Source organism: Eschscholzia californica, unplaced genomic scaffold (genome assembly GCF_041429995.1).
Source record: "Eschscholzia californica isolate CP2 unplaced genomic scaffold, dmEscCali1.0.p SCAF_5, whole genome shotgun sequence".
Lineage (NCBI taxonomy): Eukaryota > Viridiplantae > Streptophyta > Magnoliopsida > Ranunculales > Papaveraceae > Eschscholzia > Eschscholzia californica.
Window position 1 is genome coordinate 23,868,765 of NW_028238472.1, and position 72,089 is coordinate 23,940,853.

Below are 72,089 nucleotides of genomic sequence, written 5' to 3' on the forward strand. Positions count from 1 at the left end.
GATTGGTTTATGGTTGAGACCTGTCTAGAATCAAAAGTTATATGATCTGTAGCACCAGAATCAATTATCCAAGTACTATTCGAAAATTGTGTAGACATATTTAAACTCTTGCCTATATTACCTGTAGTTGCTATCGTTGATGAAGCTTGCTTAACAGTTGGATCTTCAAGGGTCTTCTTAGAGTTTTTCTTTCGACTATGATCCCACCATTCTGGATAGCCTAATAGTTCATAACAATGACTTTTGGTATGACCAATTTTGTTGCAGTGTGTACACTTATAAGTAATTTTGTCAGATTGACACCCAACTTTAGCAAAATTTGAATATGCCTTATTGAGAGTCATTATTCCGGAAGCATCAGTTGCCCTTCACTTTAGCTAAACCGGAAAACAAGATGAAGATGAAAGGCTCTTCTCTTTCAATCAATATAAATTCCCAAGCACAAATTTAAGACTTTTGGCTCTGGTACCAAGTTGAAATTGATCAAAGAACTTGTTTTATTCCTTGATGGATTACAAAAGAAATATAAGACTCTATTTATAGAGTTACAATACTACTAGTTTCTAACTTTACTAGTTTCTAATATTTTACTAGTTTCTTAATAGTTTATACTAATATATTTACTAGTTCCTAATTCTTACTAGTTTCTAATATTTGATATTTCCTAATATCTATTATATGGGATATCTTAATATATAGAAAGATATTTCAACAGAAAAATGAGAACAAAATTTAACGGATTGGTTCGGATTTTGATTTACAATAACCGAACCCTTTGGATTGGATTATGGATAGACCCAAAAAGTCGATTATCCATCCTCTGTTCACCTTTACAAAAAACTGAGTCCTCCATGACTGTAAACTTACCAGATCTTCATTATTGTTCATGTGAACCAGATCAATATAAAACTCAATCATGTTCATTTTTGTTTATGGAAAAATAATAACTCGGGTCTCCCACCAACTAAATCTGTTCCCTAAAGTCATTTCCTCCTTCGCAGAGAGCATTATAATGTATTGATAAACTGTAAACCCTATATCCTATACCCCTCCAGATCTAGTAAGTTTACATTCATCGAGGAATCAAATATCAAACTCCAACCATGTCTGCATTCAAACATATAGATTTCAAACCCTCGCGCGATCTGTGACCTCTCATTGGGCACTCACCGAATTCAAATTTACCAAACCATTGGTGGCTTGAAACCTTTGATAGATCCATGAACCCTTGCCAGTTTGAAACAATGGACCAAGTCTCACCGAATCTATGAACCGTATAAAGCTTGGTGAGCTCTCGCCGTATCTGACGAGGATTCAACCAAACGAAGCCCGAGACAGAGGTATAACGGGAAAGAGGCACAGAGAAAATAAAGAGAGAAAGAGAGAATGTTCGGTGGTGGAAAGTAAGAAGATGAACATGGGAAAAAGATTTTTCTATTTCGGTGGGGCCTTTTCGTCATTTACAACAATTCAAAGGTTGGACCTTCTTTTCAGACTTTGTTTAAAGTCTAAAAAGAATGGGCTTGTATTCAGCCTATCAAGATGTCCAGGAAATCAACCCACAATTCAAATTTTAATAAATAAAAAGGATATTTCCCTAATAGCCCCTAACTTTGTGACCAACTTCCTGCCTAGCCCCTAACTTTATCAAAAATTTCCAGATGGCCCCTTTTTTCAGTTACCGTTATAACGCCGTTAACCAGTCATTAATTCTCTCTCCTACATATCTTTCTCTCTCTCTGCCACCTCATCGTCTTCTCCGGCGAAGGACGCCGGCCGACAAGTTTCCGGCAGGCGACCTTCAAACATTAAAAAATAAATAATTTTTTTTTTACTCTTCCTCTCTCTCTCTAACACTCCGGCGAAGGGAAACCTTCGCCGGAGGTCTGGTCTGTTCTCACGAACAGACTATTGAAAGTCTGTTCGTGAGAATAGACCAGACCTCCGGCGAAGGTTTCCCTATGCAAGAGTGTTAGAGAGAGAGAGAGGAAGAGTGAAAAATAATATATTTTTTTTTAATGTTTGAAGGTCGCCGGGCGGCGACCTTCGCCGGAGAAGACGATGAGGTGGCAAAAAGATGAGGTGGCAGAGAGAGAGAAAGAGATGTAGGAGAGAATTGATGACTGGTTAACGGCGTTCTAACAGTAACTTAAAAAGGGATCATCTGGGAATTTTTGATAAAGTTAGGTGCTGAACAGGAAGCTAGTCACAAAGTTAAGGGCTATTACCCAAATAACCCTAAATAAAAAGACCATCTTAAATCTGAATTGAGGTTCAATTCAATGAAGTATCTAGTAAAGGACCAGGAGGGGTCATGGCCCACCCTCACCCTTGACCTTTCCCAACTCCTTACCTAGAACAAGATTGAAGGAATTATTAAATGTATCACTATTTTTGTTGTATTAACTCACATCTCCTCTAATTTGAACAAAAAAATACCTTTGATGTGAGTGCATATAACAAAAATGGTGAGTTTATTTAAAATTTCCCAAAGATTAAAACTTTCTTTTTTAAACCGTATTGGTACCCCCTAACGGCCTGACCCAACTCAAAGCTTAACGGAAGCCCACTTATTCGTACCTAAAGAGTTAATTTAAGTTGCTAATTTCTACAACTTAGAATGCTTACCCAACCATGACTTAATTTGAATGATATTTCCTCAGCTTAAATTTCTACACCACAGAGACCTAGTCTAGTTTACCAACTTCCAGCTGGAATTCTTATATAGCAATGACCAGGGACGAAACCAAGACTAGAAGTCAAGAGGGGCTGATATCAAACCATATTTCTTAATATACATGGATTTATATGTCAAAAGTGACGATTTAAATTTTAAACCACAATTCAATTCACAACTTGTTGGTCCCTCTAATGAACCAAAATAAACGACTTTTTGTTATATTTCATTTGTTCTTTCAAAAAATAAAAATAAAAATTGAAATTTTGTATCTAAATTTTTACTTGAATCAAAAGAACATAAATATGAAAAATTTGTGTCATTATATGAATTTTCATTTATTTTAAAACTGATTCATTAGATAAAGTGGATTAGTTAATTTGTGTCTACAAAGTACTAGATTAAGAAGAAAGAAAAAAGTAACAACTATAGTCACTTTTGTTGGATTAGAACCAAAAACCTTTGAAAAGATTCTAACCTCCTCCAAGAGTCAAACTCCGATCCCTCACACTCACTAATCCCCTCATTCCAATCTCGCCTATCATACATAGGTGTCTAGTTGCTGAATTGAAACTTATAAGTTTGAACAATCTTAATTTCCACCGCTCATCTATTTCTAATTATAAGTTTTTATTATTTCAAGTTTCTACTGTTAATTTCAATTTCTTTTCTATTTGTTAATTTATATTGATTCCAATCATAAAGAGAAATCATTTCAAGTCATGCAAATTTTGGTCTATGATTAACCAAAACCGGTTGTTTCTCAAATCGTAATTTAAGAAAAGCAAATTTATTAGAAAATAATTTATCTCTCTCCCTTTTTTCTTTCTCTCTCTCTCCTCCCCCCTCTCTTTCAATAATCTCTCTCTGGAATTACAAGTTAATAACATAATTGTACATATATTTGTAAGTAAATAATAATGTTAATAAAATGTATTTGAAGTAGGTAAAATACATAACTATCAGGCGTAGTAGTCTCATGTTATTTTTCTTATTTATGTTTAATCTTTATGACAAATTATTATTTTTAAGTGGAGGTAATCAATTTCGTAGATTAGTTTATGACTAGAATGACAATCCTAGTTCCGTCCCTGGTTCAATTCAGATTTCAGATCTAAAAATTTTGAAAAACATATGCAATCTTAATCACATTAAAGATAATTTAGTGTCTACATATTCTTGCTATTTTTTTATAATGAATATTGATGGTAGTAGCCATAAGTGTAAAGATAGTGTATAAGGAGTGTAAGTCGAGTGTGAGTTTAATGGGTTAAGTATAGGTGTGTTGTAATATATTTGGTGTGGCCTGTCACACTTGATTATAAGTTCTCATTTTGGATTTACTTAAGAAATGTGACATGATTGGAGCTAAACCTTGCTCTTCTCCTGCTATGGTTGGTTCCAGACTTTCTCCAAATGATAGTCCTCTTCTTCCTGATCCTACTTCCTACAGATCAATGGTTGGGGCTTTGCAATATTTAACTTGGACAAGACCAGACATCTCCTTTGCTGTTAGTCAAGTGTGTCAACATATGCATTCTCCCACAGAACATCATCTTGTGGCTGTTAAGAGAATACTTAGATACCTTAAGGGTACTCTTCATCATGGTCTTGTGTTTAGGAAAGGTCTTATCTCTCTCACTGGTTTTTCTGATGCTGAATGGGCTGGAGACTTATCTACCAGCAAGTCTACTGGTGGCTACATAATGTTTCTTGGCTCTAATCCTATTACTTGGTCTGCTAACAAACAATCAAGTGTTTCTCGATCCTCAACAGAGGCAGAGTATAGAAGCTTAGCTCAATGTGCTGCTGAATCAGTTCGGGTTTGCAATTTGCTCAAAGATCTTCATGTATTTCTAGCTTCTCCTCCTCTCTTATGGTGTGATAATGTTTCAGCTCTCTTTCTAGCTTCCAATCCAGTTTTTCATTCGAAAATGAAATATCTTGCTATTGATTTCCACTTTATAAGAGAGCTGGTTTCCTGCTCTGGGAGAATTACAGTTTCTTACATTAAATCTTCTGCTCAACCTGCTGACATTTTCACCAAGTCTCTTGCTTCTCCTAAGTTTCGAGAATTGAAGGACAAGTTGAAAGTTCTTATCAGCCACTTTCATCTTGAGGGGGGGTAGTAGCCATAAGTGTAAAGATAGTGTATAAGGAGTGTAAGTCGAGTGTGAGTTTAATGGGTTAAGTACAGGTGCGTTGTAATATATTTGGTGTGGCCTGTCACACTTGATTATAAGTCCCTAACAACCCAACTAACTCCTAACTAACTCTAACAAGATCTAACTGATCTCTAACAAACTCCTCTATATAAATGTAATTTCTGATCATTAATAAATAAGGTTCTCATTTTCTCACTAGATGGAACCTTTTATTCTCATATTATTGAATATTATTACTGTGGAGGCTCATTATCAAAAAAAAAAATCCTAATAGTTAACTGAATATGTGCTAAACACTGGTATTAGCCAATACCAATCTTAACCTATAGATACCCATGTGACCAGGGTAAATATTGGATTAACTTAAGATTTTGTTCTTGACATAGGACTTCAAGATTCATTACATTTATTACATGAGGTGAATATATCACGAATTGAATAAATACTAGAACTGACGGCACTATGATATCTTGGGCCTTAAAATAACATACAAAGAACTTTAAGGTCCTCCTAAGAGTCTTCAAACACCATTTTATTCCTGCATTTGTTGTATCTATACTCTTTAAACACAAATCAATAATGATAGATTTCCACCCCCACCAAATATTGATGTAGTGACCAATAAGTTTTCAAAGTGGAACTAAAATTACCTGGACAACCAATAGTTTATTGGCATGCTTTATTATGATACTGTCTCTCATACATAAACTTCTTTTTGATTTTTTTCTTGAATTACACCCTTCAAATTTAGTAAGTATTATTTTGGAAACAACATAACAAGTAGCTGACCAGACATCTGCAGGTTTAGACATGGTGATCGTCGCGAAGCACATTCAGGAACATTTGCATGGCATGTTGAATATCAGGTGACTTCGACAAAAACCCTGGACACAACAAACCTCAATCCATCAGTCTCTACACCACATGCATGAAACATAGGTTAATTGTTTGATGGAAATATATTATCCCAGCTACCTGACTACTTTACTTAAGTTTTGCAGGCATATAGATTTTTTTCTAAATTGAAATAAAATACTAATTCTTCTAAGAAGACATTCATCGAATGCATTATTTGACTCTTAGCACTACGATAAAATCAATTTTCATCATACCTCGTAATGATTGCGGAATATTAATCATAAGAAACAACATGGTTTTGATTTTTCACCAATACATGGAAGTCTTTAGTATTTAGAGGAAATAATAATATCTTAGACACTATTGGCCATATTTTGAACTGTTCTCGCCTCTTGGAGGCAGCCTAGGTTGGAGAGTAATTCGCACGAAAACCATTAGCATTATATTACGAGGGCACCTTCAGGACATCCTGTCTAAACAATGTGAAGAAATTTATGTAATTTATCCCAAAGATAAATGATACACACCTTTTGCTGTTGCAGGGAGACTATCAAATACAGCAGTCACAGCTCTCAACATGTTCTACAATTTTGAAATTTTAAGATAAGTTAATTAGATTACATAAAACAACTAAAAACCAAGATCCACAAATGTTATGATTGAGCTTAGTATGTAATTGACAAAAGTGATATATACCAAGAATCTAAGGACTCCTGCATGTGCACATAGCTGATACCAAAGTTGGTCCAGAAGTACAACACTACGTAATCAAGGCCATTTTTTTATTGACAGATTACTATTTTCCATATTTGGTACACTGGATTATAAGCTTCGGAAAGAAAAAAATTAGGATTTTTGAGTCAACAGTCCAAAATCTGGGGGGTAAACCCAAAAAAAATCCACTCTTGCCCAAAAATTAGTTGCAGGTCCAAATGTCAGATTTTTTTTTATTCTCCTCTTGCCCTTGGACGGGACATGCTGACGTTTTCCTGAAAAAAAAATATGTCTGGTAAATAAAATAATTTACCAGTATACGAAAAATTCAAAGTTTCAAAATTTTTTGAAAATTTGAAATTTTCAAACGAAATTTCAAATTCCCGCCCAGCAAACCATCTCTTCCCGGTAAATAAAATAATTTCCCTTACACAAAAAATTCCAATTTTCAAATTTTTTGAAATTTTCAAATTTTTAAACGAAATTTCAAATTCCCGGCCAAAATTTCAAATTTTTTTGAAAATTTTAAATTCTCGGGCAAATTTTGAATTTTTTTTGAAAATTTTAAATTCCCGCCCAGTAAAAGTGTCTAGTACAGAAAAAAATTTCCAGTAAATAAAATAATTTCCCGGTCACAAATTTTTTTTTTCGAAGTTTTGAAATTTTCAAACGAAATTTTAAATTCCCGCCCAAATTTTTTTACGAAATTTCAAATTTTTTTGAAAATTTTAAATTTCCGGGCAAATTTTGAAATTTTTTTGAAAATTTTAAATTCCCGCCCAGCAAAAGTGTCTAGTACAAAAAAAAATTTCCAGTAAATAAAATAATTTCCCGGTCACAAATTTTTTTTTTTTCGAAGTTTTGAAATTTTCAAACGAAATTTCAAATTCCCGCCCAAATTTTCAAATTTTTTTACGAAATTTCAAATTCCCGCCCAGCAAAAATGTCTAGTACAGAAAAAAATTTCCAGTAAATAAAATAATTTCCCGCCCAAATTTTCAAATTTTGTAATTTCCAGTAAATAAAATAATTTCACGAAAATTTCAAATTTCCAGTAAATAAAATAATTTTCAGAAAAAAAAATCATTTCCCGAGAATTTTCGATGGCAATTTTGTAATTTTCGATGGCATGAACGGTAAATACTTTATTTTCTAAGGGCCATTTACGTAATTTTGATCCCCAAACTGACACTTTGGACCTCCCTTTCATTTTTAGGCAACTTTGGGTGAAATTTTCATTTTGACCCCCTTTTTGGACCAATGGCCCAATCCCTCAAAAAATTATTAATAAAGTGAGAACTTCTGATATAATTAAATTTTCGGATAGTAGCCCCCTTCCAAATGAATCATCCGCAAGATTTGACCGTAGGGGGTGTGTTTAGGAATAACTTAAGACCCCAATAGTACTTCCAATATTTGTGTTGTAATGTAGGAAAAGTTAGAAGAAGACACATTGGACTTTTTTTTTTTTTTTTTTTTTTGTTGAAATACATTGGACTTCAAGAGCATCTCGGATTCACAAAAAAAATTGTAATTGTCTTATGTGTATAGCTCCAATGGATATTCAATTCATAAAATTATGCGGATGAGATACTCTTCAACAAAAGCTCTTTTTTACTTTTGTGACATGAGTTTTAAATTGCTTCCAAAATAATGATATTGTTAAATGATAAAAAAAAATGTGCAGAAAAATTAACATCCGGTCAATTTGTTTAAGAACAAGTAGGCTGAGAAGTGGGAGAGGGTGAAATGTGTGAGTTATACTGAAAAGACTGAAGAAAATATGGGCACTATCAGAATTATGATCGAATCGTGCACAAGGCAATGCCCGTTATTGTAGATTTTACTCCACCAATAATATGCAGATGCAACTGCGATTTTCTTGTGTCTACCTTCTAAGATTAATAATCACACATCTGTGAGAAACAAATCCTTATACAAACCTCTAGTGAATAACCTTAAATATCCTCTTACAAGGAAAAAAGGAGAATATCGAAACAAAAATTCATTTTTAGGTTGTATTTTTCGTTACGAATATTTAACATTATTTATAGGGTTAGATTTTAGAAGATATTAAGAGAATTTAACTACAAATCCCAATAGAGATTAATCAATTATTAAATGGTTAATAAAGCTACTTTCATGCCTTGCATATGTAATCTCTGAAAATCTCTCATTGATCGCTCTAATCAAGAAAGAGCTACGATATTTCTTCAAGGTCTTCATGACTATTTTTTTAGCAATCCGTAGTCAGATATCTATAATTGATCTTTATCCATTATTCTGAAGATTCATGGCCTTGTCAAGCAGGAGGAAATCTAATAGAATATTATACTTGACAACCCAACCACTACAGAATCCGCAACTCTTGCTATCGGACATCACGACCACCTCCCTCTGTCTCGGCCGAACCGTCCACCTCGACCCGACAGGGTTGATAAGTCGCGTTCCAAACGGGCGCGCCCCTTTTGTGACACCGTGGGCTTCATGGTCACGTTAGGGCTACCTGTTATTAACTTAATGGGTACACTGATTCAAATCGAAAACCCAAGCCCACCACTGTTGCTGTCGCGGTCCAACAAGAATTGGAGGTGCCTTTAGCCACCTCGATGTGTGTGGCTTAATACCGTCATCTTCTGTCCCTTCTTCAAGAATCGGAGGTGCATTCCATCTATAGGCCGCTCATTTCCCCCAGCAATTTAACAAGTATGTCCCAATTTTCTCATCCTTGGATCGTTGATTCCGGCGTATCAAAAAGTATATGTTCGCTTATTTTCCTTTTTTCGACTTATACACTTGCCCCACCAAACCTCTTCGACCGGTTGTCGGATGGTACTCGTTATAGGATTCACCATGTTGGCTTCATCTATTTTGATTCTTTGTTTTTTCTTCAAGATGTACTTCACATTCATTCCTTTAATGATTATAACTCATCTTATAGTGACTTTAGATGAGTAAAATAGGTGGACACATCAAACGTATCTTGTTTGAGGGAAGAGATAGCCCTCTTAAGTTGAAATACTTTTGGAGCATTGGTTTAATGAAACCGATCATATACATTACGCCAAATATTGGCGACATTGTCATCATAGAGGATTGATGAACGGATACTAGGGTCAACAGAGTAAATGATCCAACTAGCAACCAAATCGTTGCATCGTTCCCAAGAATGGAGTTCATTGGGAAAGGTCGGTTTGGAGACTGAACAACAACGGGAACAAAGTTGACATCATCTGTGGAAGACATTGTTTTACGTTTAAAAAAATTCTAAGCTCTTATACCTTGTGAAGTCCTGGAACTTGGATAGTTCTAGGATCAATAGAGATATTTGGAGAGCGAGAGAGAGAAATGTAAACAGAGATGGTGACCAAGAGAGAGATGTAAATAATTGTTCTTGTATATAATTGATGTACCAAGTGTTGTATATATAGGTACATTGAATTAGGGTAAATCTAAATCTAAAGATAACAACAAACAATATTGGAAGTTTATCCTTAACCACCTCAATCTTCTCTTGACTGCATGGGATCGTTACATGAGGTGGAAATGGTTAGGTCAGACGTGTATGGCTACATGGTGGAGACCCAATCCTTATTGGGTCGGGTCTATATTGAAGGAGATATATTCTAAGTCTGAAGGTATGACCTTCATGATAGAAATATATCCTAAAGGTCTGAAGGTATAACCTTCCAAAGGAGTGTCCTTTGACCAAGATGGAAATGCGTACAATTTTGCTTATAGGATAATGATGACCTTACTTGGAAGATCAATCAATCCGGTTCAATTAAGAGTCGTAATGCTTAGCTAGAAGCCGCTTACGATTGTTGGATCACTTCGGTTATCCACGGCTAACATAGACCGGATCTTACAACGGGTTACACATAAGAATGGTAACTTGAACAGTGAGAATAAACTAATGGGAACTAGTATATCGATGGATATGATCCAGTCTGATAATACTTAAAAGATAGAAAAGAATCGGGCTCAAAAGAGAAGATCGAAAAGGTAAAAGCACACTTTTTGGGCCAGGAAGGGAATCCCTTATAGGGATTCCCCTGGCCAGCCATATATGAGAAGTGGGCCGTCCAAAACAAGCCCATAAGGGGTTGTTGTGGCCGGACACACTAAAGGGTCCCAGATAAATAAAACCCTTTTGTGCTTATCTTTTCTGAGGGACTTTTAGGATTCCTTATTTGAGTAGGGCTCTACTAAGGTAATGCCTATATAAGGACCAATTTAGAGTTCAGAAGAGGTATGGAAATTTCTCAGAAGGACATCCCTCTCTTCACACAACTATTGGAGAGAGAAGATTTTAGAGAAAAAATTCCCAATCTATCTATCAAGTCTAGAAGGAGTTCTTCATCTCAACCTTCAAGAAGGTCCTAGCTGACTGAAAAGAGGGTGTTCAAGTTATACATTCGGTGTCTCAAGTAGAGGAGCTACACTTGAAGCTCTATATCTTTTGAATACTGGTTGAGATTTAGTTCGTGGGAAAGCGAATCCAGGTATTCTTCTTTCTTCTAGTTCATTGATTAGTTCATGTATATGATCCTCGACAACATAGTGATAATCATATGATGATTGAGATTCCGCTTACAACACTAGTAACATGATTAGGATATGTATTAGATACATGTAATTCCCAACATATATGCCTAATTATACACTACCTAAATTTTTATTAGAACTCTTATCGTAAATTAAGATTTCGAATCAGAATGCAAATTTTACTTGGAGAGGAAACAAACACTACCCAAGTGTTTGATTTAAGCATCCACAATTAATTCGGCACTTGATGCGATTAACAAGAACACGTAATGCATGTCATTCAACAAGGTTAGACACATGTTAGGCTAAAAATGTCATTTGTGACGAAAATATGAATAATTAAGACATAGATGAAAAAAATATACAAGGATAAACACATGTTAGGCTAGCCATTTAATTGGAAAAGTACAGAGAGGCCTAATCAGAGAATAAGAAATACCAGAAGTAGGTCGCCTGGTTTCACCGGTAGCTCTTCGACCCCTTTTATTTTCCTGGAGATAACAGTAGACTTTATATTGTATGAATTTTACTGATAGAATTATTTCAAACTGCACTAACACAACACATTTTCTTATATGTCCGATTTATTCAACCGGTCTAAAATCCAAATGTTACACTTCGGTCTAAATAACCTATTCTTCATAAGAAAGTAATCCTCTACAAGAAAAAAAAAAACATTGTCGATTTAGTGTATCGGATATGTGGAGTCCAAAGCTAAAATAGATTTCAACATTGCATTCGGCTCGTCGAACTCTTCAATTTCAAGCTAAATTAGCACAAATACAGTTCTGAATAAATGAGATATTCTCGTTTAAAGTTTGAACGAAAATGGTTAAAACTAAATCAAGTTTTGTTAAGATAAGGACTAAATGGTGATGTTGACAAGTTAGTTTTGAGTCACTTTGGAATAAGTGAATGTCCAGATCTAACAACTTACGTTACACGACCTAAACCGAAAGTCTCAATGGTTGTTCAAAATCAATGTGGTCAACATACCGTTTCCTCATGTTTTTGGATCACCACATTGAAAACTCCCTTATTGAACAATTTGTGGAATCCTCAAGCAAGTTTTCAACGAGGTGGTCAAATTTGTGGCATCCTCTCTTATTGAATACTCACTAAGACGATACTGAATACACGAAAAGGTAAGTTTTATGGCCAATGTTCATACTTGTTAGAGGCAATGTGATTTTCACGTAAGACTCGGTCAAAAAGTGTTGACGAAGTGTGGTTGCAGGCGATTCCCTTCTCCTTTTTTTTTAGGGCATTTATTGCCTACTTTTTCTTTTTTTCCCTCCCTCTCGCACCCTCATCATTCTTCTCTTGCAAACAGCAGTCGCCTGTCAACCTCCAATAAGCGACCTTAACTCAAAAGAAACTAGTTCTTCTACTTTTTAGTCTCCTTCGATGTGCATGGACTATATAATGATGATGGACGAATTATTTATAATGGGGTGCGGATCTTCAATCTTAATGAGTTATATGTATGTTTTGAGAGTTAAATTGTTGATTAAGTAATTTCAAAGTTAATTTATTATTGGTGCATGAACGATAAGAAACCCAAAGTGGTTATTTTGGTCTTCTTTGTTGTCGATCAATAACATTGACTGTCATCATTTATCGTCGTTTGGAGTACAAAGTTGTCACCTCCCGTAGGTGATTTTGTTTTATTTGTTTTCACAAATTAGTCATCTCATCTTATTTTCGTGAGCCTCTGAATTTTTTGATTAAACTCTCTAAGTGCAGAAGCTCTTCGAATCCAGTTTGATTCCATATTTTTAATGGCTTTGAATCCAGTGTGATTTTGATATTTTGCGTGTTACTACTGTTATAAAGTTACTTGGTTATTTTCACCAAACACAAGCGTGTTCATCAACTAATTTCATGATTTCCTTAATGAAGAATGTGCCAAAGAATCGTCTCATCGAGTTTTTCCCAAATTGAACTTTCGGTTTAATCCTCCGTTCATTTTGCAATAGGGTAATAAGGGTAACCGTCTAAATCTTCTCATACATGTGTCCCACCTCATACATAACTCCAATATACAAGCCTATTGGATATACTAGAATTAGGGTTGTTTCTATATTTATGTTATGTTACCCCCTTGAGTAATAGTTGGGGTGCCTTTAGCAACCAAACCCTCATGGGTATTACAACCACCGTGAATACCCACTAAAGCCCTACTTTCATTGTTGTTGTTTTTCTTTTCTCTAGTGCAGCTGTGTGATTCTAGTGACAGAAAGTGTGGGGTTGTTCTAGAGAGATAAAGGCCAACATGAAGAAGAGGAAGAAGAGGAAGAAGGGAACCTAGCAATTTGGTGAATTGCTAGGTTGGTTCTTCGCTTAGAGCTTATTTTTCCCTCAATTCTAGGTAGGTTTCTACTTTCCCATAACTTGAATAGCCTCTTTCATAATAAAATCAAAGGATTAGAGAGTATTCATGAACCCAAAACTGCATATAATTTAAACTAGAGTTAGAGATTATAACATAGATACCCAATAAGTCACATTCGTTAAATACTTTATAAAATCGAAAAGTATGGTCACTTTGGATCATAATTCGAGACTTATTTAGGAAGAACATAGTCTTGATGATTGATATTTTGACTTCCTCAAACTTTGAGGATAGTGGTTATACATTATATACATCCAGACTCATATTTACGTGATATATAGCAATTTTTCAGCAACTATAAATACTTGCAATAACAACATACACCACCTTCTTATTAGGTCTAAGGTGTATGCTTTCATAACTAGATCACTCTTACTAGTTAACATGATTCGCGTATAAATATACATAATTTGGTGAGTAAAATGCAACAATAACATGAAGATTATTCGATGAGGTTTTGGTTCACCTAATACATGATTGATTGTCGAGTTTTTGTTAAATTAATGAATTAATTATATGTTATTGATTGAGCATGAGCGCTTTATTTTTTTCTATGATAAATCATTTGTATGCGTGATGTTGTGATGTGGTGGGTTGGTGGAAAGTTGACGAGTCTGGTGGTTGGTTTCGACCCTCTCTACCGGATGTTTGTTGCGATGACCGACAAGTTCACATGGTAAGGCGTACAGAGGTATAGCCTAGGTATGGAGCATATGAAGTCGGTGCTAAGATGAGGGTGGCCTTGTGGACCACACTCTCATGCAACGTGGGTCATGAGAGGGTTCGAATGACGGATCTGACTTTCCTGGATGGACACCAACTTACTATATCACTTATGTTTGCTTGTTGAATGATTTTTGCATGTACATCTCCCGCCACAATCGCTTATATATATATAGATATAGACAACTTTCTATATTATGGAAAAATCTAGTCGACTTGATAAATTTAGAAATCGTCTATTAAGGTCCTAGGAATTTAGAAATCTACTTGTTGGGTTCTAACCTAGCCTATTATTTTTTAGGTCAAACAAATCGTGAAAAGTGCCATCTGCTTGAGTCTTAGTTATCCCTTGAAGAATTTCGTAGCAGTTCTTTATTTCTGTATGTAGTTATTCGGAGTTTCATCTCGTGGATAGTTACTTTTTTTCATTTGTTCTTGTCCGACCTACGTGTCGATGATTTAAAGACTTCATTTTAGTTTTGAGAACTTAATAAAGTTTCTTTTAGTTGATTAATTGTTACTTAAGAGCTTCCTATTTGGTGAAATTAAAATCATTTGGTGACTAGATCGATTTTGTTTACTGTTCTACGGAAGAAAGCTTTAAATTTATGTTTTCATGGCGGGTGACGTGGAAGTCTAGACTTGCAGCGTTTCAAAGTGGTATCAAATCTCTAGGTTCATAAATCCTAGGGGTTGTGTCTAGGGCTTAAGATAGTTAGAAGCAGTAGGGGCACTTTAGTCTTTCTTAGATTTTTGTGTGTTGTTTCATTTAGTTTTCTTTTCCTATAATTTTTTCGTTAGGTTGATGGACGTAGAAGGAGCTATTGGTAGGGGAATCGTAGTGCTCGCATCCGAGTTCGAGGTCGAGGTGCAAGCCAAAGTGCAGGCAGGGGGTAGGTCGGAGAGTCTCCGCTGAGGAAAGAGGATCCGTAGGAACTATGGGTGCAACGACTCAAGCTGGGAGTAATCCAACTCCCATTCAAAACATGAATGGAGGGGCAAAGGTGACCATTGATGCAGTTGCATTGCAAAATTTGATTAACATTGCAGCGGAGCCTAGAATGAAGGAATAAGCTCAGACACAGAATCCAGCAAGGGAAATGAGAGGTCTTATTCCGAATCAGAGGCCACCGATTGATACGACTTGGGTGAAGTATTATCACCATTTCAAGAAGATTGGTCACCTGTATTTGATGGAACTGCAGGACCTATAAGAGTACACAGATGGTGTCAGAAGATGGATAACTTTTGCAGAATCTCGAGTGCTCAGAGGTTTATAAGCAGAGAATGACAGTGTTTCAGTTGTAAGGAAATGCAACTTCGTGGTGGGATACAGAGGCTTGGTTAGTAGATCCTATGAATTTGACGTGGCCATAGTTTAAGGAGTTATTCAAGACGATTTACTTTCCCTATTCAACACAACAGTAAGTATCGAGAGATTTTCAGAATTTGAAGCAGTGAGATAATCAGATAGTCTCATAGTATGAGCAGGAGTTTAGTCGACTTACATTGTTTGCAAGTGACTTGCTCCCTACAAACATGATATGATTGAGAGGTTTGTGAATGGGTTGCGCCCTAACATTGCAAGATAGATCATTGGGCAACTTTGACACTTATAGGAAAGTGGTGAAATGGGCTAAGGCACAAGATGATTGTATTCAAGAAATGAGAAAGCAGAAGAGTCCCAAGGGAGAGACGAGACATGTTCAGAAATGGAATGGTAACATCAACAAATGGTTGTAAGAGTCGAAGTGTTCGCTATCATGCGCAGCGTGATGGCAAGAGGCCTCACACAGATCGAGATGATAGAGCAGTGGTAGCAAGTACTGGACAACCAAAACCACTGAATGGAAACTGGGGGAGATAGAAGATTTTCCAAGGAACTTGCTACAATAGTCATTAGCAGGGTCATAGAGCAGCTGGTTGTCATAAGAAGAGTGGGTCACAGACTGGTAATCAGGGAAATCAACATGATCGTAATCAGCAAGGGAGGTTACAGGGACGTGGTCAACAACTATAGTTGAATGTCATATTTCCTAGAGATGATGGAGCACCTGCTGAGGTGGTTGAAGGTACTTTTCTTATTCATAGTAACTTCAGAAGAGTATTATTTGATCCTGGTGCCATGGGTACCTTTATTTCATCTTCTTTCATTTGTGCCTTGCTTATAGTGTTAGATCGACGTGTGAGCCCTTTTATTGTGTCATCACCTTAGGGTGAGTCTACAGTGATAGGCCATATTTGTTAGGGGTGGATTATTAAGTTAGGTGAACAAGAGTTTTCTTCAGACCTCTTTGTACTCCAATTAGTATAGTATGATGTCATCCTGGGTATGGATTGGCTTTCTTTATATCATGCAATTGTGGACTATTTTTCCAAGACAATCACATCTTCTCTTTCAGGTGAAGTGTTTGTTGTGCCTGGACTGACGAGAAAGATGAGAGAAATGCACTTGGGTAACGTGGAACTGATAGAGCGTCCGGTAGTGGATAAGACGCTAGAGATAATTGACGTGGTCTCTGAGTACCATGGGGTGTTCAACAATATACCAAGGTTGCCACCACACAGAGAGGTTGACTTCTGCATAGAGTTAGAACCAGGTATTACACTGATAACTCGAACTCACTATCGAATGGCCCCAGTTGAACTACATGAGCTTAAGGAGCAGATTCAACGGTTACTTGACCAGGGTTTCATTAGCCAGAGCAGCTCCCCATGCGGTGTGCATGTTCTCTTTGTTTAGAAGAAAGACAAGTCAATGCGGGTGTGTAACATTACAGGGAGTTGACTAAGGTTATTGTGAGGAATAAGTATCCTTTACCTAAGATCGATAATTTATTCGATTAACTGATAGGATCAAAGTGGTTTTTGAAGATTGACTTGAGATCAGGGTACTGATGTGATGTGAAAGCATCACATTTAGGTCACTTAACTTAGATGATTTAGTCCATTTTATGCTTCAATTCTAATAAGATATGTTTATACTCATGACAAGGTACCATAAAAGAACTATGCAAGGAAATGAGCTAAGGAGACCCTAGAAGAGTCAAAAGCACTTAAAAGAATCTAAGAAGAGGTCCTTAAAGTCTAGGAGCAAAAGGGTGCAACTGAGGAGATAAAGACTCACCAAGGGTATTATGATCATTTGCACCTAAGAGTGTCAAAATATAATTTGAGAAAGTCTATGAAGTCTTTGGAACGTGATTGTCACTTCGGTGAAGACTAGAGATGAAAAGCATAAGAAATGAGCAAGTTAGGAGACAAGGGCAAAATTATCATTTGTACCCTTTGGTCAAGTTATAGAACCCATTATTCAAGTTAAAATTAAATGGAGTCATTGAATAAGTCAAACTAACTTGAAGAAGTCAAGCTAGACAAAGGAGTAACTATAACTACTAAAGAAGGGCAAAGTGGTCTTTTGGGTACGAAATAGAAATTAATGCCCTAACTTGGTCTCTACACTTCATCTTCTTCCTTATGTGCTGATTTTCAGAGAGAAAAATGTAATGGAGGCTAGGGTTTTGGGTTTCATGAAGATCTAAGAGAGAGAAACTTAGATCTAGAGAGAAATATCAAGGAAAACACCAAAAAGGGAGCAAAAGGGGCACTTGGACAACAATTATAGCACCGGGGCAGCAGCTACAATGGCCGACAGCAGGTACAACGGCCGACCAGCAGCTCCATTGGCCGACCAGCAGCTTGCTAAGGCATGGGACAACACCTAAAATGGCCGGAGAGCAACCCTTTTGGCTCCTTTGCTTGGTTTGCTTAGATTTTTCACTCCATTTGTTCTCCAAGGGTTTTTCTTACTCATTTTCCTCTTGTTCTTGTTTGGGGTGATTTAATTGATTATATGAGGGATTCATGTTATTAAACTTAAATTTGAGTATGCTTGTGAATGATTCCTTTTATACATGATTGAATTTGTTTATTAATCTTTCTAGACTTTGATTGCTACTTGTTCTTGCTTAAGAAACCTAGGTAGAGAGAAATTAGAAATAGAGATAGTGTATTACTTGTCTTACGATGTCTACACCATTCATTACACTCTCATTTGGGGTTGAATGCAATAATCTCTCTATGTGTTGCTAAGCCTCTTGTTGAGGATTATGATGAAATCTTGATATGCTTATGTATGTGGTTGTATTGGTTAGATGAGTATGTTTGATGTCTCTCTCACGAGGTTAATCGTTTAAGCTTGTTTCATGTCTTATGTCAAACATATGTCATAGTTACTTCTTAAGCAATCTTTCCGATTTTAGACTCGATGTTTAATGGAATATGATGACCCTTTGACTAGTTATGACCATTAGGTATATCTAGCACTTAGAGCATCTAATGTAAAGTCGAGATGACTCAAACTCAATAATTGACCCAAGCAAGAATAAGACCCTAGCCTCCCAATAAGCTTTAGTTAATAGTTTAAGTTTAGTTATTTCCCTTTTGTTTATTTTCGATTCATGCCTACCTATCAAAACCCCCATTTATCTTTGTTCTTTCTATTTTTGTCTAAGTTAGCTAGTAACACTTAAACCCGTGAACGAGACCCTCCGATAAACAAGTTACTTTCCTATCCTTGGATCGATCCTGGTTTTGCCGGGTTAGTACTTGATACCTCCGCTTGGGTGTGCAACCTTTCGGGTGCATCAAGTTTTTGGCGCCGCTGCCGGGGATAGGTTTAGTAGTTTCGATATCGGTTGTTTGTTTTGTTCATTAGTTTAGTGTTATTTGCTTCTTAGGCGTTTTTATTTTATTTGTTTTTGTAGTTTCTTAATTTCATTTCTTTTCTTTAGGTACAGTTATATAGAAAAAAGCCAAAAGTGACATAAAGGTGAAGGAAAACGAAGGAATCGAGAAGTTAAACAAAGAGGCGAACGAAACGAGAGGAGCACTCGATAGTATCGTATTCTATCTCATCCTTTATACTTGTGTGTGATTGTTTAGTTCTTTAAGTGTTAGCTCCCATTTTGTGATGGTGTGTTAGTATCCTTGAACATTGTGAGATCATGGCAAGTTGGTCATTTGATGAGAATGACCTTATGCGAACCCTTTCCAACACTAGTCGACCATCTACAAGTCATCAGGACTACTCAAATTTACATAGGAATGTTCCGACTAGTGATAGGAATAGGCGAGTTGAGCCTGACCGACCTAGGATAACCATGGGTGAATATCGACGGATGTATGGAGTCGGTCAGACTCGTCATGAATATAGTTTTAGGGATTATGAGCATAAGGGGAATCAACCCCGTAAAAGTCTTCGAGACTACCGACAAGAATTTGGGATGAACACACCTTCATGCATGGATTTGTCATTAAATGATGACCGTATTAGTATTGATCGACCACGTCGAAGTCTTCGTGACTATCGACAAGCATATATGAACGGTTCACTCAGTGATGACAATTCCCGACTCGATGATTTCACTCAAAGAGTCGAGTCTATGTATATACATGAAGGTAGTGAATAAAGGACTTTGGAGACCATTAACTCGGTTTGTGCTATTTGTGCGAGCTTAGACCATTTGACCAAGTATTGTCCCATGATCCGTGTTCCGCGAGAGTCTTCGTCTAGTTATACTCATGTGCCTTATTACGAGGAAATGTCAGAAGATACTCTCCAAACAATTTTAGAGTATTAAACTAGATTCAATCGAGATATAAAAGAGATCATGGAAGGGATTCTCAACATTGTTGATAGAATCGAGTCGGAGCCTATCATCGACGAGGAAGGGGTTTGTGCACCCCAAACTCAAGAGGAGACTATGAATGATGGTGAGGGTAATACACCTAACTCTAGTATTAAGTTAAATGTCGAAGAAGCTCCTGATATACCTTTGGAGTATGAACTGACCGATGACCCTTATTGCTCACTCTCCCGACCTTCATCATCTCACCATGATAGGACTACAGTAGACCTTGATGTTCAGGATGAGGGCTTTATGAGCAAGTTTGGGGATGAAACTATTATGAACTTTCCAATTTTTGATACTTGTGAGGAGGCAGTCTTAGATGCCAGATTAGGAAGGAATGGTGTTGTAACCAACTTTGAGGCTTTAGATGCCTTTAAGGACGTCGATGACATAGTAGTTAGCGAGATAATGGATAGCTTGTTGGATTATTTACCTAAGGAAACCACGGACCTTGACTTGGTCCCCGAGCATATTGCTTTACCCTTAGAGTTTAGTTCGACCTTCCACATGATCTCAGACTCGGTTGTTGACCCCTTCTGGGACACTTCGGACGTCTTCCTTAGCATGTCTAGGGACTTAGTGGATGTTTTATCCACTAAGCTTGAGTTTGATTATTTGCCTTCAAGTGACTTCCTCTCACTTCACTTCTATGTCGATCCTTTTGACGACTTTTTAGTCGTCGCCCCTAGCATTTATGCTAACTTAGTGGACCGTGCATCCACTAAGTTTGGGGATGGCTTCTTTTCATTTTTCGTCTCCCGTGCACTTCTTAGATTGTACACATTTTTGAGACGATTACCATTTGTATATAGCTTTCTTTGGGTTGACCTCCAAATCTTCCGTTTGTTACTTTATGATTGTTAGCCGATTAAGATGGCCCCTGATGTTTGTGGGTAACATCTCTGGAAACCCTCCGCGAGACACAACTCGTGCTTTTGTGTGAAAACAAGAGAATCAAAGGCTAATTGCATAGCTCAATGCAATCGTGTATACCCGCGTTAGTGGTAGACCTTTATATGGTCATGTCTTTTATGTGCTTCATTCTCCTTATGTTTTTGGATATTTTAGAAGCATTTCTTATATGTTTTACTTCTAAGGCGTAGTTTGTTCCAAGTTTGGGGATGGCGCGAGCTTGGCATCAACTTGGAACCTCTTTATACATGAGCCTTGGTAGTATCATCTTTTATCTCCTTCAGTTATGGTAATATCTCTCCACTCTTCTCTTTAAATTGATATGCCTCTTTATCTTTTGGTGAGTGTATACTTAGAACATTGAGGACAATGTTGGTTTTAAGTTTGGGGATGCGGGGGTTTGACCACAACCAATGCATGACCTTATATTTCAAAAGACAAGAGTGTTCAACAAATTGACCAAATTTGAAAATTTTTGGGTAGATTTGGTATGATTCTAGTGGTTTTCTTAGGTATGTTGATGCATATGACTCTTTCTCGATGAAGCTTATGCATGTTCTTAGTCTTTTCATGAATGTTAAGTCCTTTAGTGTTCGTGTGCTATCATGTGAGCATCATCTTAAGGAAGAAGGAACACTTCTAAGTGACCTAAAATAGTCATTAGTGGAGACTTAAACCCATTGAGATATCTGAGCCTTTCTATTGCTTTTGAGTGTACTCTTCCGCGCTAACTCCGAGTAGAATGAAGAACTACTCAACTTCGCAACTTCCCGAAGAGCTTAGACGATCTCATGAGCTCAACTTCCTTAGCCACTAGGAATGGCATCAGGATAGCGAATAAACCTTACTCTTGTAGTCCATGAAACCCGATAATAGTGTCAACTTTGGAAACGGATACTCCACCATCCATTCATCATACTACTCCCGAGAATGAAGACATGAAAAGTAAAGAAGAAAGAATGTGAAAGCAAAGTGTGAAAGTAAAAGTGATTTGTTGAGAATACTAGTTTGTACTTTTGTGTTTGGTGTTTGGTTATGTGTGTAAAAAAGTGAAAAGAAAAAGAAAAAAGAAAAAAAATTTAAAAAAAAAAAAAGTTGTTTTTGTGTAAAAGTTCATGTGAACTTTTGAATGTTTATGTAAGTGTTTGGAATAAATAAAGTATTCAGTGCAAAAAGTCAAGTTAAAGGTTGTTTGAGTGTTCTTTTATCATTGAAGGCGTCGACATTCTCGGGATTTCATCATCTTCCATTCCATCACTTGTATCCGTTTACACTTAGGAGGCATTATTAGAGGGTAGAGTGGGTGAGAAGGGTGAGTGAGCTTCCCCATTCCGTTAGTGGTTATTTCCATTCCTAAGAGATCATTTTGTTTTAGAACATGATATCCTCATTTAATTTTTGTATATGTTGAGTTTACTTTATTCCATGCTCACATATGAGAGTAAACCATTATAATTCGTTTTTGAGTGATTTCATGTTTAAGAGCGTATAACCGTGAGCCCAAAGTCGAGGCGAAATGTGCTATGATAGGAAACAAGATTTTGTTACTTTAGACTTGGATGATGCTCATGAGGATAGGATACTTGCATTTGAGTATAAAACTATTAGTGAGGAGACTCTTAGCATGCTTTTGTATTTATCGGTTTGATTCATATGTTTGACATATTTAAGTCTCTCACTTGTTGATCATCACCTTATTTGCATCGATAGTTGAGCTCTTATATCCATTGGAAATCTAGAACTTTGTGGGTGTACTCACTGGAAACCCTCACGAGACAAAACACGTCCTTTAGGGGTAACCTAAGGGTTTAAAGGCTTGTTGCATAGGCTAAATGCAACCGGAATTCCTCCGAAAGTGAGTTAGATTTTTTGCTTTATTGTGTAATTTTCTATTGTTTGCTTGAGGACAAGCAAAGCCTAAGTTTGGGGATGTTTGATGTGATGTGAAAGCATCACATTTAGGTAACTTAACTTAGATGAATTAGTCCATTTTATGCTTCAATTCTAATAAGATATGTTTATATTCATGACAAGGTACCATAAAAGAACTATGCAAGGAAATGAGCTAAGGAGACCCTAGAAGAGTCAAAAGCACTTAAAAGGATCTAAGAAGAGGTCCTTAAAGTCTAGGAGCAAAAGGGTGCAAGTAAGGAGATAAAGACTCACCAAGGGTATTATGGTCATTTGTACCTAAGAGGGTCAAAATATAATTTGAGAAAGTCTATGAAGTCTTTGGAACATGACTATCACTTTGGTGAAGACTAGAGATGAAAAGCATAAGAAATGAGCAAGTTAGGAGACAAGGGCAAAATTGTCATTTGTACCCTTTGGTCAAGTTATAGAACCCATTATTCAAGTTAAAATTAAATGGAGTCATTGAATAAGTCAAACTAACTTGAAGAAGTCAAGCTAGACAAAGGAGTAACTATAACTACTAAAGAAGGGCAAAGTGGTCTTTTGGGTAGGAAATAGAAATTAATGCCCTAATTTGGTCTCTACACTTCATCTTCTTCCTTATGTGCTGATTTTTAGAGAGAGAAAATGTAATGGAGGCTAGGCTTTTGGGTTTCATGAAGATCTAGAGAGAGAAACTTAGATCTAGAGAGAAATAGCAAGGAAAACACCATAAAGGGAGCAAAAGGGGCACTTGGACAACAATTATAGCACTGGGGCAGCAGCTACAATGGCCGACCAGCAGCTACAACGGCCGAACAGCAGCTCCATTGGCCGACCAGCAGCTTGCTAAGGCATGGGACAACACCTAAAATGGTCGGAAAGCAACCCTTTTGGCTCCTTTGCTTGGTTTGCTTAGATTTTTCACTCCATTTGTTCTCCAAGAGTTTTTCTTACTCATTTTCCTCTTGTTCTTGTTTGGGGTGATTTAATTGATTATCTAGCTTAGTCTTGTTTGATTTTAGGGTTGCTAGCTACTTGTATGTGATGAATTCTAGAGAGAAATTAATTTATATGAGGGATTCATGTTATTAAACTTAAATTTGAGTATGCTTGTGAATGATTCCTTTTATATATGATTGAATTTGTTTATTAATCGTTCTAGAGTTTGGTTGCTACTTGTTCTTGCTTAATAAACCTAGGTAGAGAGAAATTAGAAATAGAGAGTGTAATTACTTGTCTCACGATGTCTACACCACTGATTACACTCTCATTTGGGGTTGAATGCAATAATCTCTCTATGTGTAGCTAAGCCTCTTGTTGAGGATTATGATGAAATCTTGATATGCTTATGAATGTGGTTGTATTGGTTAGATGAGTATATTTGATGTCTATCTCACGAGGTTAATCGTTTAAGCTTGTTTCATGTCTTATGTCAAGCATATGTCATAGTTACTTCTTAAGCGATCTTTCCGATTTTAGACTCGATGTTTAATGCAATATGATGAGCCTTTGACTAGTTATGACCATTAGGTATATCTAGCACTTAAAGCATCTAATGTAAAGTCGAGATGACTCAAACTCAATAATTGACCCAAGCAAGAATTTACATAGGTATATCTCGATGGATTCCCGAATCCTTGACCTCTCTCATATGTAGAATAAGACCCTAGCCTCCCAATAAGCTTTAGTTAATAGTTTAAGTTTAGTTATTTCCCTTTTGTTTATTTTCGTTTCATTCCTAACTATCAAAACCCCCATTTATCTTTGTTCTTTCTATTTTTGTCTAAGTTAGCTAGTAACACTTAAGCCCGTGAATGAGACCCTCCGATAAACAAGTTACCTTCCTATCCTTGGACCGATCCTGGTTTTGCCGGGTTACTACTTGATACCTCCGCTTGGGTGTGCAACCTTTCGGGTGCATCAGGTACCACCCGTTACGGGTTAGACATGAGAATATTCCTAATTGAGATTGCATTTGTGACTCGATACAGTTCTTATGAGTTTTGGTTATGCCGTTTGGTTTGACCAATGCTCTAGCGATTTTCATGGATGTGATAAATCAGGTGTTTCGGGATTTCTTCGATAAGTCTATCACCGTATTTATTGATGATATCCTTATCTACTTCAAACCTAAGGACGATCATGAGTATCACTTACGACTTGTACTAGAGACTGATGGAACATCAGTTATATGCCATGTTCGAGAAGTGTGAGTTGGCAAGAAAAAGTAAAGTTCTTGGGTCATGATATTTCTAGCGTTGGAGTATCAGTCGATCCTTCTAAGGTCGAAGCAGTGCTTCATTGGAAGCAACCCACATCAGCGACAGACGCTCGCAGTTTTCTAGGTTTGGCTGGATATTAGAGAGGGTTTACCAAGGGATTCTTGAGTATTACAGGGCCTTTGACGAACCTAACTAAGAAGGAAGTTCTGTTTCGATGGTCTATAGAGTGTGATCAGGCATTTCAAGAACTGAAGACGAAGTTAACTACTGCACCAATTTCGATCATTCTTGAGAGTGGTGTTCGGTTAGTGACTTACACTAACCATCCATTTAGAGTTTGGGTTTTGTTCTAATGCAGAGTGATATGGTTATTGACTATGCTTCGAGGTAGTTAAGACCGCAAGAGCACAACTACCCAACTCACGACTTAGAGTTGGCAGCTATAGTGTTCGCTTTGAAGATTTAGAGACATTACTTGTATGGTGAAAAGTTTGATCTGTTCACTGACCATAAGAGCCCCAAATACTTCTTCTCGCGAAAGGAATTGACCGTGCGCCAATGTCGATGGTTGCCGATGAAAGACTATGAATTCACACTGCAATACCACCCGGGGAAGGCCAATGTGGTAGCTAATGCACTAATACGACACTGATTTTGTTGAATCCAATGGTTTATACAAATTCTGATGTGGATTGGACTGCTGGATTTATCCAGGTGTTTGTCCCAGTCATCACCCATCCACCTGTTTTATTATAGAGATGATAAATAACAATATGTACCTACAACAATGACATAAACCACCTACTTATTGTGTCTAACGTGTATAACTTTCATAGCTATACCACTTTTACTGGTTAACATGATTAGTGTATAAATATACATAATTTGGTGAGTAAAATGCAACAATGACATGAAGAATATTCGATGAGGTTTTGGTCACCTAACATATGATTGATTGTCAAATTCTTATTAAATTAGTGAATTCATTATATGTTATGGATCGAGCATAAAAGCTTTTATTGTTTGCTATGATGAATGATTTGTATGTGTGATGTTGTGATGTGGTGGGTTGGTGGAAAGTTGATGAGTCTGGTGGTTGGTTCGACCTTCTCTATCGGCTATTTATTGCGATGATCGACAGGTTAGCATGGTAAGGCGTACTGGGGCCATAGCCTATGTATGAAGTGTATGGGGTCGGCGCTAACACAAGGGTTCTCTTGCGGAACACACTCTCATGCAACATGATGGACACCGACTTACGATATCACTTATATTTTCTTGTTGAATGTTTCTTTCTTGTACCTCTCCCGCCACAATCGCTTATACACATATAGATATAAACACCTTTATATATTATGGAGAAATCTAGTTGGCTTTCTAGATCTTGAAACTGTCTATTAAGGTCCTAGGTGTTTGGAAATCTATTTGTTGGGTTCTAATCTAGCCTATTATTTTTCAAGTTAAGGAAATCGTGAAGTTCCATCTGCTTAAGTCTTAGTTGACCCTTGAAGAATTTCATAACAGCTCTTTATTTCAGTAGGTAGTTATTTGGAGTTTCGTCTCCTAGACAGTTATTTCTTTCATTTGTTCTTGTCCGGCCTACGTGTCAATGATTTAGAGACTTTGTTTTAGTTTTGAGAACTTAATAAAGTTTCTTTTAGTTGACTTATTGTTACTTAAGAGCTTCATATTTGGTGTTGTTTATCTCTTTTGGTGAATATATCGATCTTGTTTACTGTTATGCAGAAGGATGCTTTAAATTTAGGTTTTCATGGCGGTCGACGTGGAAATCTGGACTTCTCATGTTATCCCTCTTTATTTGTTTTCATCCAATGTAATACTCTTGTATTCTAAATAAACGTGGATGTGTAAGGTTTTTCTCAACCCAAATCTGAATCATTTAAATACCTTCAAACAAAAACATGTCCCATTTGGTAAAATATGGCAAAATAAGAAAGCAAGGAAATACTAGAAGTGATTGATTAACGCTGGTTAAATCTAAGGGAATCATTTTTGTCGAAAGTATATTTAGATTCTAGTCCATCATGATTTGAATCATAAGGCTACCAAATTCAATGTTATTAACAATGAACAAAAGAACTAACTATTAGTTTTGTGCGACAGGCGCGGCTAAAAACACCCACCTGAAATACTATTAGTGAGGCGGTCCTAATTTCGATCTCTCTAAAATTAATCATCTTTGAATGCATAGACTAGAGAGATTTGGTTTTCCTTTTCAATATATGATCAGATGAAAAAGAAAAATTCCTAGGTTGGATTCTAAAACCTCAACAAGGTTATCTTCATTTTTATCATTCCACATTCTTAGATTTGTTATTCAAAATCCCACCTTCTTTTATTTGGAAATAAAGTGTTTGATCCATCCTTCCTGTCTGTTACTTCCCCTTTTTCAGAATCTAAATTATCTGTCACTGGTTATAATTTTGGAGTTATTATTAGGGCTTCTAATTTCAGTATCTATCGATCACCATAACAGAAATTTCAAAATAGTTCCTTTAATTAAAGAATCTACATCGGTTTCAAGGACATAAAACAAGAACTTGGTGATGATGATGAAGATTATGGAGGATCAATGAACCAATTCCAGAATTTCAAAATCTTAATGAGTAGAAATCGTTAAAGAATTTGACTTCAAATGTTGTTCTAGTTACAGAGAATTAGAGGAATTTGAAAACCCTAACAAAGGAATTTATGAATTTGACAGTTTTGATCCAATTTGAGATATTCGAAGGATGAATAAGTTTTGATAGAGATGGAAATGGGAATTGGACAGTATGTTAATAGTCCCCGCCAGCTAATAGCATTTCGTACACGTGGTTTGAACAATACATGCGGCCATGCAAGAAGAATAAAGTTCCCCATAGTAAAAAAGGAATTGATATAAGATTACCTTATGAGAAGCTCTTCACCTTCTTGGACGCATTCAAAATAACTATACCCATTTGTAAACGGTATGACTCGTCCATCCCATTCTACAATAACATGTAATTATGGATTAATTGTTTAATATCGGCAGGCGGCTACTCATCTAGTTTCACTACTTCCATATTAGTATACATTATTTGTCATAAAAGAACTAAATTTCATGCCTTGGTTTAGGCTTTCTAGTTCAACTCATTCACACTTGTTACCATGTTATATTCATTATCTTTTCTCATTTTGCTTTGGTTTAGGCTTATATATTTCAATATATCACCATGGGCGGTCTACGTTCTTCTAAAGCTCAGGCGAAAATTTTCATTTGATAGCACATGTTAGTTTTTTTTTCATCATATTTGGTAATTGAGATTCTATACTCATTGCGTCAACTTCAATGATAAATTGCAATGTTCACGACTAGAAAAAAAAATTTCTCATGGAATGAGTATCATCATCTAAAACAGGTCAACCGAAAAGAGGACGAATAATAAGCAACTTGGAAGAGCTGAAATATGTGTATTACCTCATACCATGAATAATGTGGTTGATAATTTTATGGGAAATGCTAAAATCAGAAATGATTTTGACAAAAGAAGTTGTCAGGCTAATGTGACAATTGTGTTTTGAAATTTTGATTAAATCTGAGTCGTTGAGAGATGAATATCACAACCGCCACATCAATTGCACATCTTTTTTTGTCGAAATTCTTTGTGTATCTAACACTTCCATAATTTTATATAAAATAAAATTTAGAAGATACTGGCAAGGACTCCAGGGCTATAAGTATAAACTACATTATATAGAGATTAAGACTTATGGTAAGTTGGACCAATAGCCATAAAGTCCTAAATTTGTTCAACCAAAAATGTCGCCCCAAACAAATTGTTGACTCACTGTGATAAATTTATATAATAAAAATAAGGGTCGTTGTAATTTCCAATACTGTTTAATTTACTAATTAGTGAATAACGATTCTATAATAATTATATGGCCTAAAGTTAAAATAAAAGTTTAATGTACATAATTTGTATTAGTAATATTGAACAAAAACACAACCAAACATGATTTTTGCATCGAACAATTAAGTCCATGTTTAACAAAACATAAGTTTGGTTATCTTATATTTACCTTCTAGTAAACTTTAGAGGAAAAGATGTTGAAAAAATCCAACATATGTGGGCTTACGTATGTTGAGTTATGTGTATGGTTATATTAGGACATATTTAAGTCACAATGTAGTCTAGTTAAGTCACACATTAGAATAGAAGAATAAGATCAACTATTTATGTGTTATGGTCCTCCCGTTGAGCTCATTCTAATTTCTCTATAATTATGTTCTCTTCCTCAAAACGAGATAAAGAAGGAATAGAGAACCAAGTAGAAGATCAACCCAATCAAATCAACCATTAGTTACGGGTCAAGGTACGCTTCTCCAGTTAATTACATCTCTGTAAACCTAATGGAAAAAATATCTAGAGATGATTTATACATTTTACCATAGCATAATGTATGGCGAAATTTCTTGTTGAATTTTATGATTGTCTGATTAAATATTAAGTGGAGAACAAGAAAACCTAGACATGATTTGTGCAGAAATTCTACGTGGTATACCGTGATTCCTGGTTCAATGGACCCGAATCATCAAAAATCTCAATCGTGACAAGCCACATAAAATTTCTGCCCACCATTTATCGGACTTTTTTTGTTACCTAGCATTTTTCTTTTAATCCCTTGATGACATAGTAGTACTTAACCTGATAAGCTAAACAGTCAAATGAAGTCAGCTTTGACGGAAGACCTAAAATGCAAATTAGACAAATTGATACTTTATATCTAATTACCTACCTTATATAGAGCTCCTCACTATTATACAAATTCAAAGATGTAATTTTAGTCCCTTCCGATCTTTGAAGGTTTATTTGCTATTACTGGAAACTGTCTTGATAGAGTAGAATATCTAAGGCTGGCCTTGGGTGAGGGTACACATAAGCTGCATTGGTCCTAGTCAAAGAAGAGAAAATGTTACCAAGATGCCACATGACTGCAGCAGTGCACTGCCGTTCAGGCCCTTCATGTATGTTTTCCACATAAAATTGAACAGTACGGCCCATTGCATCCATTATTCTTTGCAGAAAATCAAGTACCTCCTACCACATAAACAAGTGTAAGTGAAGTGTAAAGTTTTTTTTAAGCAAGTGGAGTGTAAAGTGAGGTGGAATATATGTTAGTAAAGATAATATTCATTTTAAGTTTCCTTTGGACAGGAAAGCTCGGCCAAAAGAAAAATAGAATACATTTTTTTCTTTTGAGATAATATTCATTCTAAGTTTCCTTTAGCCGTTATAAGGCATTGATACATCATGAAGATGTGTTAAGCACGATAGCCACCTAAGTTAAACCATTAATGAAGGAGGCCAAAAACTCAACAACATAAAATTGGTTAATAACCCGACAAAATTTATAGACATTATTTATATCTAGTAAGTAATATATACGGCTTCGTATCTTGTTTGTTTTGGCTATTATTGTAACATTTGAGAGGTCTTAATGTCTATAGGGTAACATTCCCCTTATCAGTCTACTGATAGTTGCTAAAAAAAACATCTACTAGAGAACTTTGAGATATAAAATATCATTTGGACAAATTATAAGTGAGTTTCGCGTATGGCATGCCATATATTGTTGTATCACAATAACAATGATATTATGTCTCGTATAATATCTTGATACATATATATCGTGATACACATATATTTTATACACATAATAAGATACATATTTCTAATATAATATGTTTTGGGCCACACTAGGACCAATAGACTCGCCACAAGTCGATGTACATCTGCGTGTAGGTCGACCCTCGTGACACCAAACAACATGAGCATGGACACCGCAGTGCATTCACACCTGGTGTATGATTAAAAGAATGTAGTAGACGCATCACATATACGTGATTAACAGCAACAGGTACATAATAACACCAATATTTAGGTCTTTTACACTCATAACGTTGTTAGCCAAAAAAGTGTTGGACAAAATTAATTAATCGTCCTTCTCGAATACACAATTCGACAGTGATTTCGCTTAACAAATAAAACATATAAATATGAAGAATAATAAACAATAGTTTTATGACCGAGTCGAGATTAAACTTGAATCTGGTATTTATATATAATGAATCTCGGTGTGACTCTTAATGGTTGTAAAGGTATGTTCGTCTACTTTTTAGTAGTTCAAACGGTTCACTAATCCGAGTTTCGAGTGCAGAGTTATGATTGTTTTCGTACTAGGTGTCTGAACAGTCTCTGTTGTATGTCGGTCTATATTAAAATTGAATCTGGTATTGACATATGATGAATCTTGGCAGGATTCTTATATGGTTGGAAAGGTCTGTTCGTCTACTTTCTAGTAGTTTAAACGGTTCATTAGTCCGAGTTCCGAGTGAAGAGTTACGATAGGTTTCGTACAAGGTGTCAGAACAGTCTCTACAGTATGTCGGTCTATATTAAAATTGAATCTGGTGTTGATATATGATTAATCTAGGTGTTCTTCTTATATGGTTGGAAAGTTATGTTTGTCTACTTTCTATTAGTTCAAAGGGTTCACTAATCCGAGTTTCAAGTGCGGAGTTATGATTGTTTTCGTACAAAGTGTCAGAACAGTCTCCAATGGACGAATTTATTGAGATAATCCACATGGTTTCTGTTCTTTAGGCAATGTATCTCGTAGGTATATACCTTCTACTGGTGATTTTATGTTTTTTGACTATTATTATTATTTGCTTGTTTGAGGTTGCGATCCACGTGAGGATCTAATATGAGCATCATTCCTTCTGACTTGTCACATGAGGTTGATTTGAATTGTTTGGTGAGCTTGTCTGTTATTCTTGATAAGAGCCAATGTTTGTTGTGTATTCGTCTGAGATATCCAACAAGGGTTTGAGGATTGTGTCGTTTGACATAATGTGTTTGTTTACGTACATGTTAAGCTTGGTGCTATAAAGGTTTACCTTAGTTAAAGGCATGACATTTTATATCTGCTGGAAAAAGAGGAAAGATGGTTGTATTATCAGGGTTAATATTGGATTAGAATACGAGAACCTGAAAACCTAATAATTAATCAAAGGACATAAATTATTAGTTTCGAGAGGGATTGGGTAAATCTGATATGTTATGTTAGTATTCACCATTGAATTTCAGATAATGTCAATAATGAATATGAATGCAATGCTTTCTTTGATTGGAGATTGAGCTTGCCTACCCGAGACTTAGGTTTGTGCAAATCTACTGCAGTTGGGTTTTAACCCAGCTATTTTGTTTTTCAGGTATTGGTTGCGCATTTATGGTGGGTGTTGCTCATGGATTCAGTTTGAAGGTCTCAAATCTTCGATTTCAAGGCGGTTAGCTTGAGATTTGGGGCGCTACAGTGTAAGATAAACAAGTAACACTTATTTCAGTGTTTAAATCTACACTAACTGCTCTATTATTTTCCCAAATATCTTTGTATAAAAAGAAAAAAAAAGTATTTCTATATCTTCTAAAATAGCTATAGAATACCCCCCCCCCCCCCCCTCCCCCAAGTTGTCTGGTTGAGATTATACTCTAAGCTTGAAAAATCGGAAATCGGGACTAGTCGGTCGACCCAGGCCTAGCTACTAGTCGGGACTACAACGGGACCAGTCGGATTTAATCGGTTAATATAAAATAATATATACTATGTATATATTATAAATTATATAATAGAGATTATACATAATATATGGAGTATATATATAATATATCATATATAAATTATATATATACATAATATAAATTATATAATAGATAGATTACTTCCATAATAAAATTAACTAAAATTTGTGCTAAAACTCATCCTCATTTTCCTCTTAGATTCATTACTAAGTTCAGAAAAAATTGCTTTCAAAATTGACAACCAACAATAAAATAAAATTGGCAAGAAATTTAACGATAGAATTTTTTAAAAAAATTCGAAATCTTTCAATGTTAAAGATAGAATTTTTTTAAAAATTTTAAATTCAAAAGGGTATATGGTAATTACAAATTCCAATTTAGTGCACTCTCGTCAAGATTTTCTACCAAAGTTGGTCAAGTTTCTTTCCAAATTCTTATTTATTTTAGGTTTAAATATGATAATGGTAGCCTTATTTTTCCAAGAGAATTATCTTTCCAAATTCTTATTTATATTAGGCTTAAAGAGAAGGTTCTAGAGAATAAAAAATATAAAGAAAAAACAGAAGACAACTTTCTGCAGCTGTAGAGAGAGAAAGAAGACAAAAAAAGAGAGAGGGAAAGAGAGAAAAAACAGATCGAGGATGAGAAATAGAAAGAGAGATCGAGGGAGAGAAGAGCAGATTGAAGACTTCTTCATGTTTCTCTCTCTATAATAATGAGGAAGATTGAAGATCATACTAACCCTTGAGAAACCCTAAACAAAATAAGGGTCTTTTTTTTTTTTCTGCCCAGCCGAGTTACTCGGCGCCTAGCCGACTAGCCGTTTCGGCCCTAGTCGGCTCCAGGCGCTGACTAACTCGGTCTTGGAAATCGACTAGGGCTTCATGCCCTAGTCGATCGGCTACCTTCCGACTACCGTGTGATCGCCGCCTAGGCGCCGATTTTTAAAGCATAGATTATACTTCCCAAACTTATCTTGAATGTCTAAGATTACTCCTCCCAAACTTATCTTCAGGTACAATTTTAAGTTTGAAATTTCTTTGTAAGAATCTAAAATCCTAACATATCTTAGGGGGTAGGCTATGACTTGAATCCTATACATAATTTGGTTTCATAAATTTGTAGGATTTAAGAAACTTAAGAGGGTTTCTGGAACCCTCCTCGCTGTCTAGGGTTTAGGGAGAGAGAGAGAGAACGACAAAAGGAGTGAAAAACAATGAGCGAGAGCGAGGGAGATAGTGAGAGAGAGAAAAGGATAGATAGAAAGAGAGAGAACGAGAGAGGGAGAGATGGTCTGTTATCGGAGGTTGAAAATGGTGGTAGTGGCCGGGAGGTGTGGTGATTAAGGAGAGGTGAAAATGTAAATTGAAGGGCGGAGAACAATTTTGTGTAGAGAGGCCAAACATATACAATAAAAAAAAGTTCTGACAAAAAATTTAACCAAAATTTGCGACATTCATGAGATGAACGGATCCATGCACCAAAAGACCGAAAAGTTTTATCAGATATGATAAAAAGTTTTATCGGATTTGATAAAAAATTTCAAAAAAAACTTTTCAAATTAGCGATGGACAAATGAAGATCAAATAAATATAGAATAACTTAAACTAATTATGAGCGGTTAAAAATGTTGAAGAGCACTAAAAAGTTTCCTTGGTGCAAATATATTTTTGACGATTTTCGTCAAATTCTACATTTCATCCGTTACTGTGGGATCATTCCACTATTTGTTACTTATTATATCGGTTAAATTATCAGAACAAGATGATCCAAGAGAGTCAGTTAGCAGAGTTACTCAGGTGGTCAGGTACTTAAAGAGTATCACTAACCTAGTACAACTTTAATCACAGTAGTTAACACGTTTGAATATATGAAATAGATTGAGTAAAAAATGTTAGGGTAGTAGTACCTTTTTCCCTTGAAAAGGGATATAAAAAACAAGATCATGAAATTCACAATCAGGAGAAAGGATCTCTTCCAACTTGTCTTTGTTCTTGTTATTGATTGATTTGTAAAATTCATTGATCAAATCAACAATAGATGGACATGATTCAAACATAGGAGGCATCCCACATGATCCATCATCAATGCACCCAATTCTCCATTTCCCTTTCTCTGATCTCTTCACTACTACTTCAATGTTCTTTAGACCAACTTTCCTATATCTTTCACCATTAATGGATTTAATTCTATCTGAATGGAGTATTAAATTGTTTGATCCAGGTGGTCCATATTTACAAGAGCTGGTCTTCTTTAGCAGTGTTGACATAGATGTTCCTATAGAAAAATGGAGTGAAGAAGCCATCTCTAAATGAAGTAGGACATTGAGAAAGAAAACTTGAAATTATTTAAAAAGAACTTAGATAGATCTAGAGATAGAAAGAGGTCTGACAGATTATTATTCTTTTCCTTGTACCCAAGTTTCTAACTATTACAGAATCTAAGTTAACTTGTGGTATTGTTGTTATCGGAATCACTTAATATTTATAACTTGAAGCTGTCGAAAAGGGTGCAGTATTTCCCCTTTTAATCGGTTCTGAAAAGAAAGCTAAGGTAGTCTTTGTTATTTTCAGTCAGGTAGGAAAGTTTACTGGTCGCATGACTCCAATGCCACGGGCTATGTGTGGGATAAAAGCTTGAGAGCTTGATGCCCGATCCAAAATACCAGCGAGCTCATGGACGCCCAAAGACCAAAGGTGGGTAGGTTTTAATGGGCAGACTCGGGTAGTAAGTTAATCCCCAACCACATGAGTCTGAGCCTAACGTACAAGCCGGAACAAACCTATAAGTCCATTTAACCCATTCAATAGGATATGCTTCTCTTTTACTTTCAAGTATACTTCGAGGACTCGATACTAGTGGTCATCCGATGAAGGATCACTTACGCGGATTTGAGGGTGAGCTTTACAAAACTCATCCATTACCCTGTAGAGTTGCACAAGAACTTCAATCTCAACAGCTAACACTTTCTGATCACTCTCCGACAATACGAGAGATTAGAGAGATAAAAGAAAAATAAAATTGATCGCTCCTATGTTAGGTTTAGGTATACAGGTAGACCAATTGTTTGTAAAGATAAAAGGTTTGTATTATAAGTGTATATCATCATTTGTATTTTTCATTATTTCTCAAGGGTAGTTTTGCCCTTTAACTTTTTAATACTTGTCTATATAATAGAAGTTACAACCCCTCTTTAGGACATCTTGACCTTAACAATTATATGGTATCAAGAGCCTCCTAGGGTTACACAAAATCTCCTTGAGTTGAGTGCCTTTATCTCGTTCTTTTCTTCTTCTTGTCTCTCATGGCTGAATCAACCCAACACCTCTCTCCACCTACTGTCATTTCTAACCCAAATGCTCCCTCTCCTCATTCATTTCCCTCCCTATCCAACATTTCTAATCTCATCTCTGTCAAACTTGATACAACAATTATTTCCTATCGCTTAGCCAAATGCTAGCCATCTTGCACATTCAAGGTGTTTACAAATTTGTTAATAAAACTTGTCTCTCACCTTCTGAGTTCCTTCCACCTCTACCTCTTCTACTCCTTCAATCAATCCAGACTACTGTTTTTGGTATCGTGTTGATCAAATGTTGTTATCTTGGATCGATGCTACATTAACAGAGTTTGTGTTCTCCCAATTTCTTGGACTTTCTTCCTCTCAAGTTGTATGGGAAGTATTAGAAATAAATTTTTCTTCAGTAAACTCTACTAGACTCATGAGTCTCAAGCTTCAACTCCAAACCTACAAAAAAGGGTCAAAGAGTATTTCAGATTATCTCCTACGCATTAAAAATCTATCTGACTCTCTTGTATTTGTTGGCCATTCAGTCTCAGATCAAGAACTTGTGTTCATTGTTCTCTCAGGATTAAGTCCCGAGTTTGAGTATTTTGTCACCTCTATCACCACAAGACTCACCCCACCCTCTTATGATGAATTGTACTCTCTTCTTCTAACTCAAGAATTTCGTTTAGAATTAATTCAATCACCATCCCCACACCCCACTGCTATGTTCACTCACACTTCAAACCCTTCTCTTATACCCAGATCTTACTCAACTCAGTCTCGACCCACTTGAAGTCGATCAAACCATAGAGGAGGGGGTAGAGGAACTTATAGAGGTGGTGGTCGTGGAGTTGTGACGAACTTACAGAGGTAGTGGTCGTGGAGTTGTGAACAGAGGTTTCTCTTCTGTTTTGGGTCCTCCACCAGACAGACAACCAATAATTTGTCAATATTGTGGGAAAAGTGGACATTCAGCTCGTCAGTATTTTCTTCTAACTCGATCATCTGACTTTGTGCAATCGTTTGTTGCTCTTCAACTAGAAAACTTTTCTCATGATCCAAATTGGTATTTCTCTATTATTTCTCTGTCTGATACTGTTATCCCCGATCAAGTCATGGTTGGTAATGGCCAAACCTCATGAGCAGTTGCTGGTTCGGGTAATGTCTATCTTCCTCATTTTAATTTTCTTCTCAAAAATGTTCTTCAAGTTCCTGATTTTAAAAAGAATCTTATTTCTATTTCCAAACTCATTCACGACATTAATTGTTGTATTTTGTTCCATCGATCTGGTTTTTGTGTAAAGGAAATCCCAACAGGGAAGACCCTTCTCGCCAGAACGATATCTAATGGCCTCTTTCGTCTCTTCAATGTTCCTGCGAAAGAAACTACTTCAGATCTTTTCACAAAAGTGACATCTCAAGGATCTCGTATAGGAGACTTGCTCATCCACATCTTCGGAATTTTAAGTTTATTTTGCTAAATTTAAGTTACCTTTAACCTCCTCTGTAATCAAAACCAATTTGTGTGAAAATTGTGTGGCAAGAAAATATCATTCTCTTCCTTTTAATGTTGTTAATCATTATTCAAGTTTTCCTTTAGAGATCATTCATTCTGATCTCTGGAGTCTGGCCCCAATTACTTCGACCTCTGGTTTTCGTTATGTTCTGCTACTAATTGATGACTACACTCGATAAACAAAAATTAGAAGTCTCACAATTGTGAAAAGTTTCAAACTTTTAGTTGAAAATCAATTTATAGAGAATACAAAATTTTTCAATCAGATGGAGAAGAGAGTTTGTCAATACTCAATTTTCCAATCTTCTTGTGTAATTCTGGAATCATTCATCGTCGGTCTTGTCCCCATACTCCACAACAAAATGGAGCCGAAAGGAAAAATTCGGCATTTAATGGAAACATCTCTGACTCTGCTCTCTCAGTCGTCGGCCCCCACTTCTTTTTGGCCAGAGGCATTCAATATTGTTGTCTACACTCTGAATCGTCTTCCTTGACCGTTCTTAATGGTTTTTCTCCTTTTCCGAAGCTCTTTTCTCGCCTACCAAACTATTCTGATCTTCGAACCTTTGGCTGTCGTTGCTATCCATTACTTGTTCTTTATAATTCCTAAAAAATTCAACCAAAAACTCAACCCTGCATTTTCATTGGCTATAGCTCCTATCATAAAGGTTATAGATGTTTAGAAGAAAAATCAAATCATGATTTTATCTCTCGACATGTTTTATTCGATGAATATGTATTTCCGTTCACTCAATCTTCATCTTTGTCGTCTAACTTTGATTCTTCTTCAAACTCGTCCTCAAACCCTATTTCTCTCTCTCGGATTGGCTTTCCTCTCTCGAACCAGTTGAACGACTCAATTCCACTCTTAGTTACCAATGTTCCTCTCTTTCTTCATCTCACCGTCTATGTGTCGTTCCCATCTCCACAGCTGGTAATCGTCAAGGTACAACGCATAATAGAGTTGTCTCTTCTCCAGTACAGACGTCTACATATGTTCCGTTGCATAGACGTCTGTCCCCACCTGTCCCCATTTCGGCCATGTCTCCCACTACTCTTCCAGAAACAACACCAGCTGGCAATCCTAGTTCATCCACGTTAGCTTCTAATATACCGTTGGCTTTCGCAAATGTGGAGTCTGTTCCACCCACTCCACCCACCTCATCCAAACCATTAACATAGGTAACTTCTCGACATCCAATGGTAACACGAACACGTGATGGTACGAGAAAACCAAAGGTGCTCTTCACCTCCTCACACCTGATACCTCACACACTCGTCTCTCACATTGATAACCCTAATTTCTATGAACCATCTATGTTTAATCAAGCTTCTAAGTTCTCTCACTAGATAGAGATGAAGGATGAGATTCAAGCTCTAAATAAAAATAAAACATGGACTCTTCTCCCTTGGTCTCCAACCATGAATTTAATCGACTGTAAATGGATTTACAAGGTCAAACAATGATCAGATGGTACTTCGTCCGACCACCATTCGTACTATTATTTCTCTTGCAGAGTTGAATGATTGGCCGGTTTGCCAATTGGATGTCAGTTTTGAAAGGTTATTTAACAGAAGAGGTATTTATGAAACAACCTTAAGGCTTCATCATCCTGATTATCCGACTCATGCATGTAAGCTTCATAAAGCAATTTATGGTCTGAAACAAGCCCCGACGGCATGGCAACACAAATTCACGACTTCTTTGTTAAAATTAGGGTTTGACCAATCGATTTCTGACCCATCCATGTATTATAGACGCGATTCAGTTAGTTTTATGGTCATCTTAATATATGTCCATGAAATTCTTGTTACTGGAGATTCAGAGGTACGCAACTTAAATTCTCATCTTCACAATAGATTCTCTCTCACTGATTTGAGAAATTTGTCCTATTTTTTGGGAATGAAAGTTACTCGATATCGAGATTCAATAACACTTACTCAACGAAAGTATATTGTTGATTTACTTCATCGTTTTGGATTGTTAAATTCAAAACCATCTTCAACTCCAACGAGATCCGGAGCAAAATTTTCAGTACAAGATGGGAAATCTATTTTGGAACCACAAAATTATCGAATTCTAGTTGGTGCATTACAGTACCTCAATCTCACAAGACCAGGTATTACTTATGATGTCAATCAAGTCTCCAAGTTTATGCAAGCTCCATCGAACGTTCACTTCACGGCAAAGAAAATTCTGAGGTATCTGAAGGGTACCATCACCGATGGTCTAACAATCTGACGCGCATCTTCGTTGGCCATTAGAGCCTACTCAGATGATGACTGGGCAGGCTCTCCAGATGACAAACGTTCCACCTCAGGTATTTGTGTCCTATACTGGGTCCAAATGTCATTATATGGACCTCAAAGACTCAACCGAAAGTGTCCCGGTCATCCATTGAAGCGGAGTACCGGCCCGTGGCCAACACAACATCTAAAGTTACTTGGCTTAAGAATCTATTACTTGAGTTGGGCTTTCCAATAGAGGCACCACCTATAATTTTTTGCGACAATATCAGCGCAACTAATCTACCCGTCAATCTAGTGTTACACTCACGAACCAAGCATGCTGCCATTGATTTCCACTTTGTTAGTGAGAAAGTTAACAATGGACGTCTGAAAGTTCATTATGTACCAGGATATGAAAACATCGCTAATATATTCACTAAGGGTCTAACTGTTAATAGATTTTCCTTTAAAATCCAAGCTTTCACTTGGTTACCACCGTTTAGCTTGAGGGGGATATGAGTGTATATTCATTCATTTGTATTTTTCATTATTTCTCAGGATATTTTTGCCCTTTAACTTTGTAATACTTGTCTATATAATAGAAGTTACAACCCCTCTTTAGGGCATCTTGACCTTAACAATTACAGGTGTTACATCCCTTCAGTAGTAAAATGAAAATAAATTCAGAGAGTGATAGCCCTGAGGCGAGAAATCTCTTGTTTTAAGGCAAATTAAGCACGTCCTTTTTTTTTTTTTTTTTTTGAACTAATTAAGCAGGTCCTTGGTGAATAAGGTCGAATGAGCAACAACTACCATTCACCTCATAAAGTACATCCCTGGTGAATAAGGTCGAACTTGAAATAAGTATTATAAACTTCAGAGTGACTATTTAATAAGTGAACTTATGGATTAATTCTCTATGGAAATCAGGAAAATTTTCATTAAGTTTGTTGTTTTGAAACAGAGACATAACCGTGCTTCAGTTACTGGAAAAAATGGACTGAAGATTGCAGTTGAAATGGCTCCTAGTTACAGGAGTCAAAAATAGACGTGAGTATTTGTGACGTGTCAGTTGGTGTTGGAATCATGGACACGTCTATGACCCTTCGGCCAATGGAAGCGACTGTTTACCAAGAGAAGTGACGTTTTTGTTAAGGACTTGTTAACTGTGTTTTAAGTTTTTGACTCTTACATCTTCAAGATCTAAGGGGGTAAAAAGCGAACAGCTAGATCTTCCCTCGTTCCCAAAAAAACCACCAATGCTAAAAAAATGCAGGACTTTGACCAATAATTAAACTTTAACAACAGTTACGATTATTGCGTTTGGGGGTAATGTGAGTCGTCAAATATGGACATTCATCTGTTGCAAAACGACTCCCAAACTAACATGTTGACATTATCGGTTAGTCTTTAACTAATCGATCCTTGGTTACATTTAATCGATTTGGTTACTTCAAACAAGAATATATTTTATTCATCCTGATTTGGATGTGAGTAGTTCTTGGCTCTGAACTCAAGAGTTCAACGAAATAAACCCAATTTGCATGTCATTTGAGTTTGATGAGTAGAGTTGATCTAAAATCGTCTTAGATTTTAACAATCCCCACATGAATAAATATTCGAGATTTCCCATTATACGCACTTACTAGACTTAGACATTAGGACAAATGAACTTCATAAGTGGATGTTCTTTGCTTCAGATAAGGTGGTTTTTGGCTTTGAATCATCGCTACAGACTAATTATTAGGTCTACAAGGACAATAGTGAGTTGTATGTCGTGAACTGAGTCATGGTAATTGTAAACGAAAATAGCTATCAATAAACTACCTCGTTTTACTTGCTTTAAGTTCTCAGTCTTGTTCATTATCGCCTTGAACATTCCCAGTTTCGTGTTTGCTTTATAGAAGTCAACCTATATAATCTTCCCATAGAATCGGCACCCGTTCACACACATAGATTATCCATATAAAGGTATCATGTTATACCTTTCATTTATAAGAGTTTCAAAATTTTTGCATTCATTTGGAGCTTCACTCTTGTTAACACTTATTTCATACAAATCCGCTATGTAACTTAGGACTTGACATAACTCTATTTTATGTCTCTACTCTGAGAGAAAAATGCTTTATGGCGTTGGTATGTTGCTTTTATTCTCTAGACTTACCGTAACTATACCTATTTGCAAAAACTATTTGCGTTGATTGCATGCATTGGCTTTAACCATAAACAAATGTCATGTAGGAAGTTCCCAATCACTTTACCTACTCCCGTTTCTCCAAAACAATGAACCTATGAAAAGCCTTAAGGATTTCATTGTCGATTCAGTTATGCATGTCGTTCCTCTGAGAATTTTCATGATATAGTAACTCTTAGTGATTTTGTAAGTCCACGGTTAGACTCTATAATTGATAGTCGGTTCTGATGATGTCTAAAAATAGGTTTAGTTAAACACTCGAGATAAGAAGATTCAACAACCAAACAGTAAATTAGTCTTCATGATTTTGGTACGTAACCTCCAAAACTCAGAAACCTCTTCGACGCAAGTCAATAGGTTTTTTTTTGCAGTTTAAAGAATTGAATTCAAAGTCTGAGTTTAGAAATTGAATCTTGCAAGAACACTCAAAGCACCCACTACTTGATATAAGCATCCGTCCATTGTCGACTATTAGCTCCAACTTCGAATGAGTCAAAAGTCAGGCAGATCACGGTCTACTTCAATATGGTCTTAAATTTTTTATCAAGGTATGTACGCTTAACTCAAGCTTTTTTTTAAAACAAACATAACATCTATTAAATATCAATATCGGTTACATGGATGTTATGAAGCAAAAGAGAACAGTTAGGATAGCATTTGGTATTCACAATACCATTCTTCCTAGTACTACAGGCAAGAGAGTTTGCTAGAGCATTAGACTTCCTATTTACATAAGTAAACTTGATGCAATCAAAAGAGGAGATTTGCATTTTAATAGTCTTCATGACATGCTTAGCCGTCCAGTGGATGGAGTTTGGACTGCCATTCAAAAAGTTTGCAACATTTGACGAATCTCCTTCCAAAATGAGTTTCCGAGCTCCATGATTAATAGCCCATTGAACTCCAGCTAGGGCTGCCTTTCCTTCTCCTTCATCAACTGACCTGGATGTGGTGGAGATGGATTCTTTGATTTCTGGTTTTCCTGTGTAATCAGTTACAATAAAAGCAAGAAAAGAAGATAAGTCTTGAGCCATAAAGGAAACATCATAGTTAATTTTTATGAAGCCAATGGAGGTGGAGTCCATATGCTTCTATGAGGTTGAGAGCCTGCACTGTTGTATCTCACCAAGTGAGCCTGTTGAGAGATGTAGCTTTGTATTGTATGTATCAGATTTGATAAGTTCAATGGGATATCATTGAAAACAATGTTACACCTGTGCTTCCAAGTGTGCCACATTGAGATTGCAGCAAGTTCTATTTGAGTAAGATGACTATCTTGATCTGCCTCTGAAGTAAGATTATATATGTGGAAGAACCAGTCCGAGAAGTTTGATACATTAGTATCATTGAAGTTAATCTTAGTGATAGAGTTTATCACTTCTCTAACCACAGGACAGGCTTGCAGAAAATGATGTTGAGATTCCTCTTTCAAGTTACAAAGGGGACAAGTAGAGGATAATTGAGGGATGTATTTGGAGATCTTCAAATTTAGAGGGAGAATGTCATGAGCAAGCTTCCAGCAAAAAACCTGAATTCTAGGGTGCAGATTCAGCTTCCAAAACTGTTTCCAGTATTTAAATGGGGTAGGAGTAGAGTTCTGATGGATGCATGAGATGCTTATATAAGGATGAGACAGAGAAGTTACCTGACTGAGATAGCATCCATTTATGTGAATCATGATGGAATTTAAGAGGGATGGATAGAATTCTGTGTTGAATATCTGTGGAGAAGAGAAGGGAAATGAGGGATTGGTTCCAAGTATTGTCTTCATTGATGAGCTGAGAGACAGTGGATAAGCTGGGCTGAGATGAGGGTAAGCCTAACTTCCCAGATCCTGGTATCCAAGAATCCTCCCAAATGTTTATATTGGTACCATCTCCTATATCCCATATAATGTTAGAGTCCACCATCTGCTGATTCTTGTTGATAGATTTCCATAACCAAGAGGAGGAGGAAAGACTTCCTCTTAGTTGAGGTGAGTATTTTGCTTTTATATGTTTGACCCATAATGTTGAAGGTTTAGTTCTGAAAATCCAATTCAACTTGCTTCTGAGAGACAAGTTGTCCTTTTGAATGTTTCTAAGCCCCAGCCCTCCCTTAGATTTTGGCAGACAAATTGAGTTCCAATTTTTGAAGTAGATTTTCTTTTTGTTATTTGTGATTCCCCACCAGAAATCCTTCTGCAGGGAAGTAATAGTTTTCTTGATCTTACAAGGAAGGTCAAAAATTGCCATCTGGTATCTTGGGGCAGCAGCTAAAGAGGATTTTATCAGTTCTCCTCTTCCTGCCTGAGATAAAAGGTTCCTTTTCCATATACTAAGTTTACTTTGCAGCTTGTCAATAAGGGGAATGAAGGGTTTAACTTTAGATTTGCCAAAAAATATATGGGTACCCAGGTAAGGATCATCTTTATTAATGGGTCTGACTTTGAGAATTCCAGAGATAATCTTGCAATGTCTGTGATGAACATTTGCACTAAAAAATATACCACTCTTGTGGAAGTTTATCATCTGCCCTGAAACTTCACTAAAATGCTTAAGAATATCCATAAGGTTATGAACAGATGGGATGTCCATTTTAAGGAAGAGAAGACAATCATCTGCAAAAAGAAGATGAGTGATAATAGGGGCTGAGTTGGAGAATTTAAAACCCTGTATAAGACCTTCTGATTGAGCTTTTCCCAGGAGCCTACTGAATGCTTCCATATATATAATAAATAGATAAGGAGATAAAGGATCTCCTTGCCTTAACCCTCTAGAGGGTTTGAAATAAGGGCCAGGACACCCATTAAGAAGGATGGAAGATGAAGTAGTGGAGATGCAGTTGTGGATAATCTTACAAAAATCTGAAGAAAAACCCATTTGTTGTAAGATATGGATGAGAAAACTCCATTCTATTCTGTCAAAAGCTTTTGCCATATCTAGCTTAAGACCCATGTACCTTTGCTTGCCTTTAAAAAACTTCATAGAGTGGATAATTTCAGAGGCAATGATGATATTATCTGTCCCTTATCTGCTAGGAACAAAAGCATTTTGATAAGGGCTAATGAAACTATCCAGTAAAGGTTTAAGTCTATTTGCTAGGATTTTTGAGATGATTTTATAAGTTGTATTACATACACTGATAGGTCTAAAATCTGAGGGAGTTGATGGGTTTTTTGTTTTTGGGATTAGCACTACATGAGTTTTGTTGATGTCTTTTGGTATGGTCATATTTTGGAAACTTTCCTGAACCATAACTATGGTGTCATCTGCTACTGTTTCCCAATTTTGCTGAAAGAAAGATGGGGAGAAGCCATCAGGACCAGGTGATTTATCCGTTTTTAGGTGATGAATGACTTCTGTAATTTCATCAGGGGTGGGGATGGAGGTGAGATTGGTGTTCTCCTCTGCAGAAATGATGGAACTGAAAAGACCTATGGTGGGTTCAGAATGGTTAGGAGAGGTAGAAGTTAAGGGTGGAGAAATGAGAGGTTAATATATCACTAATCTCATCTGGTTTGTTAGTCCAGATACCATCAGAGTTTTGAAGACTAGAGATCTTATTTATTCTCATCCTAGAAGAAGCAAGAGCATGAAAATACTTAGTATTTCTATCTCCTAGTGATATAATGTTATCCCTAGATTTGAGTTTCCAGTAAGTTTCTTGTTCCTTAAGGAGGTTATTTAGCTTCTCCATCAGCATGGGTTGAGTAACTAGGTCTTTGCAGTTTTCAAGTTGCAAGGAAATTGAGCTAATACTTTTTATCAGCTTGTTGTAATGATTGTGACTCTAATCAGAGAGAAGAGGCTGAAGGTCAATTAACTTATTATGGACCATGTCAATAGGAGAATCATCTCTATACATCTTCCAATAGTTCTCTATAATATCGATAAATTGGATATCTTTACACCATGCAGGATTAAATCTGAATATCTTCTTGTTATGATAAGTAGGAGAAGAGGTATTTAATAGTATAGGGTTGTGATCCGATCCCAATCTAGGAAGATGGGTAGTTATGGAGTTAGGAAATTTGTCTAACCAAGAATGAGAGACAAGGGCCCTATCCAGTAACTGTTGAACTAAAAGACTGCTTCCTTTGTTATTTGTCCAAGTATATGGGGAGCCTTGAAAAGGGATTTCTATAAGTCCCATACTCTGAGAGAGGTTCCTCCAGAAGAGTATCTGAGACCAGGGAATTTGAGTTCCTCCCAATTTTTCAATAGGGTGCAGGATAAAATTAAGATCTCCAATAATCATGTAGGCTGAAGAAGACTCTAAGTTCAAATCACAATAATATTTAAAAGAAGACCAGAAATCCCTTTTCTTGTTACTCTCTACTTCACCATACATAAATATTATAGAGAAGTTTAGCTCTTTCTTACTGTTAAGAAACTCTATATGTATCCAATTATGTGTCTTGCTTCTGATATAGATATGGAAACATTTTGTAAAAGCCACTGCAAGCCCTCCACTTGTGCCTGTGGGACTTTGCAGATTAATAGAATCGAACTGATGATCATTAATAATATACTTAACTTTATCATCTGTTTGTTTAGTTTCGGACAAGAAGCAAATGTCAGGCTTATGTCTTCTAAGAAGTCTGCCTAGCTGATGTTTAGTAATTCTAGAGCCAAGACCTTGACAATTCCAGCTAAGGATGCTTAAGGGGGGGTTGCTATTCATAATGGAAGGTTTCCTACAGTATTCAACAAAAAAATGGATAGGAATAATAAAAACTCTAATAAATTGTCGAATTACCTTTGAAGCAGATGGTGAAGCACTTGAACATCCTTTGGTAGTTGGAACTTGTTGAGTTTCAAGAGTGACTCCTGTTTCCTTGTTATGTTGGGTACCTGATCCTTCCAATTGGGGGCCAATTTGAGCTACATTTTGAATGGTGGAATCCTTAGCCTTAATTTGTTGGATAGAGACTTTAGGTTTGTATGCTCTATGTTTCTTCTGCTTTTTGTTGTTATCCTTGCCTTCCCCTGTTCTCTTATTCATACCAAAGATAAGATCAAAGTTTATATCCTCTGAGAAATTTGAAGGAATATCGGGTAGATTGATGTCAGAGGGGAGAGTTGAAGAAAAAAGGATCTTTTCTTTGGGGGGGAGGGAATTGAGTTTCAGGAACAAAGTCAATATCACCACAAGAGATACAATCTATATGTTTATCCTCTTTGAATCTTTTCCAGAAATGATCTAGCCCTTCTATGAAAGAATCTGTATCTTCGAAAATAGTGGCTTTCACTAAGTCTTCACTGTAAATTTGCTTTCTTTTCTCTCTAGTGACTTGAGGTGGGGCAATAGATTCAGTTTGAATATCAGAAAGCTTAGCTTGATTTTGAGGAGGATTGGGGGTGTTTTGACCTAATTTTTTGGGAAGATTATCAGAGGGGATGAGAGTTTCCTTCCCTTTCCCCGGGGGATCCAAACGGGCCTCTTTGTGGGTACTAGAGTTGGGCATGGGTTCACGGATTTGGATACCCGTCTGGGGTGCCTTCAAGATAGGTTCCTGGTTTGAGGTTTTAAGAAATTGTTTTGTCCAGCTGGGATTGATCTGTCTTTGAGGTGCCTTTATGGGTTGGACAGTCTTTGAGATGGCAGTAGGGTAAGTCTGATCAATAGGAGTTTTATCAGTGAGTTTCGACGTTGAGGGAGTGTCCGAACTGGAACTGGGAATGAAAGCAGTGATCTTCAAAGGTTGAGAGCTAAGCAGTGATTCGAGTGTAATTTGGAGGGGAGTAGGTTTGTTTGATTGGTTTTCAGGGACCTGGTTTGCTTGGGGTTGCAGTGGATTTTGGCAGGGGTGAGGTGAATGATCGATGACTCTACAGAAAAGGCATGTGGTTTTAGGAAATGGGTAGAATCTATAATTGATTCTGATAGAGTCACCCTCTAATTGAACTGTGGTGCCGGTCGGACATGGTCTAGTAACATTCCAGGCAATGTCTACTTTGATTTTATTGTCTTGAAGAGTAGTCCATTTTGCTGGAGTGAAACGAAGGACATGCCCTAATGGACTAGCTATAACTTTGAGATCAGATTCAAATTGGAGACAAGTAGGGATAGGAGACATTACCATAGAGAAGATATCGAAATTAAGGGGTATAGTTGTGGGATTTGTGTTGACATCCATTGCATGCAAGATTAACAGGTAATCTAGGATTAGGTAAGGTTTATTACCAAGCACTCTGTTTCTGTCTTCTTCTCCTTGGAACACAAAAATGAAATAGTTGAGTCTATTAGGTATGGGTTCGATGTTGAAGGGGAAGGAAACCTCCCATTTTCTCTTGAGTTGATTTTGAATTTTGTAAATGGGGATGCAATGGTGGCTACAGATTCTACCTATCAATTTTTGTTTGATGTTAAGAATATCTTCTGATTGGGTAAGTTTTTTCTTGAGGTAAACTACAGGTTCATTTGAAGGAGGAAGGTTAAGCTGATCCTCCATCTGTTGAGCTAATTGAGTTGCAGATAATGGTGATGAAGATTTTGGGTTTGGGTTTTGGGTTGCCATGATGCTAATCTCAGAGTGATCAGGGGGATATGAAACGTTTAAAAGGTTGAGGGAGTTGGCGTGTTTAATTGAAATGGTTAAGTGGAGAGAGAAATGTAGTTTGCATGCAATCCATAACTGGGTTGCCACTTGTATATGCTGGTTAGAGGAGTTAATATGAGGAGGGAATAAGAGCATGTTTTTTATGATTCCCATAAAACCACCTTCTAAAACTCCCGGTTTTGAAACTTGGGATTTGCACAAAGTGGAACTTTTTCCTGGAATTGGAATAAGGTTGTGGTGAATTCCTATACCCCAATTCTCAATGTCAGCTGACCTCATGGTGACTTGGAATTGACGTTGGGAGGGGGAATACACATAGACGACACTTGCAATGAGCACAGCTTCCTTCAACGGCCACGTCCTCATCTTCTTCAACTATTCCAACTACCGCCGGCAAGTGCTTCACCTGAAATAACCAAAACTAAGAAGAAAGATTTAGGATGAGATTCAGATAGCTAAAACAGCTCAACTAAGGAGAGAGGCAAGAAATTCAAGACCAAACAAAGAAAAAACCAAAGCTAAAACTAGGTAGAGAACGAAAACTGAAATCAAAGCTGGAAAAACCAAGACCGGAACTAGAGGAAGAGATGAAGCTAAAATTCCCTGCAAATGGGTCAGGGGTCCCTTATCTCCGACGACCGGCACAAAGTACTTGCAGTCAAGATCTAGGTAGAGAACGAAAACTGAAATCAAAGCTGGAAAAACCAAGACCGGAACTCAATTGGAGAGTTAAAACTTTAAGACTTGGTTCAATCTTGCTACTTCGACATCTACTCAAGCTCAAATAAGATTTTCTAAATGGCTCGTGACTTATAAAACAACTACAGTTTAGAGATATTATTGTTTCATGTAAGGAATGACTGATGATCCACTTTTAAGATAAATATAATTTTGTGTCCTGTTCATAGATCTCCAAAATTCTGTAAGAGCCCCAATAAACTAGCAAAAGTACTTTTTCGATTGGACATTTTTGGCTTCCGACAGTTCTAAACTGTTTTAAGTCAACAAAAAATGAAGGCACTCGGTTCAGTGGGAAAAGCAATCAGGTTTAGTTCGACCCTTTTTCTTACGCCTACAAACAAAACCACATTCATACAAAATTCTCACATTTTCTGTGACACAGCATTCACAATTAATACAAAATTTATGTACATACTAATGGTTTTTCGTAAACACCAACAGCTAACTAAATGGCATCCTAGCTCAAAATCGATTTTACAATTTTGAATCAACCTCAGATCTTTGTACTACTAGAATTCCAAGCTCCGCCAATCAAAGTGCCCACTTTTTCTCCCATAATGGCTTTCGAGATGTTACCCGGTTTTGATAAGTTAAAGACGACAACTGCAATCGAAATAGGAAAGCAAGAATCAGAAAAAACTAAAATCACTTATCTCAGAAACTACGAAAATTGTAAGTCAAATTTAGTTGTACCAGGAATGTTGTTTTCTTGACACAATGTGATTGCAGTCATGTCCATTACTGATAAATCCCTTGATGTAACATCTTGGTAGCTTAAGTTATCAAGAAGGCAAGCGTTTGGGTTTTCTCTGGGATCATGGTCATAAACTCCATCAACATTTGTAGCTTTTAGCACAACTTCTGCATTGACTGGATTCACAAACATATACAGCGAGTTATTACTTTATCCAAAGACTTGACACAGATGCAAAGCTTTGGGTAGCTCACAGATGAAAAAAGAGAATTGAGATCTGTTGGAATTAATCTATTTTTTGGACATCGAGGAGATCTGTTGGAATAAATTTTTTTTGGTCCAAAAAATAGATAAACCGAGATTTAGATGCGTCGACATTTGAGTAAGATCAATGAACAACACATGAATAATACTAATGAACTTGCAGACTGAGAAACTTTGAACTCACTTTCTGCGCAACGAAGAGCTGCGGCAGTATCTGTGGTGAAGAAGGGGTTACCAGTTCCTGCTGCAAAGATGACAACCCTGCCTTTCTCCAAATGCCTGACAGCCCTTCTACGTATATATGGCTCTGCAACTTCAGACATTCGAAATGCAGTTTGAACCCTTGTGGGGATGCCAATGCTTTCCATCGTTGCTTGCAGGAATATTGCATTCATAACAGTTGCCAACATCCTGAAAGATAGGAGAATTGGAATCGAAGTCAGGAAGGGATCAAATTGCTGGAACAAAATGTCGAGTCACTAGAATCACATATTTCATAAATTAATTGTGAGAGCTGAATTAGTCAGATTACCATCACCACTCACAACAAATATAATTTAAGCCCGACCACGAAAAAAACAAATTTGGCTGAAATCAGAAGAAACCCATGAAACGTATAGATGCCAAAGGTTAAATGCTTACCCAATGTAATCAGCAGATGAACGATCAAGACCGCTACATCCTGCCCAAGATGATCCACGGAAGATATTTCCCCCACCAACTACTATGGCAACCTGAAAATTATTCGCAAATAAAAGTTGTACTGTCATAATCCATTTTGCAATGACGGTTACATTTTTAATGGTCATCAGGCCAATCTTAACAGACCGAGTCAAGAGTGTAATAGTATATGTAAATTAAGAATTCAAAGAATAAAACATATGCAATTTAGTTAAATAAGCCATATATCAATACAAGGTTTACCTCAATACCGAGGCGAGTCACAGAAGCAACCTCCCTTGCTATAGACATTGTAACCTGTATAGGTTACCAAAACTCAGTGCTTACCAAAAAGAAGGAAACCTAAGAACATATACAAAACTTAAGAACCTCAATTTCCCCACCTTTGGATCAATATTTTGTGCTTGATCTCCTGCAAGTGCTTCTCCACTCACTTTAAGCAGAACCCTTCGCCATTTATATGAAGGCTGGGTCATAGCAGCTTCTTCCGTTGTAAATCCAAAAGGGGGCATCATTGACATCTTCTGCTGCCTGAATAATATTAACAGAGTGGAAATCCAAGATCAAGTCTCTGCAAATTTTCTTTAACAGTATAAGAACATTCCATCTAGGAGGAAAACTTAAAAGAAGAAAAATTCTTAAAAGAATTCGACATAGAGAAGGAATGCCCATCAGGGGAACGGAATAATCAGAATGGACCTCCCTTTTAGAATGAATAACACTTTTGTCACAAGAATATTGTTTTGAAGAAGTTATCGGTGGTAAAGATTCTTCTCCTCAGATTTTTGAATAGCCATTACTCCGTGGTAGTTGCATTACATCTCCAAAGAATAGCCATAAAAAATCTATTTTGTAAACAAGGAAGACTATTTGGTAAGTAGATAATGGGCTAAGTGTCTCTCTATTCAACACGCTGAGAGTCGTCATGCAACCAATTATTGTTGATATACTAAGATAAGTAGTATAAACATATAAAAAAATATGAAACCAATATGTTGATACTCGATACTAAAGGCAGAACTTCAATTTACATAAGACTTCAGATTTTGGTAAGGCAACTTCATTTTGAAGAATTTCTCTTGTATAATCCAGAGTAGCCAATAGGGCAAATTAGAGTAAGCTAGACTGCAGCTTGATAAAGCAGAATCTTGACAAGGTCATATTTGGAGCATCTGCCATTATATAAGGTGGAAGAGCTACTTCAGAAGATTCCATAGATCAGTAATGATGCTTTTACAGCTACCACATTGGCACATATACCGAAGGTTGAAAAACGCAAAATGCAAAGAAAATCAAAGAAGACTAAAATTAGTGGGTTGCGCGTGACAGGGAGGGAATATAGATATATAACATACACTATACATAACAAATTAGTCAATTAAATCCACGTATAGAAAAGCTATATTAGTAAGTTATAAAACATAATTATTTGAATGGAAACACAACATTTATCTGGTTAACCGGAAAGGCCTAATAAGAAATACTTGAGGACCAAAATATAAATGAAGTTATTTAGAGGCCTAGCTTTGCATTTAATAATACAACATTAATTCATCCCAATTGCAACCAATGACGAAAAAGATATACTAGAACAAATAAGATGCAGATTTTCAAATCTGCATCGTTTCGGGATAATAGTTCTTAACTTGATTAACAAAAATTAGCAAATCAAAGAGTGTTATCTGAGGTCCAGATTTGCACATTGCCGAAACACCACTTGACCTGCACTTTTCTTTTGTTTTCTTTACTTTTTCTTTTTGTACTTCAAATGAGTTTTAGTCAATAGAGAGAACAAAGTACAAGAGAGCCCAAAGGGCCTACACAATTACATGACTATTTACGATATTAAGGCTTCCCAACTGTGTACGATGTCGTACTGCGGTAACGTATTATAGTATAGTATATTCACAGTCCAAAGAAATAGAATTCCTCTAACATCCTCTTCTGCGACACTGCTATTTATATTTTCCTCTTTGAAGATCTTGTTATTTTTATATTTGCATATGCTTCATATGATTGCTTTCGTTACCATGTTCCAGAGCTCTCTGATTTTCTTCTGTTTTCTGAGTCCATTCCATTGCTCTAGATATTGTCCAATCGTCTTTGCTCTACACCAACTGACCTTGAGTGATCCTATGAAGTAATTCCATATGTCGGCCCACATGAGGTCACACCTCGTTAACTGATGGCTAGGATTTCTAGGTAATTTGTTTCATCTATATGATATATTTGTTCCTCGGTGAGTGTGAGAAAGACATCAATTGACTTATTCATTTATTCAATCAGGAAGAAGGTTACGCATAATGACCAGATTGCTGAATCCCAAAGGGTCTGGCTTAGAACTCTTACTCAGGATAGCAATTTCTGTCTTTTAATTAGATATAAACAGAAAGAGATACCACATCAGAAGTTTCGCGTATTGGTAATACACCATAAGAACTACCATCAGGCTATTTTAATAGTTTTAGGGGTTTGTTTACCTTATAGCAGGAGCCAGGAGCCATCATTCATACGATGACAAGCCAAAAAACTCGACTCAAGGCAATCGGATTGCCCCCTTAACCCGTTAAACAAATGTTAGGAGGCAATTCTGAGGTCTTCCTTCCCTTCTTGAGCGCATTTTGATTTCTTCTTGCCCATGCTACCAATGTTGAAACATTTCCTCCGAAATGACCAAAATATTTCCACTTAATTGATCGACTAATGAATAATTTATTAACGACATGCTCCGACTGAGATATGGAAATAGAAAGAAAAGAGTAAGCTGATATGGCACTATGTTACCTAATATTTGGATAAACCTTTAGCCAGCACCAAAACATGCTCTAGTATTAATGTTTTCTTACATATAATACACAGTAGCTACCGCATAAGGAAAATCTGTGAGGCTTGCAACCAGGTTATTCGGCTTCTTGCTCCTACATCCAAAATAATGAACTGAACTTCTACAGTATCACTTAATTCTCTCCACCGTGTGCCCTTTACTCAATTTCCATTTCACACAATTAAATCTAACAACCAAAAGATATCGGATTTTTACGCTGCTTCCCTTAATTATAACAAATGTAGACAAGGAAGCCGCTGCTTCAAATTGTAAAATCAGTTCGATGTCCAATGAGTCTGGCAATTCTCAGTCCTCTAGATGTTAGGTAAGCTAGAAAGATGATAGTGGAAGAAACCAAAAGTTTTGGTAGTATTGTTTACGATGTCAAGTATATGGAAATGACACACACACACTAGCACAAGAAAATGAACAAGAACTTTGCAATATTAAAGATATACTATTTGTAAATGAGGTGTGTCTTCTTAAAGTACTATTTCAGCCACTTCAGCAATCCAACTGATGAAACAGGACGACAATGAAAACAAAATATGATAGAGCAATAAACTAAATATGATACACGCCCAAATACAATTTCATCATCATACCATTATGCGGCATTTAATCAAGAAATGTAAACAATAGTAACATTTGTGATGATCACTTAACTTTTTAAAACGTATAAGCATATGCACTTTCATGGACACAGACAACAAAATGTAATAACACCCAAGTCTACAAACAAAGCTACTTGGTTCCAGTTCTTACCATTCATCACAAACAACAAAAATCTCCCGAAACCCTAAATTTTTTCAGGATTTTACTAACAAATAACCAAAAAATAGTCTCTAACAATGATAAACACTCAAAGGGTAAAGACACATAGTACTAGAAAAAGTTAGTTAATCATCAATCCGGGTTATACAGGAACAGTTTCAAAATAGAATATACCTGAGATTCACATGGTCAGGAAAAGGAGGACCCATTTCAGAGGAAGAACAGCTTGGAATTATCCTTATACTCGGCTTCCTCGGACAAACCATATTTATAGAGTTTTGGAGTTTAAATGGAAACAAAGATGAAGATAATGAAAGGGTTACAGGTGGAGAGGCCAAAGAGTTAGCCATTACCAAAAACTTCGTATCCAGGAGAAAAGATCAAGTAACCTATCTGAACTAAAAGGAGGGTAAAGCTAAAACACAGTTACAATCTCCAAAAGAAAGGGTTGCTTTCTCCTTTGGCAAGTGAAGTGAGAAATCCTACACTTTCAAGGGATAACTTTCACGCGTTTATCATAGTGAAAGACAGGGGCGGGAGAAAAAGCTTGCGGGCTGGATCCGTCCATTAACCACCCGAACCCAATGTTTCCACGGGCAGCCGGTGTCTGAGACGGACACTACCGGTCCAAACCGCCAACTTTAGGCGGACGGACACGAACAAAATGCTCAACTGCCTAACTGGTGTTTCGATAAAGCCCCATCCATTCATATATATAACTAACTTTGGAATTTTAATTGTATATATCTATTATATTAAAACAGCTCAGTCGGTTATCCAGGGGATAAGTCTGACCGTCCATTTTATTTTGGACATTTGATTGGGAACACATCCGACGGATGATATAAAATATTTTTATGTAAATAGACTAAAAAAAAGGTATATATATAAATTAACCAAAATTAGTTATAATAACTATTACACACATATTTATCTCCCTATTTTTTTTATCCCACAGATTACATCTTGGAAACTACCAACTTTACAGTAGAAAATAGTGGGAGAGATTGAAATAACTAACCCACTCTCCCATATCTTCCTAGATTCTCTCGAAGCCACATAAGTATTTGACTTAAAATTAAAATTCTCATTTCTCTCTCTCGACGGATGATATAAAATCCTGTTAGTGATTTACCGGCGAAGCAAAGAGGGATCTGTCACGTCCATAGGATGCGGCGGAAACCTAGTAAACAGTAATATTACTTCCAAATAAAAATAAATAGTAATGATTAAAGGGTTAGCATTTAGGTTGTCTTTTTTTTTTTGTTGAACTAGCATTTAGGTTGTCTCCTGAGCCCATGTGCATTACAATACTAAAAATTACCTATATCAAATTTATAAAGCTATAGATCTCTTTCATCTAAAGACTTTTACAATGTGAGACTAAGATATGGTACCAAAATTAAGTTTTTTTTCTCCACATTTTAGTCCCACATCACTAGTGATAAAGGAAAAAGTTATCAGAGTTATTTATAAGAGTTGAGAGATTGAACACTCTTTGTTGGGCTTTAATCAGGTTTTTGCTCTAAAGTGAAATTTAACGAGTGTTTTACAGGCACTCAAACAACAAAAGAAAATTGTGCCCAGGCCTGAATAGCCCGATACCTAGATTGCCCGACATTTTACACGGGCTCGGACGGGAGAATGGAACTTAATTTAGTATAGTGCATGCCGATTTTTTCGTCCATCTAAGAGGGAAAATTTGAAATATGTCTCTTCTCCCCGGACTGGAGGGCGTACATGATGATCCAGAAAATAGTCATCAGTTGGCTAGTCAATAAGTCAAGAAAACCAAAAGTCCAACGGGTCAAACCGTCTCAAGGCATCAGGACCGCTGAGTCTAAAGAGGTCTGCCACTTCAGCCCAAAATTTGAGAGGTCGACAAGATCGTCTTAGGAGCTTCGACCCTGTCCTGCCTCAAATACAACCAGGTTTGCCCTGGAATTTGCGAGATATACAAGGGGGTTCACGTAAACAAGGACGATACCTTAAGCTCGAACATGGGAGGGTAGAAACGTGTTTCATGCTTACCGACTCAATCCCGAATCTTCTCAAAAATCTAAGTCGGTGAAGATTTCGAGTATTCTGGCTGACTTGGGCTCCAGAGTTTCAAAGAAGGAAACATCTTTTAAAGAATCTATCAACTCGGCAAGATATCAATTAAGGATCCTAAAACAAAGGAACTTCTAGATATCCAAGATACGAGATCTAATCTTCTTAAGATACTTCTTGTTTCACCTATAGTTCTCCTGGTCTTCCCTCCTCGAACCCCCATTGATTTATCCCAGTCGAACCATGATCCCATCCTCCGGTTCTTCAATGGACTCTACAGACCCTAAACTCTAATTACTTGATACTACACGAACATAAACGCTTTAGGTTTAAAATAAACTTGGACTAAAGTTAGATTTACCCTGAACTTTTGAGTACTCATATATCATATAAACGATATTGGTATTCCATGAACTAAACAGTGTATGCAACGATTTACTATGCTAACTTTGCATGATATGAAACAAGTAATACGTCAATGACGCAAATAGGCTAATACACCTAACACATGATTTTATGTTGTTATGTTCAATGCGATATTATGATTTTCCTGTTGTTAGCTAACAATGAATCATCAACTCCTAAAAGTTAAGATAAATGTTTTGGAGTTCTCTATGACAGGTGCATAGGATGAAGAAGTTCAACCCGTCGAACTCAAAGAAACTAAAAGTCCCAATGGGAAGACACATCTTGCCTGGACAAGAGAATGTTGAATACTTGAAGAAAGCCTCGGCAAAAGGACCTAAAGAAGGGACTCTAAGGTACCCATACCTATTAAACTCGCTTTGTGAATTTAATAACAAATTCTCATGACAGATCAAGCCATGCTCCGTGAGGCACAAATCTAACCTAACTTTGACAATGTCACAAATCAAGCCACGCTCAGTTAGGCACAAATCCGACTTTGCTTTGATAAGGTCACAGACTAAGTCCTTCTAGTCAGTCACAACCCTCATCATAAGCTCTTCTTTGCAAGTTCCCCTTAAAGATATAATGATGTAAGGCATGGTAATCGGGCATCGTAGTAAGCCCTGCAAAAGCAGGCCCCCGAGGCAAAATTGTTGGGAATTACATTTCTCTAAGACTACCCTAATTATCTAACTAGTTTGGTAGCGGAATCTCAAACATCTAAGGTTTAACACTAAGTTATCTAGGATCATATATATGAACTAAAGATGAACAAGAATGGAAAGAAGAATACCTTTATTCGCTTTCCCACGAACTAAATCCCGACTAGTATTCGGAAGATAAGAGCTTCAAGTGTAGCTCCTCTACGTGAGACACCGAATGTATAACTTGAATTCCCTCCTTTCAGCCAGTTAGGACCTTTTTGAAGGTTGAGATGAAGAATTCCTTGTTCTAGACTTGATAGATAGAATGGGAACTTTTCCTCTGAAATCCTCTCTCTCCAATAGTTGTGTGAAGAGAATGATTTCCTTCTGAGAAAATTCCACACCTTTTCTGAACTCTATCTTGGTCCTTATATAGGCAATCCCTTAGTAGAGTTTGACTCAAATAAGGATTCCTTTAAGTCCCACATAAAAGATAAGCTTTGTCAGAGTCCCATCTGATTGGGAATCCCTATTAGGACCAAAGTCCTATTAGGGATTCCCCTGTGTTTGGCCGGCCAAACTAGTCCCTTAATGGGCTTAGTCTGTCCGGTCCAAAACTTCTTTTTGGCCGGTTAAGGTCAATCCCTTAAAGGGCTTGACCTAGTTGTCCCAAAAGTAGGTTTTACACTTTTCCGGACTTTCTTTTCGAGCCCGATTCTTTTCTATCTTTTAAGCACTTTCAGACTGGATCATATCCATCTATATGCCAATTCTCACTAGTTTATTCTCATTGTTCAAGATACCACTCATATGTGTAACCCGTTGTAGGATCCGGTCTATGTTAGCCGCGGATAACCAAAGTGATCTGACAATCGTAAACGGCTTCTAGCTAAGCATTACGACTCCTAATTGAACCTGACTGATTGATCTTCCAAATAAGGTCATCATTATCCTATGAGCCAAATCGTATGATCTTCCAAATAAGGACGCGACCGACTATGGCCATCCAGACGCGTCTTGAACGCGTCTGGAGAGACCGGACTTCTCGGACTCCTTGTCCGAGAAGGTCTATGACTTGGCCAGACGCGTCTTGGACGCGTCTGAAGCACCAAGACGCGTCCAAGGCCGAAGGACACGTCCGGACCAATGGGTCTGACACGTTTGGAACGTGTCAGTCCGGTCCGGTCAGTGCTAGGGCTAGGTCCTAGACTTGTCACGGGGCAACCCGAGAAAGTCAAAGGACATGATTGACCAATTTTGACTTGGGTCTTCCGAGTATGACTAGGGACTTTATCCGAGTGGAAGGTCTTGACTTTTCTTCTTCCGACTTTAGTAAATTTTTCCGATTATGACCCGGGCCATCCGAGGGCTCGAACGGAGTTTTTTCTTAAATTGATTTTAGAAATCGTTAACGAAGAAACGTAACGTGCCATTAGCTTATATTTTACGAAAATTGACTTAGAAGCATGTTAGACATAGAGATGTCACAATTTCCCACGAATAGAAAACCTAGAAACGAATCTAGGATATATACTTTTTTTTTTTCTAAATGTCATATTTTGTATGTATGTGATGCAGGGAGATTTTTCAGAAATCTTCCAAGAATCTTGAATTTCATAATATCAAGTTATTTTGTAGTTTCCTATTCTTTTTATTAGAGAATTGTTAGTTTTGACAGCTTTATATTTTTAGGAAACTTTCTAGGTTTTAGATTCCAGTATTTTATTTATTTAGAAATTGTTATTAGAATTTGATTAGGTTTAGGAAACTAGTATTTTAATTATTAGAAGTTGTTATTTGAGTTTGATTAGGTTAAGGAAACCCTAAGTCTATATAAGGGGGGACCTAGGAGTTGTTTTATTCATTCAAGTTTATCAATAAATTCAGTATTTAGTAGTGAATCTTATTAATTTTGGTTCTATAAGTCTTAAGATGGAGATCTAAAGGTTTTTTCTAAGTTTTAAAAGTATTAGACAAAGATTTAATTCTTTATGAAGTTTTCCGCTGCGTCAGTTGGCATCAAGAGCGAGGTTTCTCTTGGCTTAATGGCAGAAGATGAAGCTAAAAACACAAACCTCGACGGTATACGAGGTAACAATGCTATGTGGGCAAAAATTGACGGTTTGAGTCATCAACTAACCCAAGTGATGGAGATGATTAACAACCTGAATGTCAATACAAACTATAGGCCACTTATTAACAGAGAACGTGTTGAGGGATTCGCCCATAACCAAGTTGTTAATGGAAACGAAGGCAGAACACAAACACTTCAACAATATGTTGGCAACAAAGAACATGATGGTAACTATTATCCTAACCAATTTTACCCGCGTAGAGATTATGATGAATACAAAATCAAGACAATGATACCACTCTTCAATGGCTATTTGTCGATCGAAGAGTTCCTTGATTGGCTATATGAGGTCGACCGACAAGTCAATATGTCTACTACGATTCTCAATGAAAAGATAGTTACAATTATTGCTTGTAGACTGAAAGGGAGTGCCGCAGATTGGTGGGATCAATTACAACATCTAAGAATGAGACAAGGAATGGAACCCATCCAGAGTTTGCCATCTATGAAAGAGAACCTGGGAGAGAGATTCTTACCTCCTAATTATCAACAACACTTGTTAAAGATATACCAAAACTGTAGACAAGGGTTGCGTTCATTGAGTGAGTACTATGAGGAGTTTTCAAGATTGGTTCAGAGAAACAATATGGAAAACATTGCAGAATATGAAGATGTTGTAGCAAATCGGTTTCTAAGCGGATTAAAATTTAGTCTGCGAGAAAAGGTGGGGATAGTTACAGTATGGACTATTCAAGCTGCGTACAACTTAGCCCTAAAGTTGAAGCTCAGGAGCGGGAATATAGGAACTTTGGATTTAAAAGGGAAAAACAACCTCGCTTAAACATAAAAAAGGTAAAAACAACTCCATTAGAGAATGTTGAACCACCACAAATTGTGACTATAGACAATTTAAATAATATTATTCATGAAGCAAAATCCGACGTCATTGTGTTCACGGAAAAATCTCATAATATCAATTTACACGATGAGGGATTTGTTATTAAAGAAGTTGTTCAAGAAATTGAAGTGGTTCAGAATATTGAGTCAAAGGAAGTTGAATCAAAAGATGAGAAACTTAACAAGTTAGACATTAGTCCAATTGAAGTTCCTTCATACGAAGATCCATTTTCAGTGTTTTGTGAATCTCAAGTTGTTTCACAGGGAGTGGTTTGGAATTTTATTGGAAGCTCTTCATTAAAGTTAGTAATTTTCACAATCTCCGTATTCATGACCTTCACAAGTTTGTTTTTGGGATGAAAAGGGAGTTTGAATCACATCATAATTATAGTCAGAAATTGTTTTGTGGCCTAATAAAGTCTTTAGTCAAATCTGAAAGGTTAGTGATTCCTATGCATAATTAACGAAAACGATATATGAAGGGAGTACCGATCAAGACAACATTTAAGTCACTTAGTAAACTCGAGGCGAGTTTCTTTGAAGTGGAGGAGACTGATGCAGGGAGATTTTCAGAAATCTTCCAAGAATCTTGAATTTCATAATATCAAGTTATTTTAGTGGTTTCCTATTTTTTTAGTAGAGAATTGTTAGTTTTGACAGCTTTATATTTTTAACTTTCTAGGTTTTAGAATCTAGTATTTTATTTATTAAGAAATTGTATTAGAATTTGATTGGGTTTAGGAAACTAGTATTTTAATTATTAGAAGTTGTTATTTGAGTTTGATTAGGTTAAGGAAACCCTAAGACCATTGTTTGGCTTGGGAATGGAATGTGATTCCCTAGAATCACATTCCAGATCATTGTTTGGCTTGCGAGAATGGTGTGGGCCCGGGAATGTGATTCCCTCAAAAAGGGGTAATAGCAAACCCAGCGGCGAGGTGGGTTTGTGATTCCCATTCCCCCCGAATCACATATATTAATATTTATTGACAAATATATCCTTAACAAAATATTAAATTGTCAATTTTATTTATTTGTATGATCTGGTATTAATAAGTACTAGGTTCCCACCGCGCCCGTAGGGCGCGGTAGATCCCTTTTGGCTAACGCCGTTGAGATATATCACGTGGTCTGACTTCCCGTGTCAAGCATGCATCTACACGTGCATGTTTCAATATGTCTATTTTCACATCTTTTAGCGACATGTGAATACCTGTGATCTGAAATCAGTACACGATTTCATACGAAATCGGTACATAATTTCAGATAACCGATACTCGCTTGACCCCACATGATTTGAAAATAGACATATTGGAACATGAACGTGTAGATGTATGCTTGACACGGGAAGTCAGACCACGTGATATATCTCAACGGCGTTAGCCAAGAGGAATGTACCGCGCCCGTAGGGCGCGGTGGGGACCTAGTTAATTATACATTTCAATTTGGTTTGTGTTAATCCTCCCACTTCGATGCGGTTTCACCTTTTTTACATTTTTAATCCTGGGGGGATTTTTCAGGTGTGTCTAAAATTTGAAAGATTGATGAAAAACAGGAAAAAAACACCTAAAGAGAGAAAAAAAAACTATAAACCATCAAACTTCAATTTATTAAACTCTGCAACATATAACACAAATAAATACATCATTCCCATAAAAAAAACAAATACATTATACTTATCAACATTTATGCAGAAAAAAATGAGTAACTACTCTTCTCAAACTCTATGTAGTAATGTGATGTATTCATATACTAAACCTGTATGTGAGAATCCCAATTTAAGATGGTAAATTACTTGAAGGAAGGTAGAGAGGTTGCATTTGAAGAAAAAAATAACTACAAACATAAAAAATTTCTATTACTCAATTCTAAGAAGAGTAAATGTTTTAGGATGGGAAATTAGAATACGCGCTAGTTTGATATACAGTTAATTAACTAATTTTAACCCAATGGTTGGATCTGAAAAACTACTATGACCACTAACACTTCTGCATTTTCTCAATCAGAAATAAATTAATTTAACATTGTCAATCGATAAGGATTAAAATCTATAAAGTAGGAGAAAAAAGACGAAAAAATACAAATGATTAAACTGAATAAATCTACAACTACCATTTCTTAATATTGAATGATTAAAAAATACAAATGATTATACAGAAAAAATACAAATGATCAAACTGATTAAAATCCATAACTACAGAGATTGATCAGAGGTTAATAGTAAGAAGAAACTGTAAAATTTGGACTGGTATCGCATCTATTTCCTGGCCAACAATAAAATGAGAATGGGAGAGATTGGAAGATGGAAGATGAAGCAGTTGAGAGAGGGAATGTAACTTCAGAATGTGACTAATTTTTTAGGGTTTGTTGGCTTGCTTTAGAATGGAAGATGAAGTTCTCCATGGGGAGAGTTGAGGTTTTAAAGGTGTGACTAAGAGGGGGGGTAGTGGATAGGGATTTAGAAGGACATTCGTGGACAAAATGTCTCGTAGACATTTCGAGACATTTTAAGACATTTCGAGACATTTGTCTGTAGACAAAATATCTTTATAGACATTAAGAGACATTTGTCTGTAGACAAAATGTCTTTATAGACATTTCAAGACATTGGATTCATGGACAAAATGTCTTTATAGACATTTCAAGACATTTGGTTTATAGACAAAATGTTTTGAAGACATTTCAACATATTGAATCCATGGACAAAATGTGTAGTGGATATTATTATTGTTACATTATTATTATTATTACTATTATTATTATTATTATTATTATTATTATTATTATTATTATTATTATTATTATTATTATTATTATTATTATTATTATTATTATTATCATCATTATTATTATTATTATCTCATCATGGATGACAATTGGTAGGCATTTATTATTTTAGTATTATCATTATTCTCTAACCACACAAAATAATATATTTGTACTCATATTTTAAAAATATATTTTTCGAGTTTTGTGGACATTTGTGGATATCTGAGGACATTTATGGACAATTGGTGGACATTTATTTATTTAATTTTATCATTATCGTCTAATCATATGAAATAAAAATAATTGTACCATTATTTCGAAAATATATTTTTCGACTTTGGTAGCCATCCGTAGATATCTGCGAACATTGATGGACAATTAGTAAATATGTACCAGTTACAGAAGCGACCCCATAGGCTTTCGCTTTCGCGTCTCTCTAAAATTGCAGTCATGGTAAAATCTTGGTTTATTCAATCATCAGGGACTCCCAAGCAAACAAATTATCTATAAATAGAAATTAATAATTGAAGGCTTGTTATTCACCAGTATAACATGACTTATATGCCCGTGTCAACCAAGATAAAATATCTATCTATATGGCTAGGCCCATCATACTGGTTGTTGAATGAATAAAGTCAAGGTAATTCAAAAAAATAGAATACGGATTTATAAAAGGATATATATTATCTTTACTGGATATTGATATTTTCGGTATGATAATGGGTTGCCCGGGACTCGAACCCGGAACTAGTCGGATGGAGTAGAGAATTTCCTTGTTGAAATAGGATAAAAAAATCCCTCCCCAAACCGTGCTTGCATTTTATTATTTTATATAGTATACTAATATATTAATATAATAATATAATAATATAATAATAATATAATATAGTAATATGATAATAATATCATTATTACTATAATATAATATAATATAATATAATATAATATAATATAATATAATATAATATAATATAATATAATATAATATAATATAATATAATATAATATAATATAATATAATAATATAATAATACAATAATATAGTAACATATATAAGATAATAATAATATAACATAGTAATATAATAATAAGATAATATTATAAAATATAATAATAATAATACAATAATATAATAATAATAATAATATAATAATAATAATACAATAATATAGTAATATAAGAAAATAATGTACTAATAAGAGGATAATAATAATATAATATAGTAATATGATGATAATATCATTATTGCTATAATATAATAATAATATAGTAATAATATAATATAATAATAATACAATAATATAGTAACATATAATAAGATAATAATAATATAGTATAATAATATAATAATAAGATAATATTATAATAATATAATAATAGTATAATATAGTAATGGCAATAATATCATTATAACTATAATAAAGTATTATAATAATTAATATTTTTATATATTATTTATTATAAATTATTTAATTATATTTTTATCTTTCTTAATGAAATGTCCACAAGTGTCTTACATATTTTGAGAGACATTTTCTCTCCAAAAGCTCTCCAAATTTACACTAAAATGTCCTCACATGTCTCCAAAACCAATTTGTCTTGAAATGTCCTTAATTTCGTGTCTCTAACGAATACCACAGACATTTCAGGACATTTGAAATGTCTCAAACGAATAACACGGACATTTTGAGACATTTGAAATGTCCCCAACCAATAACAGACATTTGGGGACATTTTAAATGTCCCCAACCAATAACACAGACTTTGAGGGACATTGCCATGTCCCTCCAAATCCCCAACCACTACCCCCCCCCCCCCCCCCCCAAAAAACTGAATGTGGAATCCACGTTGAGGGAGGGAATGTAACTACTTAAATTAGTTGGAAACCAGAAAAGTGCATGGGTGGGTCAAAACTTATGTGTGTTTGGGTGAGATATACGGTAGTTTTAGATGTAGTGGTTTTATTTGGTAGTTAAGCATCAGTGGGAGAAAATCAAGGAACTTATGATTCAGAGAAAAGTAGAATGACACTATTATCCTTTCCTTTTGAGTCTATTTACATAAATAGATTTTATCATCCGTCGGATGTGTTTCAACCAAATCTCTAAAATAAAAGGGACGGTCAGACTTACCCCATGGATAATCGACTGAGCTGTTTTAATGTAATAGATTATTTATGTTTATTAATAAAGCTTAATTTTAGATAAATTTCTATTTAGGTTTACGAACAAAATTTTATTTTAGATAAATTTTTATTTAGACATTTATTTATTATCTTTAAATTCTAACCCTTTAATGTATCGTGTTATTATTTCATATCTACTAATTTGAAAAAATAATACTGATTTTAATATATAACAAAGTTAATGTGTATATTTTATGCAAAAAAAAGTTGATATGTATTTTATGTAGTTTAAGTAAGGGTAAAAGTGAACTTTTACAAATATTTACATTCATATTCCTATACGAACCAAACACCTAATTAGGAATATGTCAGGAATCAAATTCCCATTCCTGGTCAAACCAAACATCAAACTACGGTAATCTGTTTTCCAGGGATCACGTTACGTGAATGTGATTCCCAGGAATCACATTCCATTCCCGCGCGCCAAACATGGCCTAAGTCTATATAAGGAAGGACCTAGGAGTTGTTTTACTCATTTAAGTTTATCAATAAATTCAGTATTTAGTAGTAAATCTTATTAGTTTTTGTTTTACAAGTCTTAAGACGGAGATCTAAAAGTTTTTTCTAGGTTTTAAAAGTATTAGACGAAGATCTAATTCTTTACGGAGTTTTCCGCTGCGTCAGTATGTGTATGTGAATGCGTAGAATAATATTGCCTTTCTATAAGTAATCGACTCTTGTTTCTAAGCACAAATGAGTATGTGCCCGAATAATACTTAGAGTGTAGAGTCATAAGATCCATTAATGAACCGAACGATGAGATCATGGTCCAAGTGGGAGTAATCAATGGAGGTTCATGGACGTAAATCCAAACAAACCATAGGCGAACAAGAGGTAACCTAAAAGATCAGATCTTTTAGGGGTTATACTAGGAACTAATTAATTCCTTACGCAAACTCACATAAACTTTACGTAATAACTCATGAATGGTTATGATAGAGTTCACAGTAACGCAAACTTGATAAATTACGTAAAAGTTCCCAAAAAGAATTTTGAGTAAAGCCTATCCAGATTTAGACACCTGTTGAGCCCTTGTTCATCGATGGTGGGTCTGCCTCCGCAGGGTGCCATCTTTTACCTCGGAACAGTACGGGTAGATCTATGAAGAGGTCTACACATCTAAATAGTTATTCTCAACGAGTCAACAAAGGGGTTTTGGATTACGAGGCGAAGGATAAGTTTAACACTCAAGTGTGAAACTCATCAACCAAGAGTCATAGGAGTATGATCAGTAAGAGTTTACTCACCCAGGCCGACGGAGTTGAGGGCAGTGCCCTAGTACGCTTAACTTCGAAGAAATGGGATCTTGGAATCATATTGTTGAAACGGAGACGGTTTTCATTGGATAATATGGTAAAACTAATTTTTTCAAACATTGAATGTAGCACTTAGCAAATCATTTTTCTGTTTCATAGAGAGTAGAAATGGCGAATAGTATTAGTTCAGATTTAGATTCATTCTTTCCAACGGGAAAATTGGATCTATACAATTTTTTAGACTGGGAGAAGGACTTGAGAAGTAGTCTCGAGACTTCAAACGAAGAAAGCGTAGGAGAGAAACCAGTAAGTAGCCAGGAAATGAGTGCCTATGTTATAGAGGCAAATTTGACAGATATGGTTGATTTCCCCCCATGGGTATTTGATACCGGATGTGGAGCCCACATAATATCTGATTTAGATGGGCTAAAAGGAATACAAATCTAACAAAAATTGAGATGGTTCTGCGAGTTGCAAATAAGGCAAAAGTTGCTGCTGTAGTTGTAGGAACCTACAATCTCAGATTAGATACTGGATTGATAGTAGTACTACATAATTGCTATTATGTACCATCTATCTCAAGAAACATCATCTCTGTGTCCGTACTGGACAAAGAGGGATATCATCTAGCAATAAAGAACAAACGTTATTCTCTATACAAAGGTGAGATGTTCTATACCAGTGCTAGACTCTGTAACGGTATTTATGTTACGAACATAGAAGACGAAATCCTGAACATAGACACGAAACGGCTTCGGACTCATAATTCAAACCAAGGATATCTCTAGCATTGTCATTTAGGCCACATTAACATGAAACGCATGCAGAAGCTTCATGCAAATGTACTTCTAGGATCTTCTGATTTACATTCATACGATACATGCGAATCATGTTTAATGGGTATGCGGACCTATGAGTACACTAGCGATAGGTAATTTTGGATACTTGATGAGCTATGAAAATGTCTCATCTGAATCTCTTAATTTGGGCGAGTTAGTTTATTTTGAGCAGTTACTCTGATGATTTGTTTGTTTCCCTTGTCCAAGTATCTTCTACAGAATTGAGCACGAAAAACGGATAAAAGTCAGAGAAAACACACATGGGGGTATTTTGGTCATTTGTTGATTCTGGAAAGTTTGGGCAATGTTGATGCTCGGATGAAAGTAGTGTCCAAGCCGAACCCGACGGCGAAAGCGGAAGTCAAATCGCAGTCCAGATGAGGAAAATAGAGGGAGTCAAAGTTTTGGTCCAAGTTATTTGACTAAAGATCATCCTCGGACACGTGGTGCAGGCAGGCCGCGTGTGGGCTATCTTCTGTCACAAGCGGGGTGATATTCGGGATTCTCTTTAAAGATGTTTCAGTGTAACGCGAGGCACTTTCGTAGGGTACTTCCTTACACGGGATTTTACATCTAACAACAGGTGTTCATCAAATTCAATCTCGCGATTCAGAGGCCACCGATGTACCTGCTCCAGTAGGCCGCGTTGCACCAGATCTGTCTCACGTAACAACTAGGCGGCCAGATTTGAAATAAAATCTCCTTCTCTCTCGGCTTCTATAGGAAACTGTTCTAAACAGTTTTAGAGAGAGAACCGAGAGAGATGGGTTTTGGAAAGAAAGATGTTGGAGATTTTCGAAAGTGGAAAGTTGAGAAGATTGAAATAAAAAGTATTCGCTGGATTCTAGAGAGAGAGGAATGTAGAAAGTATTATTTTAAGAGATGAAGAAGTGATCGGCTGGTTGTTTCTTTTACAGGAAAGGAAATCGGATTCTTTCATTTTTCTCTTGATCTCATCTTTATCTTCTACTATACTAACAGTAGAGAGAGAGAGGATCCGATTGAGGAGCTAGATTGATAGACTCCTTTCTAAACAGGGAAATGAATAGAGAGAAGGAGATTTCGGGACTGATTTGTGCTTCTTCGCCTACATAAAATAACAGAGAAGGAAAGGAGATAAAGAGATTAAATCAGATTTTCTAAAGATAGAAAGATTTAGAGAGAGTAGACAGATTATTTGATGTTCCTTTGGGCTATATAAACAGGGATTTGAGGAGAGCAAAATCATCTTGGTTTTGGGGGATTAACAGGGCTAAGGACCGAGAGCGATCATCATCATCATTCAGTTTTTTTATCTCTGATTATTTTTCTTTTTCTATTTTTGTATTCTCCTTCTTTGTGAGAGAGAGCGAGATTACAGAGAGAAAGAGAGAGAGAAAGATTACAAAGAGAAAGAGAGATTACACAGAGATAGAGAGATTGTAGAGAGAGATAGAAAGAGAGAAATTACAGAGAAGGAAGAAAAAATTCGGATTGATTTTGTTATATTTCTTATTCTTATTTGTATAAGAGAGAGAGAGAGTTTAGAAGAAAAGAAAAGAAAAAATAGTAGAGAGAGAAAAATCAGTGGGGAAGACGAGAAAATTCCTTGAGAAAATAATTTTCCCACAGAGAAATCGTTTCCGAGCAGACGAGGAAATCGATTTCCTTAAGGCTCTGTTTGGTTTATCGAGAAAATTGTTTTCCAGCCTGCTGGAAAATACTTTCCTAAGGGACTGTTTGGCTGCCAGAGGGAAAATCAGCAAGAAAATCGTGGTTAATCTTTTATGTTTCTCTCGTTCTCTTTCATACTTACTAGTTTTTATCCGTTTATCATCAGTAGTTAAACACCTAATTTAGGGTTAGGATGAAGCCTTAATTTTGTATGATAGGATGACATTTTTCTCACGATAAATATATTCGATGTGCTTTGATAGATAAATTTAATTTCTTTGCACTTGTTTTATAGTATCTCCTTCATTATTTATGCTTACAATTTGATGTTCCATGTTTAGACTTAGAGTCTTTAATGTATCATGCTTAGGGTTTGATAAGTAATAGTTGGAGCATCTCTTGAATATTTGTCTTGAAATTAAGATATTAGATGTTTATGTCGTTTTAAAAGATTATAATTTTCCGAGGTTTGGTACGAATGGTTACCTTCCCTTGAGTTATAAGAAAAATACTTGATTGTGAAAAACTAAGTCACTTTACATACACGATAAGGTGGATTCCGAAACTCTAGATTTCTCCTTTATTGATCCTTTTACCATTATTGTATATCCCCGTCGATTGTTTGAATAGTCCCGGTTTAGGTGTCTTGCATTCCAACTGTTGTTGATGTCGAGACCTTCTTGTGAGCGGAGCTTGTATGCTCCTTGTCCCACTACTTGGGTGATGAGATAAGGCCCTTCCCAAGTGGGAGCTAGTTTGCCTGCTCCTGTCTGCTTGGTGTTCTGAAAGACCTTTCGAAGTACCCAATCCCCAACTTCGAAGGATCTGATTCGGACATTTTTTTTATAGTGAGAGGCTGCTCTCTGTTGGTAGGCGGCGTTTCTAATGGGCGCTCTGTCTCTTAGCTCGTCAATCGTGTCGAGGTTGTGGTTAAGCTCGACCCAATTGCTTTCTTCTTTGGTCCACTGGTACCGTGCGGTAGGGACTCCTGTTTCAGCTGGAATCACAGCTTTAGAACCATAAGCTAATGAGAAAGGGGTTTCACCTGTCGGTGTCCGCACAGTTGTTCGATAAGCCCATAGTACTAATGGTAGTTGATCTGCCCACGCTCCTTTAGCTCTTTCTAGTTTCTTTTTTAGAGAATTCATGATAGTTTTATTAGAGGATTCGGCCTGGCCGTTGGCTTGAGGATACCTTGGGGTTGAGAAGCTGAGCTTTATACCCCAGTCTTTGCAGAAGTCTTGAAAGGCGAAGCTAATGAATTGAGATCCATTGTCGGTGACTATCTCCTTAAGCACCCCAAGCCTGCAAATTATGTGCTTCCACACGAAACTCATAACCTCTTTGTCTTTTATTTGGTGGTAGGCCTCGGCTTCGATCCACTTGGAAAAATAGTCGGTCATGGCCAACATGTATACACGTTGGCCTGGGGCAGTGGGAAGTTTCCCCACTCTGTCCATTCCCCATTTTATAAAAGGCCATGGTGATAATATGGAATTTAACTTCTCTGGAGGGAGGTGAGAAGTTTGGGCAAACCTTTGACATTTATCGCATCTTTTGGCATGATTAATTGAATCAGCCCTCATGGTTGGCCAGTAGTAGCCAACAGTCAGATCCCTATTGGCTAAGCTACGACCACCAGAATGGTTACCACATTCTCCCTCGTGTAATTCTTTTAAAACATACTTACCTTCTTCTGGAGTGATGCACTTGAGGTAAGGGCCTGAATACGACCTCCTGAGTAGTTGACCGTAGAGTACACAAAATCTCGCAGCTTTTGCTTTTAGTCTCCTCACTTCATTTTTGTATGAGGGAAGCTCGTCGTTGGTCAGGTATTTTATGACAGGGGTCATCTAGGTGCCAGCTGTATCTGTGGCTGCTACTTCTGGTTGTGGATTCTTCCAAACAACTGGCCATTGGAGCAGGACCAGGGGTATAGTCTGAGCTGCCTTTGTCTGGATGGACGAGCCAAGATTTGCCAAAGCATCCGCATCCGCATGTCCGTTTTTGTACCAGCTCATACTTTATCTTGTGGAAGTATTTTTGTATTTCCTTGACATGGTCCACGAAGGTTGTCATCCTGACATCTTTAGCTTGATACGTACCTTGAAGTTGCTTGACCACTAACTGGGAGTCGGACCTCACGTCGAGGTTCTGTATCCCCAATTCTTTAGCTAAAGTCAGACCTGCAATTAAAGCTTCATACTCTGCCTCATTGTTAGTTGCTTTAAATTCGCATCTGATTGCTTGCTGGACTATGTCCCCCTGTGGGGAGGTCAGAATGACACCCAGGCCAGCTCCGTTCATGTTGCTTAACCCATCCACGGACAAGGTCCACTTTTGAGGGTCAGGTTCGGTGAGGCAGAGTAGCTCTTTCTGGGCCTGCACTAGAGAGTCTGGAGTAAAATCGACAATGAAGTCAGCTAATACCTGGGATTTGATCGCTGTCCTTGGTTGGTACGTGATGTCGTGCTCGCTGAGTTTGACAGCCCACTTAGTCAAGCGCCCAGACATGTCTGGCTTGTGCAAGACATTCTTCATCAGGAAGGCAGTGACGACCACAATAGAATGACATTGGAAGTACGGTTTCAACTTTGTAGCGGCTGTCACCAGAGTTAATGCCAGCTTTTCTAGTTGACTGTACCGAGTCTCGGCATCGAGTAAAGACTTGCTGACGAAGTAAACTGGGAGTTGCTTACCGTCATCTTCTCTTACCAAGACAGCATTGACAGCTATTTCAGATACTGCTAAGTAAATGTAAAGGTGCTCACCTGACTTGGGTTTTGAAAGCGATGGAGGTGAAGTAAGGTACTGCTTTAGTTGTTGAAGTGCGTCCTCGCAAGCTGGTGTCCAATTGAAGTCTTTGGGTTTCTTCAGAGTAGTAAAGAAGAGGTGACATTTCTCGGACGACCGAGAAATGAATCGGCTCAGGGCTGCTACCCTTCTTGCTAACTTTTGCACGTCTTTCACACACTTGGGAGAAGGGATGTTTATTACCGATTGTATCTGGTCTGGATTGGCCTCGATCCCTCTGTATGTGACTACATATCCCATGAATTTCCCTGAAGATAGACCGAATCAACATTTATTTGGATTTAACTTCATGTTGTACCTCTTTAAGACCTCAA

The 72,089-nt window shown here is 36.5% G+C and overlaps 2 protein-coding genes across 2 annotated transcripts; both read right to left on the reverse strand.

Moving 5' to 3' along the window:
• Nucleotides 1–5,182: 5,182 nt before the first annotated feature.
• Nucleotides 5,183–34,893, reverse strand: LOC147537896 (uncharacterized). The gene is made up of 6 exons (XM_086642413.1): nucleotides 34,344–34,893; nucleotides 29,770–29,890; nucleotides 27,715–27,796; nucleotides 11,402–11,453; nucleotides 6,228–6,282; nucleotides 5,183–5,726 (listed from the first exon to the last, which is right to left on the reverse strand). The coding sequence occupies exons 1-6, from the start codon at nucleotides 34,737–34,739 to the stop codon at nucleotides 5,647–5,649; spliced, it is 786 nt and encodes a 261-aa protein (XP_086498539.1). The 5' UTR covers nucleotides 34,740–34,893; the 3' UTR covers nucleotides 5,183–5,646.
• Nucleotides 34,894–49,266: 14,373 nt separating this feature from the next.
• On the reverse strand, nucleotides 49,267–54,778 carry LOC147537897 (Amino acid kinase family protein). The gene is made up of 7 exons (XM_086641203.1): nucleotides 54,359–54,778; nucleotides 50,970–51,117; nucleotides 50,830–50,883; nucleotides 50,548–50,639; nucleotides 50,090–50,316; nucleotides 49,641–49,817; nucleotides 49,267–49,550 (listed from the first exon to the last, which is right to left on the reverse strand). The coding sequence occupies exons 1-7, from the start codon at nucleotides 54,532–54,534 to the stop codon at nucleotides 49,441–49,443; spliced, it is 984 nt and encodes a 327-aa protein (XP_086497329.1). The 5' UTR covers nucleotides 54,535–54,778; the 3' UTR covers nucleotides 49,267–49,440.
• Between the last annotated feature and the right edge of the window lie 17,311 nt (nucleotides 54,779–72,089).

Excerpts from the sequence above, each read along its gene's own strand:
- LOC147537896 (XM_086642413.1), bottom strand. The coding sequence starts at position 34,739 with ATGGCTTCTTCACTCCATTTTTCTATAGGAACATCTATGTCAACACTG. Across the intron at positions 11,454-27,714 it reads GGTGAAGAGCTTCTCATAAG|GAAAATAAAAGGGGTCGAAG; the intron begins GTAATCTTATAT and ends TGTTATCTCCAG. Across the intron at positions 5,727-6,227 it reads TCTCCCTGCAACAGCAAAAG|GGTTTTTGTCGAAGTCACCT; the intron begins GTGTGTATCATT and ends TGTTGTGTCCAG.
- LOC147537897 (XM_086641203.1), bottom strand. The coding sequence starts at position 54,534 with ATGGCTAACTCTTTGGCCTCTCCACCTGTAACCCTTTCATTATCTTCA. Across the intron at positions 51,118-54,358 it reads CCTGACCATGTGAATCTCAG|GCAGCAGAAGATGTCAATGA; the intron begins GTATATTCTATT and ends AATATTATTCAG. Across the intron at positions 50,317-50,547 it reads TCATCTGCTGATTACATTGG|GATGTTGGCAACTGTTATGA; the intron begins GTAAGCATTTAA and ends CCTATCTTTCAG.